Consider the following 71,159-nt stretch of genomic DNA (forward strand, 5'->3'; position numbering starts at 1 on the left):
GTAGTGATGGGATTTTGATCCATCAATCTGCATATACTCAGAAGGTCCTAAGGCGCTTTAATGAAGATAAAGCGAAGCCTGCGAGTACTCCCATGATCGGCCGTAGTCTTGAGCCAGGAAAAGATCCGTTTCGTCCAAGGGATGAGGACGAAGAACCATTAGAGGCCGAAGTGCTCTATTTGAGTGCAATAGGCGCATTATTGTACTTAGCTCAATGCACAAGACCGGATATCTCATTCGCAGTGAACTTGTTAGCTCGACATAGCTCTGCGCCAACACGCCGCCATTGGATTGGTGTAAAGACCATCTTTCGATACCTAAGAGGTACGATTGATATGGGCCTATTCTATCCCTACAGAGAGAAAAGGAATGACGGAAAGTTGGGATCGGACCCCAAAAGGCAAAACGCCCCCGTCCATGGAATGGCTGCCGGCCATGTTGCCGCCGCCGGCACCGCCGCCGCTCATGGTGGCCGGCGTCCTCCTATCTCCCTCCATCAAAACGACAATGATGTCTTGATGGGTTTTGCTGATGCAGGGTACCTCTCTGACCCTCACAAAGGTCGCTCCCAAACAGGTTATGTCTTTACCATGGGAAGCACTGCGATATCTTGGAGGTCTACAAAACAGACTCTTGTTGCTACTTCCTCAAATCATGCAGAGATTATTGCTCTACATGAAGCTGTACGTGAATGTGTATGGCTAAGGTCTGTAATTCGACACATTCAAGGAAGTTGTGGTTTGAAGTCTACCACAGATGAACCTACATGCATTTATGAGGATAATGCAGCTTGTATTGAACAAATGAAGTTAGGTTTCATCAAGGGCGACAACACCAAGCATATATCGCCTAAGTTCTTTTATAATCAGCAACAACAATCACTTCTAAAGATTGAAGTGAATCAAATCCGATCAGAGGATAATGTAGCGGACTTATTCACTAAGTCGTTACCTAAATCCACATTCGAGAAACATGTGAAGAGTATCGGATTAAGAAGGTTATCCGAACTCCCATGATTGTAGCAATCAGGGGGAGATTTCGACATCAGGGGGAGTTACTCAGTCTCGAAGGATCAAGGACGTGTTGCACTCTTTTCTCCTCCTCGAGTTCATTTTTATCCCATAGGGTTTTTCACTTGAGCAAGGTTTTTAACGAGGCAACGGATGAAGCGTCACCACCAAGTTTGAGCGGCACAAGGGGGAGTGTTGAAGGATATTGACACTTAGTGTGCCTAGTCAAACTAGGATAAGTTCTATAGTTGTAATAGGAGAGGTTTCCTACTCCAAGTTAGATAAGGAATCCTTGTACTCTTAGATTATGCACTTTGTAATCCCTATATATAGGGCTCCTATTCTCTATAATGAAATACACTTCTCTCATCAATCTCTCTCAATACCAATATACTTAAACAATGGCCTTATTTTCATCAATTCCAATCATATCAAAACTCAAGTATAACTAGGTAAAAGGCCCGTGCGATGCTGCGGGTTTGTCAATATGGTTTAGCTTAGAAATACTGCATTTACAAATATTAAATGCATTACACATCGTTTTACATATTCTAAAATCTGCAGCACAAACACACTAAACATAACAAACTACATGTACATTGATCAAAAGGCACTACTTGGTAACGGAAAGTAAAAACAATCTCTCTCTCAGTTAAGAAAAACAAAACTAAACAGTGACCAAAAGCAAGCCAGAAGAAAGATGCTTCAAAAAGACAACCCTTCCAGCAAGAACAATCAACGGAGTTCTAGGGTAGTGCTTGCCCTGCATAATATAAAATGTCAGCAATCCCTTCACTTGCAAAGTAAACACAGCGGAAAAATAAAAATTCCATTTCATAATGACTTCCAATCTCTACTGTGATTTCATGGCAGAAGAAATTAAGTTTGTAGTTTTCCCAAATTTAACCAACTTCATATTTTTAAACAATTGAAAAGTTGCTTTGGAATCATACAGCTTTCATGAGTTATCATATCATTTCTATACCTCAAAGCAATTCACAACATTTCTCCAGACAAAAACGTAAAGGAGCAACAGCAAACTTATACTATATACCAACAAAATAAAAGGGGGTAAAAAAAACTGGTCCTAGACAAAAAAAACTATGCAACTGCTTAGTACAGTAAAACAATAACTACATGTACGCCAATATCACTGCCCTTCACAAAGACAGAATGTCTCGCTGATATACCGAATCTCAGTACGTCATAAGAAGTTCCATATCAAATAACTATAGATGTCAATTGAAAGAAGATGTAGATACTGATAGCCGCAAGTTTCAAAATTAAGGATGTAGATTTTGCATTTTAATCTGTCATGCTAGTTCGAGGAAACAGATTGTCCCTTAAAAACTTAATAAGACCATGTTGAATTTAGAAATAATAGGCCCCATATACATGAACAATCAGCTAACGCAAAGCAAGGTAAGCGAGTAAGAAGAAGAAGAAGAAAAAAAAAAAAAAGTTTTTTTTTATAATTTATTTATTTATTTACTAAACAACAAAAAAGCTGAATGAAATTCATATACATTAGTGATCCCGGTAACATATATCAAGATGAGCACAATCTTGTAGACCCACTATCAAAAAGAAAATCGCACTGGTTCTTTGTGCAAGATGTAACAAATGTTACATAACCGAGACAACAAATTAACTTTCTCTTTATGAAAGTTGCACTTACAGAAAACATTGTACTACAACCAAAGACACATAGAAGCAATATGGTTATCTCCATCAGTGAGGCTGAAGTTCAAGATGTCAAAAAAGAAACTATTCATACCTTGTGCATGGGGTTGCCGACTTGCTTCTGATGCTGCACCAGATTTATTTGCAGCAGAACTTAAGTGTAGCTCATCCAAATCATCACCCCGGCCACATTCTTCAAGTGCTCTCTCCAGAAGCTAGGATATTGATACAAAAATAGTTAGTAACTCAAAATCTTGACTGAATAGGTATGATACACACATGATCCATGACCGAAGGATAGGAAATCTCTGTCAAGTAAAAGAAAGCACAACATATACTACAGGCACAAACACACACATGCTATTAGAATAGGTGCTTATATAGATACAATAGGCAGCCAAGAGCTCTTACCAGTACAATCAAGAAAGCATTCTGAAGACCTGGAATAAGGCTATTAATAACCTGAAAATGTCATTTAATTAATTATGAAGTCATAAGCTATAAAGGTGTGTTTGCTCCAAAGACAAAAGAAAAGCAAAGCAATTTATATCATTCATATAGGAAAACTTGCGGAAAAGATGAAATGGTCAGAAAGATTGTAGGGATCCTATGAATATAGAAGCAAAAATTTTAGACAATCTAGTTTTGTCAGTAATTAAAGATGCGAGATTGGAATTCATTTCCTTTAACCATTGAATTAGATAATGACATGAAACAAAAATACGATTTCAACAAAGATTTTTCAGGCCTGTAAAGTACTCATAGGATTGTTGAAATCGAAGCTGCTGGATGAGAAATGGGGAAAATAAACTGCAGCAAACAAATATGATGATACTACAGTAAACAACCTAAGAATACCCAAAAAAAAAAAAGATATTTTCAATTATGAATACAACAACCTGAAAGCAGAGAAGACCATTTGGCATTTTACTGATCCTGACTTCATTAGCTTCCTCTTGAGTTTTTACACAGTCAAATCATGATAACTGTAAATCTGTAATTAGTGCCCTCTTAGTTTAAGAAACTCTGTATGTTAAACATAGGAGGTAATCATGTATATGCAGATGAAGGAAACCTACTCCTGATTTTGTTCAATGAGGATTGTTCTGCAGAAAAAAAAAAAAAAAAAAACAAACAAACAAACAAATGGCAACGCATTAATTTCAAAACATTCATCTAGTAAAGAACCCACACATCTCCCACAATTATCAATGTCAATATCAGAAGATTCGTACCATAATCCTGTGGAGTAAATGGCCATCACAACTATAGTATTTATATATACAAAGCATTGCAAAAAATGGTCACATTTGTGGCCTATCAGTCCAATGAGCACAGGACCAATTACTTGATGATTTTAGAAAGCAAGCAATAAACTTAGATGAGAAAAGGCAGAGAGTAAAAGATTGAAGTTTCACCTGTGAAATTGGAGATGAAACTGATTCGCCTTCTTCTCTTTTCTATTGCAGTGCCTGAGGTTTTACAACGACTGCAAATTATGGAAAATTAATTTCAGATGAATTGATTTTTAGACAGATCAAGGAGATTTAGTTTTGATATCAGAGGTCAGACATACAGAAATTTTTGATTCATTTGGTGTTCACACAATGTGAACATCAGAATTCTAGTTTGATGCAATTTTGATGTCACCCTGAAAGTTAGAATTGATTTTTAGACAGATAAAGGAGATTTAGTTTTGATATCAGAGGTCAGACATACAGAAATTTTTGATTCATTTGGTGTTCACACAATGTGAACATCAGAATTCTAGTTTGATGCAATTTTGATGTCACCCTTTTGATGTCACCCTGAAAGTTAGATGTTAATTTTGACCTCTGATACCAAAACTAACATCCAATTCAGACAAAAGAGCATTATAACATAAGGTAGTTATTTATATAGTTGACTCTGTTATGTTCAGACTGTTATGGTGAAACTTCTGTTATGGTTAAACTGTTATGTTCAGATAAAAGCGTTAGTTTTGATATCAGAGGTCAAACAATATGAAATAGGACGTATTGAAGAAATAAGAAACATGAATGACATTCTCAAAATGCAGAACAATAATCTTGGGAATGTTCTTTTCAAAGATGAATTCCTATTGAATTCATACAGATCTAAAGGATTGTCTCTATGGCAGATGGTGATTTTGAAATAAAAAGCAGCATTGATATAGTAAGGCATACAGATTCACAAAACAATAAAGATTAAGGAGTTGACAATTGTCAATATTCCAACGATCTTCTAACCTTGAATTTAACAGAAATGAAATACTAAAACAAACATCCATAAGCAAAACAACAATCTTGCTGTAGATACCTCAGTGAATTAATTGAAAATCAAAGAGGTTCAAAATGAGCAAGAATTCAAAATGGAAGGAGTAGTAACAGCAGATCTAAAATTGAAGCTGGAAACAGAAGGAAACATAGAACAACATTAATACTAAAATCTGAAAAAATTAAATTGCTCACCAACTTATTGTTCTTCAAAAATAGAAGTTTGATTGCCTCTCAAAGCATACTCTTTTCCCATATATGCACCTCATCTCATCTCTCTTTAGATCCAACTATTAGAAACAGAAGCAAAGAAAAGTGTTGGTGCCAATTTCGGCATCAACGAGTCAACGGAAGTTCCGTTGAAATCCAAGTGTAAAGTGGTGGGGTTGTTTTCTTCAAGTGGGCCTATCTTTTCCTTCGATTAGTTTGACTACGTGAGTAGCCCTGGTCGTCCACTTGTGACTGAAGGTATGCCCTGGTGGTCCTGTGCCTAGCCTTGGTCGTTCACCTCTTGTGACTGAAGGTATGGCCTCGGGCTTCCTTCACCTGATGATGGGCCTCCAAGCTACCTTGTTTGGTGAAACTGATAGTCTCGTCACAGACTTCCTTCACCTGATGTTGGGCTTCCTCCACCTGATGTTGGGCTTCCAAGCTCCTTTCTTGGGTGGAACTGATGGCCTCACGTCGGGCTTCCTCCACCTGATGTTGGGCTTCCAAGCTCCTTGTTGGGTGAAACTGATAGTCTCGTCTCGCACTTCCTTAACCTGATGTTGGGCTTCCTTCACCTGATGTTGGGCTTCCAAGCTCCTTTCTTGGGTGGAACTGATGGCCTCACGTCGGGCTTCCTCTACCTGATGTTGGGCTTCCAAGCTCCTTGTTGGGTGAAACTGATAGTCTCGTCTCGGACTTCCTTCACCTGATGTTGGGCTTCCAAGCTCCTTTCTTGGGTGAAACTGATGGCCTCACGTCGGGCTTCCTCCACCTGATGTTGGGCTTCCAAGCTCCTTGTTGGGTGAAACTGATGGCCTCATGTCAGGCTTCCTCCACCTGATGTTGGGCTTCCACCACCTCGAGTTGGCGGAGCTCTATGGAAAGGACTATGCATTTTGGCATAGCTTTAGGAGAGAAGAGAAAGTTGAAGTCCCCCCCCTCAGCCTTGTGAAGGCTGGGTATTTATAGGAGAAGAGAGTTGACGTGGCAAGGGAAAGGCATGGCTCAATCCCATAAAATCGGGGTGTCAGCCTCCCACTCTCTGCCTACTGACACTCCGGGATGGGCTGACAGAGTTGGTACGTGACAGATGTCACCATCATGTGGTCCGATATGGTTGGTGAAGGGTCAGGGACATGTGTCGCCTATCCAAGCTTCCCTTTTCCTGGAATCACTCTTAGGCCATGCCTTATGTCGGAACTTGACACGTGACATGGTTGGTGAGATTTTGCTTTGATTGGTGCTCCATGTCTCATCATGACGATTACATGTGCGTGAGCTTGGAGGTCGAGGCTTTAGCCTTGGAGCTCGTGGTCATGATCCTTAGAGGTCGAGGCTTCTAAGCTTGGGGGTCGAACTCTTGGTCTTGGGGGTTGAGACTCTTGGTTCCTTTGGACTGTGCTATTCTAGTAGTGAGGTCGTGATATGCTTTTACCTTGCCATCCAAGATGGTGAGTCAATCACATGGTGACCGTCCAAGACTTAAGAGGTGGAGATCCAAGGTTGAAGACTTGGAGTACCAAAGTGAGGCATCTCACTAGTCATGATTATTTCCATCTTAGGGTTATCTTTTCTTTCTCGATGAAAGGTTTAAGTGCATGGAAAGGTCAGAGTCCTACGTGGACTCTTTGACATTTCAACGCGTACCACGTGGAATGGGTTGAAAAGTCAAAAGTATTTGTCGAACCAAATTATGACATCAACAAAAAGCGAATTATAAACGCGTATAAATAACCACTGCATCCAAATTTTGAAAAGTGAATTACAAATGACCATCAATCAAGGTATTGAACATCACAAGATCCAGCAGAACACCCTTACACGGTAACTTTTCAAACAAGTCATCTGCCTCATTCATTCTCTTCCTTTTACTCAAAACATAAATAAGCGATGTATAAGTTTCCTTAGTGGGCTCTATCCCTTTGCTCAACATTTCATCACGAAGGATAAACGCTTCTTTGCATTCCCAGACCTGCAATAGCCATTAATCAGGATATTATATATAATGGCATCAGGAACCATTCCCTTCTCTTCCATTTCTCTAACCATACAATCACCCTACCTTCCATAAACAATTCATGAATTAACAAATTGTAAGTTGACACCGTCGGCATTATACCCTTGTTCACCACCTCATCTATACTATTATTAAGAGAAGAGGGTTTGTTAGCCAAAATCCAAAATTTTGACAGAAATGACCCTAAAAATTTAATAAACTTTGAGAATTAATTAAATCATAAGGACAGTTATGACATTTACAAAATATATTTTTATTAAAAAAATAAATAAAAATATAACCCACAACCCACTTTTCTCTCCTATTATCTCTTCTCTACAATAACTGTTTTATTTTTTATTTTCAGAAAAGAAAAAAAATACTTGCACATGAAGAGCATGTGTGGAGAAAGACTAGTCTCTATAACCGAAAGCCCTGTCCAGATCACCCTTATTGCAATAACCAACAATCAATGTGATATAAGTAACAACACATGGAAGCAGCCCAATTTCCAGCATTTTATCAAAAAGACCAGACGCTTCATCAAGTCTTCTTTCCTTACACATCCCACTAATAAGCAATCCATATGTGTAAGAAACTCCCCTACCTTTCATAGCACCAAAAATCATCTGAGCCCCTCCAACTCTGCCTCTCAGACAAAACCCATGAATGATATAGTATTATAAGTAACAACAGTAGGCTTAATCCCCAAAATCTCCATAAACCCAAGAAACTACTTTGGCTTGTTCAGCTTGCCTTCTTTACACAACACATTAATAAATCATGATGTTAAAAATACAAACACTGGACTTGATCTTCAACCTAAACATGTCAGCATACAAAACCCAAGCCCTCTCTCGGGGTTCGATTCAATTTCAAAAACAAACTCAACAATTCATTACAAGTCTTAGTCCTAGGCATAACATTGTCACTCGTCATCAATTTAACGCACTCAAAAGTGTCACCAGCCCTCTTCAATTCACAGCAAGTCCAAAACGACGCCGATTTGGGCACTCAAGCGCACTGGCAGCATGTCAAAAACGTCTCGAATCGGAGCAATGCCGCTGCCGAGGACTTGCTTCAGGAGCTCCCTCCAAGGAGGGGTTTGGGGAATGGCGACGGCGAGGCATTGGGTTTGGGTTTGGGTTTGGATTTCGAGGCGGGGAAAGTCGATGTGGGATGTGAATTGATGGACAAGTTGTGGGGTTTTGTGGAGATGGACAAGTTTGGATGGAGTTGATGGGTGGAGGGTCAGGTCGGGTTGGGTTGGGTTGGGTTGGGTGAGTAAAGAGAGAGATGGGGATTGGGTTGTGAGGAAAATGGGTCTGAGATTTTGGGGTTTAAGTAAGGGTCTGAGGGCCTCCTAAGAGCAACTCCAACAGCTTCCCCATATTTTGATTTTTCTCTACTTTAGGGAAAAATGAGCATCTTTTGCTCCAACAGATTCCCTATAACTATCCCTATTTTAGAGAAAGTGAGGAAAGAGAAAACCAAATTCCCTATATTTATAGCAATCTCTAAAAATTTAAGGAAGAATATGGAGATTTTAGAGATTGCTGTAAAATAGGGAATCTGTTGGAGTTGGAGAAGAAAAAGATGTTATAGCTTTGACTTTTGCTTATTTATTATACAAAAATTATAGGGAAGCTATTGGAGTTGCTCTAAGATTTCATTGTTGGCTAAGAAAGATGGGTTGTGATTTTGTGAACGGGAGAGAGAAGGAGTAATGACAAGCAAGGGGTTTTGATTGAAGAGGATGTGTAGGATGGGGGTTTATGCTCGATTTTACTAAAATGGCTCGAGAGAGGTGATTTTTTTTTTTTTTTTTCAGCAGCTAGACGCTTTACGGCTGATGATTGACTCAAGCATTGTCGAGTAGGGTTTGATTGAGCCGACCTATTTCTTAAAAAGATAACGTGTATATTCTCAAATGAGCTCGAAGTGAATAGAATTCTCATGTAAAACACAAACGCAAACTATTGTTTAATTCTAGTTTATGGTACGAATACTGATTGTGAAATCATGGGTGCGTGTGTTTAGTGGGGTGGTAAGACAATGACTTCTCATTCAAGAGGTCATGTGTTCAAACCCCACCAAGAGCGGAGAGGGGTGGGGTGGGGTATAAAAAAAGTTAATCGTGAACGCATTGCCAACCGATCAGATCTTTAATTCTACGAGCTAAACTAATTATCACATTTTGAACGTGAGAATTCACATAGGGTTTAGGGTTTCGGCATGAATCAGAACCTTGTTCTAAGTTCTATATCGCTTAGAATTTGGTAGTCTATTGAATTACTTTATACTGCTTTTATGTTAATAGATTCATAATGTATAATTTTCCAGATTTTGGTTTTGTTTGCATATAAATATTGTTTAGCATTGTTTGTGAATGTAGTACTTATGCTGAAGTGATGCTTCACAATAACCTAATTATAAGAGACTCAAACTTAATGATTTTCATGTGCATTGTTGTGAGGGAATGACTGCCACAATGGTGCTTTTGAGGAAATCATTAGGTGCAGGGTGCATTTGACATGATTGATATAAATTGTGTGGTTTTGTGTCTAATAACTCCCGTGTGGAATGTGAGAAGCAGTTATGGCTGTTGACAATCACATTGCCCTATGAAAATACAAACCATTACTTGATAATTATCAAAAGATGTTTCATCTGAATTGCTAAAAGCAGTTGTATTTTATGCAGATGAGCATGACGTTCTGGATCCATTTGGTAATGTAACTATTACCTGGGAGATTAGTTCATTGACCAGGAGATAGTACATGGTAAGTTTCATGTTGCATGTTTGGATTTATTAAATTGATGATGGATTTGTGTAAAGACGAATCCGTTGTGAAAATTTCTCACTTGGAGGTTAATTAGGTACTATGTTTGTGTTACTGTATAGTGCCCCTTTTTTATTTCGTTATTTGTTATGTAATCAGAGGATTAGTGAAGCTTTTTGTGGTCCTGTTCTGTATAGGCAGAAGTAAAAATCCACAACAATCAGCTGCTTCGCAACTTTGAAGATCCTGGGTGGTCTTTGGGCTGGACATGGAAGCACAATGAAGTTGTCTTGGACATGAAGGGTGCAACAGCAGTCATCAAGGGGGGCTGTTCCAAGTATTCAAATTTAAAGGCAATTTCATGTGCTAAGAGTCCGGTGGTGGCCAATAATAAGGGACTATTGAAGGCTGAGGTTCAGCACTTTAGTGTGCCTCATCACTTCAGAGTCCGGTGGTTTGCATCGGATCTGGGGTGGGCGTTTCATCGGTTTTCGACCAGGGATCTGGCGCTGGGATTCTTGTGCCGATGGTGGGTGTATGCCTGGCAATGGAGAAGGAGATCACAAGAAGGGTGACATGCCAGGGGTCGTCAGAGGACGTGCTGGAAATGACGGATTTGTTGGTGAAGTCACTCGACCTGGCGGAGGAGTCTACTGCGGCGGCGGGGTGTGGATCAGTGAAGGTGGTGAACTGGAACAAGGCGGGGTGCCCTTAGCATTCTCTGCTTGGGTCATCTGGGCTTTGTTCAGGCTAGTGGGCTGGGATTGGAAGGACTGGGCTCTGATGTTTGGGTCCTGGGCCTCCATTATTAGGGGAGTGGAGGATGGTATGTCATCCTCTACTCTAAACATTGTTTTTTTTTTTTTTTTTGGGTCGCAAACATCAGTACCTTAGTTGTTACCTTTTTGCCTGGAGGAGGGTACGTATGTCATCCTCTGCTTTGAGGTTTCTAGTTTTTGTTAGAATAATGGTGCGTGGACTTCCTAAAAGATGGGTGTACTAGGGACTATCTGGGACGCTATTTGTTTAGAATAGGGTTTATTATGGTTCTAAGGAACGATTGCTTTCTGTCGACCCCATAGGGGTGTTTCGTTCTTGTACTGCTTGCTGAATTTAATGAAAGGGCTGACCTATTTTTGTCAAAAAAATGTTCGTAGTACCTTTGTTTTCTTTTCTTGGGATAGCAAGATTTCTAATTGTTTAATTTTATTTCAAAAAAAAATTTGTGCCAATGATGTTAGTATTTTCAATTATACTTTTTGGGACGGGTTCTCACAAAGTTTTTTTTTTTTTTTTGAAAGAAACAAAGTTAAGATTTGATTATAAATTCCTATTTACGAGCTATTTAAAAAAAAAATCTGAAGTAAATGTTTGGTTTTTTAGGGTCATGGAATATTGTGTGTGTTTATGCACCTGAAGTCCTTCCAAAACTGCCACGATGTGGTATTGTCATAGCAGCTTTCAGCAGCAAAGGACAAGTACTTCCCAAGTGCGAAAGGTGGATTCCTTTGTACCAATTTTTTATGTTTCCTTTGGTGGATTCCTTTGTACTCCTCAACTAACATGTTGATGTTCTCTTCCCTGTTGCAGTAGAGGACCTGAGAGTTCTAAAATAGCAGGGGTTATTTGTCAGAATTCTTGTGAACTATTGATTACGTGGACTGTGCTGAAAAATTCAATGTCTGAATGGCAGGTTCAGGTGATGATACATAACTGGAGATTTGGAAGGCTTTTGCCTTTATGTTTTAGATTGTTCCATATGATACCTAGCCATTCAGAATTGTTGTTCTGTTTTTTTTTTTTTTAATCCTAACAACAGCTCATATATCATCAGATATCAGTTACGAATCATGGGTCTGCAGATCTCAAAAACTGGAACTTGATGATTAAACATCCAGCTGTCAATGGTGTCATTGGTGTGCATGGATTAGTGATAGAATTAATGCTTTTCTGCTTCATCTGCGAATGTTTGCTAAAGTGCGTTCGCAAGATAAAGTCACCGCGGCGAAAAGTTAGCGAAGTAAGTTCGTCGCGAATGTTCGCTAAAAGTGCGTTCGCGAGGATGACATCACTGCGGGGAAAAGTATGAAGCGAGTTTGCTGAGAAGTAGTGTTCGCGAATAATAGTTCGTAGAATAACTAAGTCTGTTTGCAAAGGTTGAGTCTGTTTGCTGTTGCGAAACATGCTGCGGTGAAAGATATTTTACAGCAACTTGCATTATTGTTTGCTCCACTCAAATTAAGCTAGATATTTTGTATCTAAAGTACTTTTAATCTAGTTTAATATGCTTTCATCTTAGATATTTTGTAGGTTAATCTTGTACCCTATATAAGGGAAGTGTTGGTTGATGTAAAAGAGGGAACAAGTTCAGAAACTCAAGTACACAAGTTTGCTGGGTTAAGTTGATCTGTTCATGCTTCATTTGCTACTGCAAATTAATCAAATCAACAAGTTGTGGTTTCGATTATATTTTGTTCAAATACAAAGTAGAAGCAATCAAAATTTTACAAATATATTCAACAATTAGAACATAAAAGTCTCGGGTATTTATTTGCTTTATTTGGTATCTCACTTTGGTGGTTATTGTATTCATCAATCTGGTAATATTCATCAACTTGTGATAATCCAAACCCGTGTTTTATATGAATGTCAGGTACAATGATGGTATTGTGGGGAGAGACATGCTCAGACATGTGAAAGCAAATATCACGTTTAGGAAAGATCTTGTGCAAACTATAGACTGGTATTATCCTGAGGGAGTGGCTTTGACTGGGGATAACTGCCACAGCCCTCCAGGAGATACAGCTATAGCTTTGCCGCTTTCTCCTGCCTCACATCCCTCCCGCTCACATAAGAAAGATGTCTTAGCTATTGCTGCAATAGTTTTAACCTCCACTTTTGCTTGCACATGTGTTGTCAACTGTTTAATTAGTAAAAGGGTTAAAATGTTCAGTTTTCGTATGGGGTATCGGCGCACAGGCTCAAGTATGTATGAGATGAGTGAGCTGTAGAAGTTACTTTAGATGTTTCAGGGAATTCAGGAGGTAAGTTTACACACCTTATTAAATGAAGAACTTACCTTTAATAACTTTCTTAATGGTACGTATATGTTGCTGGTGCCTGTTCCACTATCATAACCTTTGTATGAGGACATAATGGCCTTGTTAATTATGAAGACAATTGATTGTCAGCATCCTATATTACTGGCTTCCTTAATTCCTCTGTAATGAACCATGCAAAAGGGAATTTGACAATTGTGCGATCTTTTGATATGATCTTTTCTATCTTGAATTTAAGTAAACAAAGTGGTGTTTGGTCAGATAAATAAATGTCTCTACCAAATGAATTTTAAACTTCCATGCATATTATAATTGAATGATAGCAACAAGTAGTTATTCTGCTTAGTTGATATTTTCTTGGGGAGATCATTGCCATGTGAAATAAGACGCATTCTATGCTATTTTCTTTTGTGTTGATTTTGTTTCTAAGGTGAGGAGTTTGGATTGACACCTTAGTTGGACCAATGTCTTTTCTTCTGTTGAGTATTTTTTTTTTCTTTTAACTTTTTAATGTATTTTCATTTGACACTTATTTGTTATTATATCTTTACAATGGATATTGGTTTCTTAGAGGAGCATTGTTTGTCATAGATTTGAATAACGTTGGTTGTATTTTCAGTCGATGCATTCTCCAACCTTGTTTGTCAAGTTTTTATATGTGGTTTTTACAAAATATTTGGCCCTCTGCTTTCCTGGTCACAAAGTCAATAGTCATAGAAGATGTTGAAACAAGACAATGCACTTTACCTTTTTAATCTTACACTTCTTATGTGCACGTTTAAGATATGCTATGATTGACTGCATTTCTAAACTCAACGTTTGGTGCAGAAGTGCTTTTGTTATCTGTTTGGCTGTTGCTAAGCTTTACTTGAAGACTTAGTCACCATCACATTCTAATGAACCATTGTGGGCAATAGTTTTGTTATTATTCTGGATTTTTTTTTTATAATTTATTTATTTATTTTTGAAGTATGAATCTGGGAATGAGGATATTTTATTTGTTTGAATTTCATCATTTCATGCAATAAGTTGTAATGTATTACTGCTAATTTAAGTTCTAACATAGTTGTACACTTTACTTTGAAGACTTAATCACCATCACATTCTAATGAACCATTGTGGGCAATAATTTTGTTATTATTCTGGATTTTTTTTTTTAGTATGAATTTGGGAATTGTTTAAGTATATTGGTATTGAGAGAGAATTGTAGAGAGAAGTGTGTATTATTATTGAGAATAGGAGCCCTATATATAGGGATTACAAAGTACTAGTTCTAATGTTACAAGGAATACCAATCCGTGTAGGATTGGGAAATCTAGAACCTTCTCTCCTATTACTACTCCTAGTTTGATAAGGCACACTAAATCGATATTCCTTCAACACTCCCCCTTGTGCCGCTTCAAACTTGGTGGTGAAGCTTCATCCGTTGCCTTGTTAAAAACCTTGCCAGGTAACACAAACCCTGTGGGATAAAAATAACCCTGGTCGAAGATCAAAAAGAGCACAACACGTCCTTCACCCTTCGAGATCGAACATGTAGACATCATAACTCCCCCTGATGTCGATATCTCCCCCTGATTACTACAATCGTGGGAGTTCGGATAACTTTCTCAATCCAATGCTCTTCACATGTTTCTCGAAGGTGGATTTAGGTAACGACTTAGTGAATAAGTCCGCTACATTATCCTCTGATCGGATTTGATTTACTTCAATCTTTAGAAGTGATTGTTGTTGCTGATTATAAAAGAACTTAGGCGATATATGCTTGGTGTTGTCGCCTTTGATGAAACCTAACTTCATTTGTTCAATACAAGCTGCATTATCCTCATAAATGCATGTAGGTTCATCTGTGGTAGACTTCAAACCACAACTTCCTTGAATATGTCGAATCACAGATCTTAGCCATATACATTCACGAACGGCTTCATGTAGAGCGATAATCTCTGCATGATTCGAGGAAGTAGCAACAAGGGTCTGTTTTGTAGACCTCCAAGATATCGCAGTGCTTCCCATGGTAAAGGCATAACCAGTTTGGGAGCGACCTTTGTGAGGGTCAGAGAGGTACCCTGCATCAGCAAATCCCATCAAAACATTGTTGTCGTTTTGATGGAGGGGAATAGGGTGAGGCCGGCCACCATGGGCGGCGGCGGCGCTGGAGGTGACGACATGGCTGACGGTCATGTTATGGACGGCGGCTCCATGCCTAATGGGGTCCGATCCCATTCTTCCGTCGTTCCTCGTCTCTCTGTAGGGATAAAATAGGCCCATATCAATCGTACCTCTTAGGTATCGAAAGATTGTCTTTACACCAATCCAATGGCGGCGTGTTGGCGCAGAGCTATGTCGAGCTAACAAGTTCACAGCGAATGAGATATCCGGTCTTGTGCATTGAGCTAAGTACAATAATGCGCCTATTGCACTCAAATAGGGCACTTCGGCCTCTAATGGTTCTTCGTCCTCATCCCTTGGACGAAACGGATCTTTTCCGGGCTCAAGACTACGGCCGATCATGGGAGTACTCACAGGCTTCGCTTTATCTTCATTAAAGCGCCTTAGAATTTTCTGAGTATATGCAGACTGATGGATCAAAATCCCATCACTACGGTGCTCGAGTTCTAAACCGAGACAAAACCGTGTTTTCCCAAGATCTTTCATCTCAAATTCGGATTTCAAGTATTTAGCAGTTTCCTTCAACTCATCTAGAGTTCCAATTAGGTTCATGTCATCGACATAAACTGCTACGATTGCAAATCCGGAACTTGTTCTCTTACTGAACACGCATGGGCATATTTCATTGTTAATATATCCATTCCCAATCAAGTAGTCACTTAGACGGTTATACCACATCAGTCCGGATTGTTTTAATCCATATAGTGAGCGTTTTAACCTTATTGAAAACGCGCTCCGTGGTTTAGAGCCACTTGATTTGGGTAATTGAAGTCCATCTGGAACCTTCATATATATCTCTGAATCTAGATCCCCATAGAGATATGCTGTAACCACATCCATAAGCTGCATGTCAAGTTTTTCGGAAACTACCAAACTGACAAGGTAGCGGAACGTTATAACGTCCATTACGGGAGAATATGTCTCCTCGTAGTCGATTCCAGGGCGTTGTGAGAAACCTTGCGCCACAAGGCGGGCTTTATATCTTACCACCTCATTTTTCTCATTACGCTTTCTAACAAAGACCCATTTATGGCCAACAGGCTTTACACTTGGGGGTGTCTGCGTTACAGGCCCAAATACCTGTCTCTTTGTTAGTGAATCCAATTCAACCTGGATCGCATCTTTCCATTTAGGCCAATCTGCTCTTCGTTGACATTCTTCAACAGAGCGAGGTTCGATATCATCATATTCTATAATTCCTTTTGCAATATGATATGCAAATGCATCATCAATCGCCATAGAATTTCTATCCATCATCTCATGTACACTAGTGTAATTTATGGAGATCTCTCTATTCTCTGGAGTTGGTTCTGACATTGGAGCGTCCCCCAATGATGTCTCTTGGACATAACCATAATCCGGAATATTCTCATGAGATGGATTATTCACATCGATGATTAATGGATTATTGTGTGCCAAACTCGCTTTCTTTCTTGGGCGAGAATCCATCGAACCTATGGGCCTCCCGCGCTTCCTGGCAGGAGCCATGGGCCTAGCCAAAACGTCACCATCACTGTGAGAGGGGACGTTGGCACCATGCTCATATCCTCTTGAGTTGGCGTCATGTCTTCTAGTTTTAGGGACATCAATCCTTGCAGGCACGTTTGCAGCAGGTATGTGTGATCTCGTCACTTTAGCGATATCAGAAAACGCATCAGGCATCGATTCTGCTACGTTCTGAAGATCGAGAATTCTCCGCACTTCAATTTCGGACTTGTGCGGTTCGGGGATCAAGATGAGACAGAGTGGGGACAGACCACGACAATTTCTGTCGTTCCTGTTGAACATTGATGTTCTTATCTCCCCCTAACGACGGGAAGACTGTCTCATCGAAGTGACAATCCGCAAATCTAGCGGTAAAGAGATCGCCTGTCAAGGGTTCTATGTAGCGGATAATCGTTGGAGAATCATATCCAACATAAACGCCTAATCGTCTTTGAGGACCCAATTTGGTGCGCTGTGGTGGCGCAATTGGCACATAAACTGCACACCCAAATATGCGTAAGTGTGAGACATTAGGCTCATACCCAGTCACCATCTGGGACGCAGAAAAGGGTTGAGTGGCAGTGGGCCTCAGACGAATAAGCACAGCTGCATGCAATATTGCATAGCCCCAAGCAGAAATAGGGAGATTGGTGCGCATTACCAATGCCCTAGCGACCATTTGTAGTCGTTTATTGGCGGCTTCTGCGAGACCATTTTGGGTGTGAACATGAGGAACAGGATGTTCAACATCGATCCCAATGGACATGCAATAATCATCAAAAGTCTTTGACGTAAACTCTCCAGCATTGTCTAATCTTATAGACTTAATAGGATGATCAGGGTGGTGAGCCCTTAACTTAATTATTTGTGCTAGGAGTTTAGCAAATGCAGCGTTCCTTGTGGACAATAGCATGACATGTGACTAGCGTGTCGATGCATCAACCAATACCATAAAATATCGAAATGGTCCGCATGATGGTTGAATAGGTCCACAAATATCACATTGGATTCTTTGCAAGAATGGTATATTTTCTTTGGTGTCCTTTGCATAGGATGGTCTCGATCCTAACTTTGCTAAAGAGCAGGCTTTGCAGAACGAATGATGGGCTTTAGAAACAACCAATGAGGATTTTGGTTGAGCCACAAAATCACAAGTGACTTTAGAAGTAAAAGTTGGAGACAAAGGAGACTTGGTGGCGTCAATGCCACCCTGAGGCCGCAGGGGGAAGGCGGCGCCGGCCAAGGATGGCCGGATTTGGGGGTGAACGGCACCGTGAGGCGCATGGGCTCCTTCGGTGTCCAAAAACCGAGTTTTACTTCTTTTCGTTCTGAAAAAGGGATGTCCGTGTGAAGTCTTTAATATACGGATCATCATGTCACGACCTGGGTGTCCCAAACGGTCGTGCCAAAGCCTATATGTGTCGGAATCCCATAAATCATCTCTCATGACATGGTTGGATTCAATGACTCGAATAGTGGTTGCGTACAACCTACTAGAGCGACACACAAGTTTCTCTAAGACTCGTTTATGTCCGTAGTCATTAGAGGTGATGCAAAGGAACTCTTGTCCATTCTCACACATGAAAATCATTGGCACTTACATCTTGTAAGTAATAAAGTTCGAAACATATGTCCATGACATGAGATAAAATCAATCGATACTTTATTAATAATAGCCAATGATTACATCAAAGTTTCTTGACCAAAATCTAATCCAACATAAAAATCAAACCGTAGACAAATCGTAGTCACTCAATCCGTTCGGTTATTTCAATTTGGTTGTGACCAGGTAAGGTAAGGCGAGATTTTGGTGGAGCGTTGCTCACTTTTAAAACCGTTCTCTCAGATCAAACCTTGCCTAGACATCACAATTACTCTTGAGTACGCCTAGAGGGAAAAAGTTAATACAATAAGTCATTTTATTGATTTAAGGCATAATTGCCATTACATGATTCTTGGAAATAATAAAGACTATAAAAATCTGCGGCATTTTGTCTTCATCGCCAGAATTAAAGTCTTTGTGAACTCGATGTCTTGATCACCATGATGCGACTACCTTCGTAGGTACATTGCAAATTCAGGTCCATTGATCAGACGTTCCATATCAGAAATAGACACCATAAAGAGGATTCTCCCTTGATTGAGGCGAATTGGCGCAATATGCATAGTCCCTAGGACTGGTGGCGTTGGAAAGTGGTGCCCATGACCAACGTTGGCTCCATGGTTTCCAACCCTATGTCCCTCAAAATCACGCCTCCTACGGTCGTGGGATTGTTGCCTTGAGCGATTACCTTCTTGAGCATTTCGATCGTATGGATCATGACGTCGATGGCGACTTTCTCTAGCCATAGGACGATGCTCTTGATAGCTATCTTGAAGCCTATCAAATCTTCTTTGCACAAGTTCATTGCCACGTCTTTCCGTAGTGGCCATAGCTTCAATAAGCTGTTGAAAATTTGTGATCCGTCTTGCATTTACATGAGTCCGGAGTAAGTCAGAGGACCTCATAGCATAGACGGGGAAGGTATTGAGGGTTTTCTCAATCAACTGGCCTTCTGTGATTGTTTTTCCACAAAGACGCATCATTGCTCTGATGCTGATGGCTTCCGAATAAAATTGCATGACAGTGTCAAATTCAGAGAAGCGAAGATCTTTCCATTCTGCTTCTGTATTCGGAAGTATGGAGTCACGAACATTGCCATATCGTTCGCGAAGTGTATGCCAAAGCTTTATGGCGCTATCCTCATTTATGAACTCAAACTGTAGGTCACTATCCATGTGACGTTTCATGAAGGCAAGTGCCTTGGAATTATCTTTCTCAGTTTGAGGGTCTGGAGCTGTTTCAATAGGACAAAGCTCTTGGATTGTATGCAATAAATCACGGGCAATAAGGTGGATCTCGACATCAGTGACCCAGATTAAGTACCTTTTGCCTGCATAATCCAATGGAACAAAATCGAGTTTGTTCATGTTTGACATCCTGAAAGATGAAACAAGAACAAGTTAGTTTCGGAGTCAATGCTTCCACGAAAACTAATATAAATAAGATTTCCGAGCTATGCTACCAAGAAATCGATTTCCAAGAATAATTGGATTAGACCGAAACAGTGATGTTTGAATGGTCAAAATAGATGCTCACGAACGCTCTTAGTCCGTAGCATACGAACGCTCTTAGTTCGTTAAATCGATGCTTACGGACGCTCTTAGTCCGAAGTCTTACGAACGCTCTTAGTTCGTTAATTGCGTGAATCCCCACTATTCCGCTTTTCAAGAATCGAACCCACGTTATAAGAAAGGTGGGATGTAGAAGAAGGGAGGTTTTCAAGTCCCCGAGAAAAGAAGAAATATTTGAATTATAGGAACTTCAAAACTTACTCTTGAATACTTACTTGTATTTGGATCACGCGTGTGTCGATGCAAGCGTGATGGAGCGAAGCAATTCGAGTAGAGTCGTGCAGCGAATACGGGGCAGCAGGGGTTGCGGTGGTAGTAGTGGTGTAGGAGCAGTGGAGGCAAACTGCAGGGGCAGCAACAGAGGTGTAGGGCTGCAGGTGCACGGGTGCGTAGGCGGGGCAGCAGCGTGCGCAGGTGTGCGCGGGGAAGCAGTGGGCGCACGGGCGCGCAGACGAGCAGCAGAGTTGCAGGGACGCTGCAGGAGCAGTGTGGGGTGGACGCACGGGCGCGGGGCTGCAGGTGCAGCGCGCAGGGCAGCAGGGGCTGCTGTGATGTGGTAGGGCTAGCTCGGGCTAGGTGGCTTCGGCAGATTTTGGTGAAGAGGATTGATTGGGTTTTGTTTTTGCTTTTTGCTTTTTGGCTAGAGTCGTGCTGATAACGTGTTTAAGTATATTGGTATTGAGAGAGAATTGTAGAGAGAAGTGTGTATTATTATTGAGAATAGGAGCCCTATATATAGGGATTACAAAGTACTAGTTCTAATGTTACAAGGAATACCAATCCGTGTAGGATTGGGAAATCTAGAACCTTCTCTCCTATTACTACTCCTAGTTTGATAAGGCACACTAAATCGATATTCCTTCAACAGGAATGAGGATATTTTATTTGTTTGAATTTCATGCAAATAAATTGTAATGTATTACTGCTAATTTAAGTTCTAACATAGTACGTAGTACACCTTCATTGTTGTTGCAGGGACTTGAAAGGCTTTTTGATCAACATAGCATAGCTGAGTACAACTAGATATTGGGGTGATCGTAGAGATTGGATACTCACTCTATTCAGTAGCGAGCGCTCGTGGACTTGGAAGTTTAGTTAGAGTATCCATAATAAGAAACCTGGAAATTAATCCAATCTCTGGAATGACTTTTGGGAAATGTGGTCTGCAATGTCTCAATTTCAGCCTCATTGTTTGTCAATTTCTTTGTCTTGAGCTAGTCCTTTCAACATTATGTTGTCAACTCTAGACCTATATTAGTTTTTTTTTTTTTTTTAAAAGAAAAAAAAAATCCCGATAAAATCGAACAGAAACATAATTCAACCTAAGGCTGCCTCTTAGCGGCGGCTACGCCATGTCGACGTCCAGTTCTGGTGCTCAAAGGAAAGCCATCTGCCCATGGGCGTTCATGGGGTTCTTTGATTCGATTCCGTCTCGATTACTCCTCCACCCATGGCTTCTCCTCCGCCCAAGGCGAAAACTTTCGCATCAATTGTTTCAGATTCAATTGAATCATCGATGTCTCTAAGCCAACTACCTGCACCGATTGTTCGCGGAGATAAAACATACATTAAGATCAATGAGGCTCTGTATCAGGAGCAATTGAAAATTTTCAAAACCAACCTTCTTGGTCGTCTACTACTCCATAAAGGCTCTGCACCTTTGAAGACCACTGATCTCAAAGGTATGCTTAACACTCTGTGGAAGCCCTCCGCTCCATGGCGTCTTGTTCCACTGGGGAAAGGATATTTTGACATTCACTTTGCCACCGAGTATGATCTGCGAAGAGTTTGGGGAGGGGGTACATGCACCCTTGCTACTGGTATTTTCAGATTGGCTCAATGGAAGCCAGATTTTGTGCCTGGAGTTGTTCTCCCACAGACCCATGCTCAACTTTGGGTCAGATTTTATGGTTTGAGCCAAGACTATTGGCATCCTCAACATCTAATGGAGATTGCTCATGGAGTGGGCACTCCATTGCAATTAGATCGGGCTACGAAGGAGCGTGAGTTTGGCTATTATGCCAGAGTTTTAGTAGATGTGGATCTTGCCAGGGATTTACCATCTTCGTTGATGATAGAGCGTGAAAATCATTGTTTTCCCATTGAAGTGGTCTATGAAAATTTGTGCACCCATTGTGGTTTGGTCGGCCATACTGCTGATCGTTGTAAGCAACTAAACGACAAGGAGCAAACGACCAAGAAACAGCGTGAGAAGACTTCTAAGCCTTTGACTACTGTAGTTCGTCAGGAGTACAAGGTAAAGCGTAATGTGGTCACATCTGATGTTAGGCATGATATGCAGACTGTCCATGCTTCTCCACCAAACATGACTAATGGAATTGTTACGAAGGATCAACATGCTGCTCTAACTAGTGAAGTTGCTCATGTGCATGGTTTGGTCCAAAGCACTCCAACTATAACAGTTGATGACGACTCCCCTCGGGTCCAATCTTCTGGAAGGGAATTGGTAGAAATTGCTTAATTTGCACAAACTGTTATTGAAGAGGCAGCTTTGGATGAAATGGAGACTATTGCCCAGCGTGTAATAGAGGAGTCATTGGAAGCAAATATTAAAGTAACTAATGCAGGGGAGGATGACTCGAGCTCCTCAGGTACGACTGAGCATGTTCTTGAGGAGCATTTTTCTCTAGAAAATGCAGCAGGTGAGTTGACAAAAGGGAAATCTAGCTGGCATGACTTAATTAAGGAAGACCAATGCACAACTGGTATTGATGGAACCCCTACTAGAGGACAACTTGAAATGCAGGCAGTGAATTATATGATGGGGGATGATACAGGCCTTAAGAACATGACCCTTGTACTTTCTAAAGGGCAGAAAAAGAGACTCCGAATAAAGCAAAGAGATGAGAAGCAGACTGAGGAGGGCACTGTGGATCGTTACCCCGCAAGAAATAGGGGTCCTCCTCAAAAGCTTAATTTATGAAGATTATTTTTTGGAATATTCGGGGATTAGCTAATGCTCCTACAAGGACTGCTCTTCGTAGTTTAATTAGAAAGCACTCACCTGATTTCCTTTGTTTATCAGAACCAATGACATCTTTGACGCGTATTCCTAATTCTTTTTGGAGATCTATTGGTATGCAATTGGTAGGTGTCAATGATCGAGGTCAGTTATTTCCAAATATTTGGGTTTTTCATTCAACAAACATATCATCTCCTACTATGATATCTTCTTCTAGTCAACATCTATTTGTGCAGTTTTTTGTTGGTGATATTGCTCATGGTCTGGTATTTTTCTATGCGGCAACAACTAGTGTGGCACGTTGTCCTTTATGGTCTGAAATTGAACAAATTAATACAAGCTTCTCGGGTCCTCTGCTGTTAGTTGGTGATTTTAATGCAATTTTAGGAGCCCAAAAAAGACCGGTGGTAGGATGCCTACTCGTGTTTCCTGCGATGACTTTCAGCATATGGTGGATGTGTGTCATTTGACACAAATTGATCTTAAAGGGTCACCGTTTACATGGACAAATGGTCGAGGAGTTGGCTCACATATTGAAATGTTGTTGGATAGGTGCTTTTGTTCTATTCCATGGTTAGACTATTGGTCGATGACTAGTTGTTCCACTTTGGTTCGGCACTCTTCAGATCATAATCCTCTCCTGATTTCATTCACCAAATATATTGCACAAGGCCCGATTCCATTCCGTTTTCAGAAGATTTGGTTGGGGCACTCAAATTTTCTTCAATTTATTCAAGAAGCATGGAAATCTTTTGAGGTATGTGGTTCTCCTATGTTTATTCTACAAAGGAAGCTTAAGCTTTTAAAACCTATTCTGAAGGAGTGGAATGTTAATGTCTTCGGTAATGTTCATACTGCGGTGGATAGTGCACGCGCTGCCCTTGAAAAAATTCAATTAGCCATATATCTTGATGGGTTTACTGAAGTGCGTCATGTCGAGGAGCTTTTAGCCCAGGATGCTTTGTCGAATGCTTTATTGGTTCAGGAAAAATTCTGGGCGGAGAAAGCTAGGGTGAGATGGGTTAGGGCCGGGAAGGTGACAGAAATACTAGTTATTTCCATACTTTGGCAAAAATTCGACGAGCCCGTTCCTCTGTCACTTCTCTTCGTATTGGGAATGACTTGGTGGATGATGTTAATATTTTGCGTGATCATGTCGTTCAGCATTTCACAGGTGCCTTTTCAGATGATGGAAATATTGATGATACAGGTTTGGTTGAAAATATTATTCCTTCAATGGTTTCGGATTCAGAAAATGGCTCTTTACTTGCTATTCCTTCTGCTGAAGATGTTAAAGGTGTCATATTTTCCATGAATGCTGATAGTGCCCCAGGTCCGGATGGTTATACTGGTCATTTTTTTCAGGCTTGTTGGGATGTAGTTGGGTTGGATGTGGTCTGTGCTGTTAGATCTTTCTTTCAGTCAGGATATATATTGCCTAATCTAAATTCCAGCTTTGTGGCGCTCATTCCAAAGGTTCAAGAAGCTAATGTTATCACTCAATTTCGACCCATTGCTATGGCTAATTTTTCTTTTAAAATTATTACTCGCATTCTGGCAGACCGTCTTGCTCCTATTGCTTCCAAGATTATATTGCCGAATTTGAAAGGAAGACAAATCTCTGATTGCATTTTTCTGACTTCTGAATGTGTTAACTTGTTGGATAATAAATGTTGTGGAGGGAATGTTGCTATTAAGTTTGATGTAGCGAAGGCCTTTGATACTCTGAATTGGGACTTCCTTCGAAGGGTTCTTAATGCTTTTGGTTTTCATGCAACTTTTGTAGATTGGATTAGTTCTATATTGGCTTCAGCTCGACTCTCTATCTTATTTAATGGCTCTCCAGTGGGATTTTTTTGCTGTAGCCGTGGAGTTCGACTAGGGGATCCATTGTCTCCTCTTCTTTTTTGTCTTGCTGAGGAGGTTCTTAGCCGTGGTATCTTGCGTCTGGTTGATATGGGGCATGTCCAAGCTATTTCCTCTCCTAGTGCTGTGAAAGTCCCTTCTCATGTTTTATATGCTGATGATATAATGGTTTTTTGTAAGGGAGATAAAAGAAGCCTATTAAATCTTATGGCTTTCTTTGAGGAGTACGGACTCAACTCAGGCCAGTTGGTGAACAAAACCAAGTCTCATGTTTATTTGGGGAGGTCAGCTGTTCATCGTCGTACCCTAATATATTCTTGGTTAGGTGTTCCAGTGGGTAAATTTCCCTTCATGTACCTTGGTGTGCCAATTTTTGTTGGCCGACCGAAGCGAATTTACTTCCAAGTCTTGGCTGATCGAATTCGTAACGTTATGTCTAATTGGAGAGGGCATTCTCTTTCCATGGCAGGACGGGTAACACTGGTCAATTCTGTGGTGGTTAGTATGCTTTCCCATAGTTTCACAATTTATGCTTGGCCAAGGACCGTATTGCAACAAGTTCGGAATTGGATGAGGAATTTTATTTGGACCGGCAATGTGTCTTCTAGAACCTATCATCCAATTTCTTGGAAAAAGTGTTGTGCTTCGTGAAGGAGGGTGGTCTTGGAGTTCGTAATATTATGGCTCTTAATAAGGCTTTCCTCCTAAAAAAATTTTGGGATTTCTTAACTAAGTCTACACCAGCGGCTGCTTTTTTTTTCTGCTCGGTTTCTTCAGCGTTCAGGTCAGCCATGTTCTTACTATAAAAAATCATCTATTTGGCCTGGCATGAAACCCTTGTTTATGGATATTTTCTACAGCTCTAAATGGTTAGTGGGCAATGGTCGATCAATTGATTTTTGGCATGGTAATTGGCGTAATGGTTCAGTTGTTGATAGATTGGGTATTGAGCATTAGCTGAGCAAATTATTATGTGCCAAAGTTTCTGATTTCATCAAAGATGGCTCTTGGTATTGCTCTAGTAATTTAATTGCTGATCTTGCTGCACTTTGGTCCGAAATTTCAGCTATTAGGCTTCCTTATTCAGACATGGAGGATAAGTTGGTGTGGTTGGATTCTTCTGATGGGAGTTTATCTTTATCTATAGCCTATGAGTTAAAGAGGAGTAAACAGGCAATTGTTATTTGGGATAGATGGGTTTGGCGTCAATGCTTTCGTCCTCGAAACTCCATTACTTTATGGAAATTTCTTCATTGTAAGCTTTTAACAGATGATCTCTTACTTCAGCGAGGCTTTTCTTTTGCTTCTATGTGCTCTCTCTATCAGGCATCTGCTGAGACAGCCCACCATCTTTTTTTTGAGTGCTCTTTCTCTATGCAAATCTAGTCCACAATTTTATCTTGGTTTAAAGTTAATACTCATTTCCTGGATATATACACTTTCTTCTCTTACCCACTGCAACATGGTTTTGGTACTCAATTGCAATTGCTTTGGTGGGGAATGATGGGAGCTGGCTTTTACTCTCTTTGGGACGCTAGAAATTCTATTCGTTTTGATGAGCGTCACTTAACTACTGCTTACTTGATTCACTCTATCAAGCAGCAAATTCGAGAGGTTGATTCTTGGGGTTTTGGAATTATGCGTAACTCAGTAGATGAGCTTTGTATTTGTAGTGCTCTTGGAATCAGCGGTAGAGCCTCAAGAACACATCAAATTCGTGAGGTTAATTGGCATGCTCCTTGTGCTTTTCAGTTAAAAGTTAATACAGATGGTGCTGCTCGTGGGACGCCAGGCCTCGCGGGCTTTGGAGGTATTTTTCGTGATCACTTGGGCAATTGTATGGGTTGTTTTGTTGGTTCCATGGGTATTGCTACTGCCCTTGAAGCAGAGCTTCAAGCCATTATTCATGCCGTTTTAATAGCATCAGGAAAATGATGGACTTCTCTCTGGATTGAGTGTGATTCAGCAGTAGCAATTCACTTTCTTGCCAATAGAAATTGCTCAGTCCCTTGGCGTCTAAGTGTTGATTGGGTCAATTGTTGTACCATTCTCTCCTCTATGCAGACTCGTTTTTCACATATTTATCGAGAAGGGAATCAAGTGGCTGACTGCTTAGCTAACTATGGGGTGGATCATGAGGGGCATTATTGGTGGGACTCTTGCCCTCCTTGTGCTTCAGCTGCCTTTGTTCACAATCTGCAATGTTTACAGAATTTCCGTATTAGCTGAATTCTAATGTGCTTGACAGATTTCATGCAAACGTGGTTTTCGCTGCATGGTTGCTATATTCATCAGTCTGTAACTATTTTAGCTCAGTGCTCACTTTGAGTACTTTATTTCTTTTTGTTCTCAGAGAGGTTTTGGTTCTTGTCCCCCTCTCTCTTCTTGTGATTTTTTTTCTTTTATTAATAAAATAAAATAGAGGGACGGGCGGTGGGTTCCCGGTTGCGATGGCCCCCTTTCTTTCGAGATTGCGGGTGGGTGCCAGTCACCCCAAATCGGCTGTTGCAGAGGAACTAATATCGCCTAATCCTCTATTTAATTTAAAAAAAAGAACTATATTAGTTTTTCTCCAAGTAATAGCATGTCACTTCTGATAAATATTGCAGCATTTAATTGTTATTACTTATTGTCTCTGACAAATTTTATAAATACATGCATGGTTTATAAGTACTTGCTATTGATGTGTTTTAAGAGTCGCTAAGCAGGGCAAATGGAGTTAGAAGCCCACTTCCTATGAAGTTACTCAAAGAAGTATAGACAAAATACTGTGAACTCTAATTTAAACTGTTCTTGAATTGAAAATTTCATGTCATATTGCATTCTAAACTCAATGCTTGACTCTTGATTTTGTTTGGATATCAAAATAATACATGGTTAGCACTGCACATGGGGTGCCCAAGTTGCTAACAACAGCACACTGTCGTGTCCCCTTATATTGCTGTTAACGTCTGTGCTAGCTTGGCCCAGTGTATTGTCCTTTTTCTGGGGTAACAATCAAAGAAGCTAGTTTATTTACGGCTGCAGGAGAAATCTTGTTGCTCATGATCACTTCAGTTGTAATTGATGGAAACTTGAGTCGGTACCTCTCCTCCATCATATGTTTGGTCGAACACCTAGTCTATCTTTTTCTCTCTGCATAATTTGCTTACAGGTCTTGACCTAGTTAACTCTTAATGTTATTTTGTTGGATTGTCAATTAAGTTGTGATATGTACCATGCTATAGAGAAAGTACTCTGTTTTGCTGAGTTGGTTCAATTTGGATGGGAGGATTGGCCTTACCTTGCACTGTTCTCTTTGTTTGGGTTTTTTCTCAACTGTTTCCATTCTCTTTGTATCGAAGTAGAAAACCTCACGGAAAGCCCCAAACCGAATGGAATATGTACATACCAGCCAACAGGAATTGCTAGTGAGTGCACGCACCCACACCAACCCATGTTTTAGGGGCTAGGCTAATCCAAGATCTTTGAATCCAATGCTACTGTCCCACAACCAAAATCCGAAGTTCCGAACCAAAAGCCAGGTCTGAAGGTGTTGTGCATTAAAGACTCGAAAAAGCGAAGCCACAAACTCTCCCTGACTTACAAACTTTAGTCACCAAAACCACTTAAGTCAGCCATAGCACATTCCACCAATCGTCCCTAGGGGCAAGAGGAGGAATCCATGAAAACACAAAGATAAGTTAAAAATATCAAGAATAGACCCCCAAATAGGCCTCCAAAAGCCGAGTACCGCATCACCAAACCACCGAGATCCCCAAGGAGAGATTAGATCGACACCAAGGATCTAAGACAGGAACAGGACTTGCCGTCAAAACTGTAGACAAGGACAAGGCCCTCGTCCGTGCTTGCAATAAGTGTCAAAGAAAGAAAACGCACTAAGTTATATGCGTCATGACATTGATCGCCTTATCAAGTTCAATTTATATTCTATTGGTTCATACGTCTCTCCATATTATGAATGAAATCGAATCCACTCTCTTCAAAAGATCGAAAAGGGAAACTGCATGCAGTTCATACAATGATAACACCAAGAGAAACACAAAGTATAATCCTTGCAAAAGTAGCTTTTGCTCTATAGATTACTGGCTTTAGAAGAGTACTCTGCTTCAAACGTAAGTTCGGAAAAGTGAAGAGCTCTAAAGATGGACAAACCCACTTGACAACTTCGCATCAAACTGTTTCCACCAATCCTTTTCTCTAACTGTGACAAATAGAATAGTGTATCCACTACCAAATTAAAATTAGGGTGCTTCTAAATGTACCCAGCAGAACTCTATGTACACCCAGCAACCTATTTATATTAAAAATATATAAATAGAGACTCATGATAGTATTTCAGGATGTTCTCTAGTTGCCTATTGTAATCAGGGGTTTTGGCTCAATGTCCCCCCTTGTATTCGACAGTTTCATTAATCAAGGCTTGAGGGCAGCCGCACCGCCCTTTCTTCAACAAAAAAAAAAAAAATATATATATATATATATATAAATAAATTTTACTCATTTTCCCATTAAGCCCCCATCGCTAAACATATACCCAGAATTTTTTTTTTCTTCCAAAATCTTATACCCAACACAACGAAAGCGCAGAGGCTCCAAATCTCATCAACCTCGTCATGACTCTCTCTTCAGCGCAGCACGATTTGAGCAAGCCGTCCATGAAGTTCGATATGCCGGAGAAGCTGACCGCCGTCGATTTCTCGGCGAAGAACCGATCCAGGTCCTCAATGAGGATCACCGACTTGCTCGTGGTCTGTAAAAGAAGCATCTTCAACTCCGAGTCGTCTTTAACCCTAGAGAGGTCGAGATCGTAGACGTCGTAGCCAAGGAAATTGGCCATGGCGGCGACGAAGAAGCTGGATTTCCCGATGCCGGAGGGGCCGTAAAGCAAGAAGCTAAGCTTCGCTTCCAGACGCGGCCGAGTCGGTTGTAATACTGCTTGGCTTTGAGAAACGACTCCAAATCGGAGTCCTCAATGGAGGTCAATGAGTTGAGATAAACGGTGACCTTGCAGTACAGCTGATTCTCCATGAGATGAAGGCTTATCATATGGATTTGCACCTTTCTTCTATCTTGAAAGAAGTTCTTTTGCTTTAATTGAATTTAATTGAGAATCAATTGAACAATAACTCAAGTATGTTTACAATTGAAGCAATTAACACCATATAATTTCTCCAGTTACCCATTCCTACCAAAACATCTATCTCGAAACTTTGAGTTTCTAAGTTCTAACTGATGAGAAGAGAGAGGGAAGATGTTGCTGGGTATGTTTTCAGGAACATTGTTTTGTAAGATAAGGGTATTTTAGAGAATTTAGCTGGGTTTAACTATATATTATTTAATATAAATAATTAACTGGGTATATTTAGAAATTTACTGGGTACATTTAGAAATTATCCCTACGATGATTTGACCTTTTTTACCAAATTTCTTCATCAATGAGTTGGACACAGGTAGTCTTCTCGTAAATTTTATGATCTGAATGTCAGAAAATAAAGTGGGTACTCGAAGTTATCATTTGCAAGTGAAAATAGCGAAGAGTTTTTTGTTGGGTTGCAGATAGGAACACCAGCATTGCTTTCCCAAACTTTATCACATCCTTCCCATTATTTCCAGTGTCTTCTAAAATAAGAAAAGAGAGCTTACTCAGAGTCGGAGCTATTTGGCCATGAAAAATCATAACCTCTGTTCACTTTCCATATGAATGTCAGACTAAACTTTAGTTGAGAATCATACTAATGTAAACGAGAGGTCTGAGAATCAAAACCCTCCTTTTCACCAACCACTATTCAACCAAAATGAAAATTTACATGATTCACTTCTCAAAATGTCCAAAACTTACAGATTGCGCATATAAATCTCACGTCAAAAATATGATTAATATTAAGCAATGCACAGCACTATACAACTAGGCCAATTAGTTTCGAATTAAATGCTCTAACTTTAACAAGAACTTAAGGTAACTCTAGATGCATGCAATCAATCAACCACCAAAAGTTACACACTTTCAGCAAGCTCAATATCATTGGTTCCTTGAAGAATCTATGTGATAAGAGGGGAAGCCAGCTCCTCTTGTCTATTCCTTAGTTCTGTTACAAAAGGTCCAAATGTAAGTACAAGTGTGCAAGTGGTTCCTAATGCACTTCCCCTACTGTACATATACCCACTACTTAGTTCCAAAGAACATCAAGAACATCAAGAAGCCCCAACAGGAAGACACCCACATAGATACTATTGTCCAAAAGCAAACACTGAAAACTTGCAAGCAAAGATACCACCCTATCTGGATTGCTAATTGCTTACTTTTTCAAACCATTATTGTCAATGCTCTGGGACCCGAATGGGACCTCCCCACAAACAATCAAATCACAGGGCAGTTAAATATAAAAGAGTATCTACTCTTGCCTCCACTCACTTCACTAATATGTTAGGAGCATTCATTAGGGCTCTGAATCTTACCATTCACTCACCTCCCACTCAAAATTTTACATTCTATGGCAGATGCATTGGTTTAATCTTTAATGCAATTCATATTTCATACCTACTTGACATAAAATGAATTGCTAATTACTGCACTGGTCTGGGGGGTAAATAACAACTTATGTACTATATGCAGAGCAATATATGAGTAAGACTGTAATTTGACCACCTAGAACTTACTCTTCATAATTATGGAGAAGAACTTCACAAAAGATAGGAAAACTGGAGACAGTAGCTTATAATGTAAAGATCAGAAATACTGCTAATATGCCTGAAAATTATTCGAATACTGTGGTCCATGATACATAACCTAGATATTCCTATTCAGAATAAGAACAGTATCATCAGTCAGTCACTTACTCACTCACTTATGCCATCTTAACCCCACTCAACTGTTTAATACTACAAAGAGGCCAACATAGTAAATTCAAATAACAAAGTGTGCAGTCGGTGGATAAGAAGCAATCGTGGCAGGCACTTCAGATAAATATGCAAGTATCATTTGATGAAAGACTTTTAGGATTGTCAACCTTGTGAATTTTCAGTTAACCATCCAGTGAGTGGGGTTGGAATCAATTACGGCTTGCCAGCAATTATCCTTATATGTCCAAATTGACATAGGTGTCACCCTCTTAATATTTTAATAATTTTAGTTAGCTGATACTTTTTTGTCTTCCTAAAATATCCCTGCTCAGTCACTTTATTTTCTCCTGCTGTCTAATCTCTCTCCAACAGTCCAACTCGATAGAAAAGAACCCAGCAACAAACTTTAAAAGTATCAGACCACTCCTCATGAATGGAACTCGAGTCATCAACCATTCAACCATATACAAAATCAGCAACAAACTTTAAAAGTATCAGACCACTCCTCATGAATGGAACTCGAGTTATCAACCATTCAACCATATACAAAATCAGCAACAAACTTTAAAAGTATCAGACCACTCCTCATGAATGGAACTCGAGTTATCAACCATTCAACCATATACAAAATCCCTTGATTTGAAATGCAAGAACCAGAATTGAGGAAATAACCATGTGATTTGAGGAACTAAGACACATTCGCTAGCAGTTAACAGGAGTTTTCATCTTGAAGAACATATTGCAGAACAAAAGTAAATTGGTTAAAGCTATGAGAAGAACACCAAAACCGGGAGATATAAACCTACCAAGTCCAATTGACATCGATCTCTTCCCCAGAACCCAGTTCCATCCACCACCATGACCAACCAAAGATTCAATTTCTTTCTGACCCATATTTCCCACAATCCACTCATCATGACCCCAGGCCCCCTCATCATTTGATTTCTTCACCCCACATTAAACCAACCAAAGATCTCAATTTCTTTCTGAACCATATTTCCCTCAATTCACTCATCATGATCCCCGGACCCCCTCATCATTTGAATTCTCCACCCAGACTATTGTAAAGTGCACCACCAACATAAAAGAACCTTCCAACCTGACCCTTATACTCACACAAGTATGAGAAACTAGGTTTAAACAGAAGGGTTGTACTTCATTGTTGATTAGTTCAGACAATATATCGCTGCGGTGAGCATCGTGTCCATAAGGGTTGTACTTCATTGTGGGTATGCCAAAATTATGAATACAGTTGTTCATAATCCTCCAATAGAGCCATCATGGCAGAAGAACTGGAAAAGCCCAATTCGAAGTGGCTCAGTGCTTGTGGCTTTCATTTAGTTTGATAAAGCAGTTTCGTACCAATTCGAAGGTTTTAGAACGTGCCTCACGCGCAGAGAGAAGAAAAACAGAGGAAAGCGAGTTCGATCTCTCCCGGCCAAGGAGGCAGTCTTGGAAGGCCAAGAGAGAGAAGGGTTGTTGTTCTGAGAAGTGGGTCTAATGTAGGACGAGAAAGAATGGGTCCGATTTAGTCGGAAAACCATAAAAGCAAAGAAGCGGAGTAGAATCAGGAAGAGTGATTGGAAAATAGGTAACTCACGCGTAATGAGATTATTAGCCGCTGGAATATTCAAGAAGATTTGGTTTTGGACCTTTCGGGTTACTCGTATAAAAAGTCAGGTTTTGATTGTGAATCAGATTTGGTCAACTTTTGGCCAGAATGTCAATTTGAGACGCATGATACCTTTCCAGAATGGGAACGACGAGATCTTCAAGACTCACTTTAGTGAGCCCTATTAGATTTAGGCCAAAATATATCGTCTTAATTATCCGATTCGGGATTTAATAATTTTAGGCTAGTTTTACATTTGTTTTAGAATTCTTTTATTTTAGGTTTTTAGTTTCCTTTTAAATTTGGATTCTTTAGGATTTCTTGTTAGATTATAATTTTAGGTCTTGGATGCCTATATAAGCACCATCATGTTTTGTATTAAAATCAGTTTATCAAATCAAATTTAATAAAATGAGAGATTTTTCTCAAATTCTCTGGTGGACTCCAGATTTATCTTTTTAGGGTTTATTGCTTGTAAACCCTGGTTATTTCCGACTGCGTCAGGTGGTATCAAAGCAGGTCTTTCCTGTCTTTCTTATTTACCTCGATTATCCATGGGTGACGAACGTACTGCCCCAATTACAAGAGCGGATTTGGATGCCCTTACCGCTCAAATGAAAGCTCAGATTGCTACCATGAACGCTCAAATGGCAGAATTTCGTGGGTTGTTGGAAGGAAGGAACAACAACAATTGTAACAGAGGCGGGGAAGGACAACGTGCTAGGGCTCCACATAGGGGTGGAGGTGATGTTGATCATGATTCCCAAGATCTCATAACCAAGATTGATATTCCTTTCTTTTCTGGTTACATGAGCGCGGAGGAATTCCTGGATTGGCTTCTTGAGGTTGAGAGATTCTTCAATCTAACAGTTGTCCCGGAGAATAAGCAAGTTAAGATGGTTTCTCTGAAGCTGAAAAAAGATGCTGCTTATTGGTGGGATCAGTTGCAGAGTTCTCGTCAGAGGCAAGGAAAAGAGCGTGTTCGAACATGGCGGAAGATGAAAGGTCTTCTTATAGAAAAATTTTTGCCTAGAGATTTTTCAATCAAGAATTATCCTCCTAAGGTTTTCAAGAAGAAGTTAGAGTCCAAGTTTTCTTTGCCTGTTGAGATTAATAGTTTAATTGAAGAAAAGCCAGAAGAATTTCTAATGGAAGAAGCTCCACAAACATTCATGGATGAAGACCAAGAAGAGGTTAAAGATGAAATTGCTTATGTAGACATTGTTATTAATAATGAAGAAATCTTGGAGCCTGAAATAAACCATTCAGAATCAGATGTCATTCAAGAATGTGATGTAGGACGAGAATGGGCCTGACGCAGTCGGAAGTAACCAGGGTTTACAAGCAATAAACCCTAAAAAGATAAATCTGGAGTCCACCAAAGAATTTGAGAAAAATCTCTCATTTTATTAAATTTGATTTGATAAACTGATTTTAATACAAAACATGATGGTGCTTATATAGGCATCCAAGACCTAAAATTATAATCTAACAAGAAATCCTAAAGAATCCAAATTTAAAAGGAAACTAAAAACCTAAAATAAAAGAATTCTAAAACAAATGTAAAACTAGCCTAAAATTATTAAATCCCGAATCGGATAATTAAGACGATATATTTTGGCCTAAATCTAATAGGGCTCACTAAAGTGAGTCTGAAGATCTCGTCGTTCCCATTCTGGAAAGGTATCATGTTACGTCCCGAACCCAAATTCACCCGTTTACTAGTCATTTGGACGGTAAACGACCTTTACTTTCACTTTTACTTTCGGTTTAGTACTTTTAGTGGCCCTAAAAGTCGACTTTTTGTTCGGGTCAAAATTTGAGAAAAGTTTCTTCACGAAAGTTGTAGAGGACGTTAAACCGAGCGCGTGCATAAGTGGTTCGTAAAAATCGGAGCTCGTATGCGAAAGTTATAAGCGAAATAGTAAAGTTACTGTTTACGGTTACTGTTTATGGTAAGTTTCTATAAATAGCTAATTTACTGTGGTAAGTTTCCATTTTTAGAACTTACCGGCTCTCTCTCTCTCTCTTCTCCCCCGACCCTTTCTCCTCTTCGGCCCGATTTCTTCTTCCTCCGGTTTCTTCCTTCTCCGGCCGACCCACGACGGAATCCGGGCACCGGCAGGCTCGCCTCCTCTCCCTTGTCACGCCTGGGGTGGTGTTTTGCGGTGGCTCGACCGGTGGAGCTCGGAATTGAGCCGTGAAGTCCACTGTAGCAGTTGGAGAGTTTCGTCGATTTCCGGCGATTCCGGCCGTTTCCGGCCACGAAATTGGCATCGAAGGTTCGGTTTTCATCACTGATCATTTCCCCTATGGCCTTGTGTCACGATTTGTTGTGTAGATGTCGAATTGATGAATTGAAATTTTAGGGTTCTTGAGGAATTTCTGGGCTTGTGTTCACCGGCCGAACTGGAGCTCTTTCAGGTAAAATTGGCACTTGTTGTAGTTGAATGAATGGTTGAGTGTGTTGAGTAGATGCTACTGTCCAAGTTTGGTGGCCATCGGAGGTGGTGGCCGCCGGCGCGTGGGGCCCACGCGCCGCCACTGTTGGTGGCGCGTGGAGGTGTGTTGAGCAGTGATTTAATTCCAGTTTTTAGTCCATTAAATTGTATATATGTTGTAGAGCTTGTATATGAAGTTTGGTGAATTTTGGAGGAGTTTGGAATTGTTTGTGATTTTTCGAAGTTCGGTGTTTTGTGATGGAATTGTTGGAAATCCGGCCGTCGGATTTTCCTCGTTTTCGTTGTGGAATATGTTGATTGAGGAATTGGTGTTGTGGAAGAGATTTGGGTTGAATTTGAGAAGTAGTGAAGATAGGGATTTTCGGGTTTCGTTTAGGTTCGTAATTATTTATTCGAATTGTCGTTTATGGAAATGTACTTGTGTACAGGACGTTGTTGCGAGCTATGGCTAGATGAAGGAACTCGTTTGTGTGGTCGCCAATAGTACTGTGAGTGGACGTTTGTTTTTGAATATTGATGCATGCATTTATTTTTCGAATTAATGTTTTATTAATTACCATATTATTTTAGTTTCGGATACGATTTCGGTTTTGGAATATTACTTGGATTTTCCATCATGATTTTTGGAACGTGAGTTTTATTCGCTTGGATTTGAACTTGTGATTTAAGTGATTTTCGACGAATTATTTTCCGAGGTGATTTCCGGAAATTTATAATACATTTCTTTTCGTCGATATTGAGAATTTTGAATATTTTTCGAAATGGGATTTCGATGGAATTTGGCATTTGGAATGTCTTGTTGATGATTTCAGATTTGGTTTATGATTTCGAGAATATTTTTGGCGTGCGGGGTCACGTCATTGGCATATGTATTTTCTCGTGAGATGATGGGGAAGCCTTATTGATTTTCGAGTTTTCAGATGGTTTTTACCCGCCATACCTGGGTCGTCATATTTATTGCTAGCTAGCCTATTAGTACTCCTCCCTGCTTACTATGTGTTTGTGGGTGAGTAAGAGCAGAGCATGGGATGCTCCAGAGTGTGGGACACTCCGACCCGAGCCTGGGAGGCTCCCTTCTTGTATGGTGATAACTTCTTCCCCATACTTTTTCGTGACTTGACTAGCGGGGCTAGTCCGTTATTTTCGTAACCAGCGGGGCTGGTATGTTTTCACGAGAATTGTGGATTTCGATGTTATCGTAACCAGCGGGGCTGGTCTTATTTTCTTGAGAAACGAGATTTCGGTTTACGATACATGATTTTCGAATGTTTTGACTAGCGAGGCTAGTCGGTTTATCGTTTTGAAATCCTTGGATTTAAAGCTAAATGTGTTTTTCTTAAATGTTGCATGCATCGTGTTTTTAAAAGGAATAAGTGTGGGAAAGTATGAAATCCTTTTTCTTTTAAATTGTTTATTTTTGTCCACTCACTCTAACGTTTTTCGTGTACTTTTCCCTGGGCCCTTCGGTTTCAAATGCCCAGTTTGCAGGCGCTATTAGTTGAGGTCGGGCGTACATGGTTCGAGGCATAGTTGATGAATTGCTTCCGCACTTCTTTGTTTGGCTCTGACCTATCGTGGGTTACTGTTTTGGGTAGTCCACTTTAGTGGTGACTCGACCAGTTCCCGGTAGAGTTATCTCTAAGGTGGGCCCCGCAGGGCCACCTCGGATTTCAGGGCGAAATTCGGGGCGGGTCCTGTCATATCATGCGTCTCAAATTGACATTCTGGCCAAAAGTTGACCAAATCTGATTCACAATCAAAACCTGACTTTTTATACGAGTAACCCGAAAGGTCCAAAACCAAATCTTCTTGAATATTCCAGCGGCTAATAATCTCATTACGCGTGAGTTACCTATTTTCCAATCACTCTTCTTGATTCTACTCCGCTTCTTTGCTTTTATGGTTTTCTGACTAAACCGGGCCCATTCTCGTCCTACATTAGGGTCTGCTGTGTTGTTGTTGTTGTGAGTGTGAAGTGGGTCTGAAGAGTTGTTGTTGTGACTGTGACTGTTGCCTGATGCTGGTTTTGACATCGCTGAAGTAATTGGAGAGAGAGGAGGAGTCGGACTGGGGATTGGGTTCAGTTGGGTCGGTTGAGTCGGATGGGTCTGAGGAGGAAGTGGAGAAAAGGTGAATGAGAGATGGGTTTGTGAAGGTTCGGTGGTTGGTTCTCAGTCGGAGAGCCATCATCGTTGAAAATGATGAAGAAGAGAGATGGAAGGAGTCGAAAAAGTTATGGCTGTAAGGGCAATGTCGGAAAGAAATTTAAGGAGAACAGAAAAAAATATTAAAATATTAAGAGGGTGTGTTGTTTTTAAAAAGGGAAGTGCAAATTTCACTCCCCTTAATAAATTGGTTATTGTTTTTATTGTTGTTCTTTTTTGTTTATAGGGAAATTAGTCCAAATGGTACCTGAACTATCTCGCCTTATAAACTTCGGTATGTCAAGTTTCAGAAATGTCAGAATGGTATCTGACATTCGTATCCCGACCGAATATATGTACCTAGGGCCGTTAGCTCCGTTACGGAGATTGCCAGCTGACAATTTTTGAAGGGCACTTTCGTCCTTTCGTATTTTAATTAATTTTTTTTTTCCTAAAGCATTTTTTCTTGTCTCTCTCTCTGTTTTCTCTCTATTCTTTCTTATCTTCTTCTTCACTCTTCTTCTTGCTCGCTTGGTTTCCCAGCCTTTGCTCTCTTCTCGTCTTCTCTCTGATTTTGGATTTTCTTGCCGAGTCACTATCTTCTTCCTTCCAAGTCCAATTCCTTCCTACCAAGACAATCCCTCATCCTCTTCTTTTCCAAGCCCCTCTCGTTGTTTTTATGCCACCCATTCATCAAATCTCATTCCCAATCTGCAATCTGCTATACCTTCTTCTCTTCCTCTTCTCCGGATTTCTAATAGTGCCCGTGACGCCTCCACCCTCATCCCCCAACTCGAGAAAGTGCCAACCAATTCCCAATTGGGACTCATTGCCAAACAATCCATGGCCTGTTTCAATTACCCATTTTACGCGGTGTCTGCTCCTCCAGCTAGTCCAATTCGTCACCCACAGTAACTCCATACTCCTCCCACCATTTTTGAATGTGATGAGTCTGATACTTCGACTGTTGAATCTGGCCAATGGATGAACTTTCAGAAATTTGCAACAGCCTTGTTCGGAAGGCCGACCTATCTTATGAAACCCGTCACTACTCAACAAAACTTGCCGGCCAATGGAATGGCGGAGATGGGGAGAGGATCAGAGTTTGAATTTCTTGGGGGAGAAGTGAAGCCTTGGGTTGGGGAGAGGATTCACGAGGTGGGATTGGATGATTTAGAGCTCACACTTGGCAACGGTAAGGCTCAAAGTTAAGCCTAAGATAGTAAGCTCAGTATCAAATCTTCATCAGCAATATGAAATCCCCAATCCAAGTCTTCGAATTTCAAATCCCTAATTCTACGAATTTGAAGAAGATGTGTGTGTGTGTGTGTGAGAGAGAGAGAGAGATGTTGCTGCTTCTTGACATGGGTGGCGAAACAAAATTAGGGGTGCTGGGTGCTGTGGCGCTAGTGGTTCAGCAGCGGAGGCTTGGACTCAAAACTGGTTGGAATTGACCGCGAGCCGTGGATGGGCTTGAGGAGGAAGAAGATGAGAAGATGGGTTAATCGGTGGAGTGAGGACATGGCTGGGATTAGTGAGGATTGAGACATAAAATGACAAAAATACCCTTCAAAAATTGCCAACTGGCAAGCTCCGTAACGGAGCTAACGGCCCCAGGTACATATATTCGGTCGGGATACGAATCTCAGGTACCGTTCTAACATTTCTGAAACTTGATGTACCGAAGTTCATAAGGCGAGATAGTTCAGGTACCATTTAGACCAATTTCCCTTGTTTATATACTTAGTTTTATTTATGTTGCTTGAACTTTTTGTTAAGTAATTGGATTATTGGACTTATGTTTTGTATGATTGTTTGAATATTATGTCTTCAATTGCTTGTTTCATTGCAATTCCATCATTTTATATGTAATATTTATCAAATATATTTATTAAAACCATGTATAATTATATATATATATATAACATATTATTTTAAAAAAACGTATCGTATCCTGTTTTTTTTTTAAAAAACGTATCCACGTATCGCATCGTATCACACCCCGTACCCCATACCCGTGTCAGTGCATCATAGATGTAAGGGGGAAAAATGCACAGACAGTGTCTGGACACTTTGAGGACTGTCAAAGTGATACCTGAACTTTAAAATATATCAATGTGATCACCTGGACTTATATTTTCTTATCAACGTAGTACCTACGTCAACTTTCCGTCATAGAACCGTCAATTTTGACCACGTGTGAGTCACGTGAGGCTGAAAATGAGGGCAAAAAAGACTTTTCACCCCATCATCCTAAATGGATTATCAAAATTGAAATTAAAAACTAAATAAATTATTATATTAAAAATAAAAGTTGAAAGAAATTTTTTGCTTTCTTCTATTAACCCGAAACTCCATCTCCAAATCCACAGATCAGGTGGTGTCTTCCGGAGTTTAGATGAGATTAGAAGCTGTCTTCTGCTTCTTTTGCACGACCTCATGAAGTCTTCCTCGTTGTTCATCGGAGGTAAAGATCAAGGTGGCGCGTGACTTCACGGTAGTGGCAGCTTTGAGGAAGGAATCTTTGATTGAATCCGGCGGGAGTGCGCAGTCTTCGAGGAGGGGAGGGAGGATGTGGTGCAGTAATCCGGCAGATCAAGATCTCAACTTCATCGGATTATAGGAGATTAACCTGCCTTGAAGCATCAAATAAAGATCGTTGCTGCACCTGGGCTTCGAAAGCAACCTCTTCCTGGCCTTTTTTCGATCGCCTCGACGCTCTCATCGGATCTAACGTCAAGAAGCCCTCGCCGCCGGTCGTTGTTCCGCTGCCGCTGGCGTACCGGAAGTCGTCGCCGGCGAGGCCGGTTGTGACGGCCGTGGCTCTGCCGCAGAAGAGGTCGGCGTCCGCGGCGGCGATGAACAAGGGGTTCTTCAGGATGAATTACTCGGCGGTCGCTGCTGCGCGTGGCGGCGGCGGAGAACGACGACGACGACGAAGAGGATGAGGAGGATGAGGAAGATAACGACGACGGGGATGAGGAGGCGGAGGTGGAGAGGGAGAGGGAGAGAGACAGCGACGGCGAGATTGGAGGCGGCGGAGGAGAAGAGTTGAAGAGATTGGCGAGGGCAATAGAGAGGTTTGGGGAGGTGTATCAGAGAGTGGAGGCTGAGAAGTTGAGGCAGATGGTGGAGTTGGAAAAGCAGAGAATGCAATTTGCTAAGGACTTGGAGGTTCAGAGAATGAGGATGTTCATGGACACACAGGTCCAGCTGGAGCGGATCAAGCACGGCAAGCGACCCAGCTCTAATGGTGAGCCGAATCTGTCAGCTTTCTTCTGTATGCTATAGGATTGTTTTTTGGTTTCGTCTCTGAGTATCAATTTGTTAGTTTTCAGGGTCTTGTTGGATTTATATGCTCTTGTTGAGAAGTGTTGCTGATAATTGAATAATCTATTCGCTTCGAAAGCAATCTCCCCAATTCAATTTCAAAGAAACAAGCTTTCAAAGTCCTCGTTTAATCTCCTCTCCTCTCTATTAGGGTTTTCAGAAACTGATTAGTCTTTAATGGAGCTGATTTAGGCTCTAATTCTCCTCCTTTTCTTCAATCCTCACTAAATGTTGTATTGGGTTTTGATCTTCTCAAAAGATAATGCAAAAGATAGCCACGGATTTACAAGGCAGTGTGGTCAATTTGAATGCAAGCTCTTGATCAGAGGAATAGCAATTGCAGGGCAGAGAATTGAGAGTGAAGTCGGAGGCCGATCGATTATGGTCTTCTGGGTAACTGATGATGAATGAGAGAGGAGAAGAATTTTTTTTTTAATTCTTCATTTATTTCTCTCTCTTATTTATAAAACCATTTAAATTAATTATTTTATTCATATTAAATCATAAATCAGATTAATTTTTTTTTTTTGAGGGGCACATCAGTCATTTTGCCCTCATTTTCAGCCTCACGTGACTCACACGTGGTCAACTTGACGGTTCTGTGACGGAAAGTTGACGTAGGTACTACGTTGATAAGAAAATATAAGTCCAGGTATCACATTGATACGTTTTAAAGTTCAGGTATCACTTTGACAGTCTCAAAGTGTCCAGACACTGTCTGTACATTTTTCCCTAGATGTAAAGTAGGTCTCATCCTTTGAGAACAGAAGAAAGGAGAAAGATGAAAGTGGGGAATCCTAAGCTTTACCAGGGCAATAGTGAAGATGACCTAAGCATTGTCCCCTTGGAGCACCAAGCATCAGAAGATAGGGGCCACAGCATAGAAATGTGATAAAATAGAAAACAGGCATTCTCCACTTTACATTCTAATGCTTCTCTCCATTTATTTCCTCTCTTCTTTGATCTAAAACTCTTCAAAGAGACTTTGCTTAACCCAATTTCATCAACTTCCATTTGACATCCTCACCAAACTAGAGTTTTGAGAGGAAATGATCTCCCACGGAGAAGCAGAAAGCGAGATAGTACTAGGGAAAGAGCAAAACAGATATTCAAACAGCGATGATAACAACGAAGAAACAGAAGATCTTAATCAATGAGAGTGGCTGAACCTGAGCCTAGGTGGGAATTTGCTCTCAACAGAAGGAGACACCGACTCACAGTCAAGACCAGCTTCAGGCAAGGTTTACTCCTGTAACTTTTGCATGAGGAAGTTCTACAGCTCCCAGGCATTAGGAGGTCACCAGAATGCCCACAAGAGAGAGAGAGACGTGCAGCTAGAAGATATCAATCTCAAAGAATGATGGGTTTTCCCTTCAATACTTCAACACTTCGATCGCTCAACGTACAGCCCCATTCACTTGTGCACAAGCCGAGCAGATACGAAACTGCACTTGTAGCAAGATTTAATGATGCCAGTACAAGGTTTAGCATGATGCCTTTCACACTTGACGACGTAATGCATTCAATGTGGCCAGGCAGCTTCCGCTTGGAGCTTGGATCCACAAGTATTAGAGCCACAATCAGAGCCATGCAACCTCGACTTAAATCTTCGACTCTGATCCATCCACCTGCTACGCCAGTTTGGAATATTCCATATATGACTTTCTATTGGAACTTTGGCAGAGGTCTAAATGATTTCATTTATCAAGTACAGAACTAAAGTAGGTTAGAGGCCTACTATGGTGAATCATCCTATGTTTTGTGTGTGTCCCTAGGATAGACACGGAGAAGTTCCTACTGTTTTATGCATGCAATAATATCAAGTGCATTATATTTCATATCTAAGTTTTATGAGAATTTTGTCCTGATTTTTTTTACTAGTAGTTTCCTTTATCTAGGTGCAAACAATATTGTCCCCCTCCTCTCGGCAAAATTGTTGCCTAAGAGCTTCCCCCGCTTTGTATCACGTCAGAGCTAACACTAGAAAGCTCTTGAGATTGATTGATGCATAATCAGATTGACTAACTCAAAGATTTTAAAAGTAACATACTCGGGAAATATCATATTTATGTACATATGTAAAAGCTTCAGTAGGTTGTATGCAAGGTAAAGATTCCACATCTAGGTTGTAATCCAAAACACTGAGTTTTGTAGTTAAACAACCTGACTTAGGCTTCACAAAGAATCAAAGTAAATGAGAATCAGGAGATTTTGCCCCCTAAACATATTATACTACTCTCCGGTGCCTAACATTCCTTTTCCTGTACGTTCTTTTGCCTTCTTAAAAAGAGTAACTGTAATTCTTAAATGCTATCACTTCCAGCAAAGGAGGTGATCCAAGTAATACCCTTGCCAACAGTCTAAGCTCCCAGAAACAACACAACTTTTAAAGAAGACATCAATAATCTCGATTAATCATTTTCCTAAAGTGACTGCTATATGCCAAATAGAATATAATTCGTAATGCATGCATATATATCTAAGTGAACCCTTACATTCAAAATGAATGGAAAGTTGGAAACTCCCCAATTAGGAGTACTTGAACCTACAACCAGTCAGATAATAGCTGACTGCTCTACCACTGAGCCATTGAAGAACCGTATGAGCCTGAAGTTCTTTTTGGTTCCACTTCATGCCTCAAACTGGCTGTATTTCATTCTATACATCCACATTCCAATTTCGGTTATTCACTAAGAGGTTATATTTCTAGTCTCTCTTTCCATTACTATATATAATGGAAAGAAGAATAGGATATAACAAACTGAATTGCAAAATGAAAGAAAATGCAGTTGTAAGCAAGAAGATAGAGTAAGAATATAAAGGAAGGTTCAAAGAAACTTTTACATTCAATAGGATCCACCACAATGAGAAAACATTAAAATATATCCACGTGCATTAAGATAATTATTTACAGTGTTACATGTTACTAGATACCTTTAGCTTATGGGTCTTATTCATGACCACAGGAAGCCTTTGGCTGATGATACTTGGATCATTGTAGGCAGCAGCGTCAGAAGGGTATCCCTTCTGCATTATTTAAATTAGAAAAAGAGAATGAGCAAAGGAAAGACCTTTGTTTTACGACAAATACAAGGAAAATACTTACGATAAAATCGTCTTTTCATATTACAGGAAGGAAGGTGTAATGAGAAGTATGATAATCAGGAAATATTAGACACCAAGTAGCATTTAGAAAAAATCAATGGCCAGTTTATTAAATATCAGTTAGCTGATTAACCATGTCAAAGTCTACCCAATAAACCCGCAATGAAGATAATAAAAGAACGCCATGTAGAATAGCATTGTATCTTGCTTCTACAAAATCTTTAAGCAAATATCTTGCTATGCTTAGTTAACTACAATATTAGATTTCAGTAGGAAACAAAGCTTGACTTGAAGACAAAATTTACATCCACAGGTTGACAAGATAAACTCCTTACTTAAAATCCAAATTCTATACAGAACTTGAGAAACAGATTGCAGAAACTGATTTTGCAGTTTAACAACAGACTTCCATTATTATGATTTACTTATCTTGCAAATCTTTGATATTACATATGATGTAGGACGAGATTTTAGCCAATTTCAACAAAAAAATCTCAAAAAGAAAGAAGCGTCTTCACATTAAAAAGAATAATTTGAATATTAGAAATTGGTATTCAAATAGGCTTCTTAATGATGGAATTAATCATAAATTACTCTTTTGGATATATCGGGATTCTCGAGCAAAATCTTGATTGGGATTCCAAGCGTAATATTCTTTAGTATCTAGGATTCTATTTCCGATTTTTATTTAATCAGATTTCCTAGTTTTAGTCTACAATAAATTGTTCTTTATGTTTTCTAGTTGTATTAGGTTTATGCTATGTGCCCTATATAAGGCACTTCTTAGATTGTAATTTTCATTCAAGTTATCAATAAAAAAACCAAATATTAGAGAAGTTTCTCTATGTTTCTTACGGCTGTGCCCGTAATTGCTAGTGGATTCTAGCTTATCTCATATGGCTTTCGACGCTTGACGGAGCCTCTTACTATCGTGTTCACGCTTCCCGCATCATTTGGTATCAGAGCGGGTATCCCCCGCTCCTTAGCAGACGACGATCCAAGGGAGAAGTTCACTACCACCAACCTTAACGACGCTGGTCGTAGAGTATCTATCAAAGAAAGTTTCGTTGAAGAGGAACATGCCAAGGGATTTGCCCTAGGACAACCTCATCAATCTAAAAAAAAAAAAAAAAAGAAACATGGAACGTTGGATATTCACAACACCGGATTACGATGACTTCCGAACTACATGTATCATCAACGACAATGTATGCTCGGTAATAATTGACAGTGGTCTACGAGAGAATTTTGTAGCAAACAAAGTTGTGGATTATTTTCAATTACCGACAGTGAAGCTAAAAGATCCATACTGGATTCCATTTGGAGAGGATGAATATGCACAAGTAACAGAGGTTTGTAAAGTTCCTGTCTCTATGGGAAAATTTATAAAGAAGAGATTACTTATCATGTGATTGACATGGACGACACTAATGTGCTTTTTGGAAAACCATGGCATGAAAGTGTCAAAGGTGGTTATTGCAAAGACAACACATATTTATTTAGGTGGGAGTCGCACAAAATTAAAATCAAGACTGGAAGGAAGAACATCAAGAATGACCATCCTGAGGTGTGTGAAAAGGAACATGAAGAAGCCACTTTGAAGATTGAAGAGAAACTCATTAAGGACAAGGAAGCTGATTCATTCATCACATTGATATCCATGTCATGCATGCCTAATTGTGTTCAAGATCAACCCAAGGAGAAGTCAATGCCCATTCCTTTTCAAGTGGAGGAGTTCAAGTTTCAAGATGCTTATTCTAAACTTGTCTACGGTATTGGATTCATGGTGATACCTTTTAATTTCGAGAATATTGAAGTTGATGGCTTATCATGTTTTATTCCTACTAATGATCGAGCTGCATACAAGAGGAACTCGAGGTCGAGTTCTTTTCAAGTGGAGGAGACTGATGTAGGACGAGATTTTAGCCAATTTCAACAAAAAATCTCGAAAAGAAAGAAGCGTCTTCACATTAAAAAGAACAATTTAAATATTGGAAATTGGTATTCAAATAGGCTTCTTAATGATGGAATTAATCATAAATTACTCTTTTGGATATATCGGGATTCTCGAGCAAAATCTTGATTGAGATTCCAAGCGTAATATTCTTTAGTATCTAGGATTCTATTTCCGATTTTTATTTAATCAGGTTTCCTAGTTTTAGTCTACAATAAATTGTTCTTTATGTTTTCTAGTTGTATTAGGTTTATGCTATGTGCCCTATATAAGGCACCTCTTAGATTGTAATTTTCATTCAAGTTATCAATAAAAAAAACCAAATATTAGAGAAGTTTCTCTATGTTTCTTACGACTGTGCCCGTAATTGCTAGTGGATTCTAGCTTATCTCATATGGCTTTCGACGCTTGACGGAGCCTCTTACTATCGTGTTCACGCTTCCCACATCAACTTACTGACCTAAGGATAAGCAGATTGCCAAAATTTATCCAAATTAGAAGATTGAACGGTGCAAGAAAGAACTCTGTGATATAAATTCCATCTGTTAACAAAATCTGAACGATTGAACTTTGAAGGACTTCATAACCTAATTAGTTAGACATGCCGAACAATTAGAGGATCAAACTTTATATATCTTTTCCTAAAAGAATGCTTCAACCAAGTATTTATCCCTAAAAAGTTCCTGGACCTGGCAAGTCATTGTTTTACAAAAAGCCTGTTGAGTTTCCATAAGTCGCATATCAAAATCATTTTGGGAAAGTAGGGGAGATTCACAAATCAGAAGCATAGTTTTGTTTCCACATAGTAGAAACAAACTATGCTTGTTTGACAGTGAGCATAGAACTTGAACTTACTGCAGCCAAAGCTTGAAACCTAGCTTCTCTCCAGCAGCTCTCTCGAAGAATAATGGGATTTACATTATCTCCAAAAGCACAGTGCATACGGGTATCCCTTAATCTCATAAGCACTCCATCAACTCTAAGCTGCAAGAAGATCTCAATCAGTGAGTTTCAATATCAAAGGCAACAGAAAGAAGCAGTGACTAACATTTATTATATAGTTACCAAAAAGCTTCAATTAGTTAAGACATGTTTAAGCTTAAAACAGAGTTTCCTGAGAGCTTGTGCCAAAAAAGTAAATACCATAAAGAATGATATATTGTAGGGTAAAATCTTTATATGGTACCTGAACTATCACGAAATGTACTTTTTGGTACCTACAAATTTTTAGGGAGTCTAGTGGTACCTGTATTATCCCTCCGTTAGCCATTTTAGTACTTCCGTCAATTATTCCGTTAAAGTATGGGTAAAATCGTAAAACACCTATTTTTCATATTTCTTTTACAAATTTTTGATTAAACTAAATTAAAATAAATTAGACTAGGTTAAAAGAAAGACCTAGAATTGAATTTAGTGAATATCTAGATTTATCTACCATCTCTATTGATTAATCCTATTAATTGTTCGAGACAAAATTAGTTATCTCCAAATTAGTATATATTAAGTTTTCATAAAAAAAAAAAATTAAACAAAAATAAAAGTACTTAAATTAATTGACCCAAGTGTCTTGTTCACAGTGAAAAATTAATTGGGTATTATTTATCTTTCTTTTATATGTCAAAATATTTTTTAATTATAGATATTCAATATATTAAATTTTATAATTTTAATTATGAATGAATAGATTATTTTACCCTTACTATTTTACTCACATGAGTGTCACATGACCGCCACATAGACATTTTTAACGGAATAATGGACGGAGGTACTATAAGGGCTAACAGATGGATAGTACAGGTACCACTGGACTCCCTGAAAATTTGTAGGTACCAAAAAGTGCATTTCGTGATAGTTCGGGTACTATATGAGTATTTTACCCTATATTGTATTTGGTTAATATAACATTTAGGTAGAAATTACAAGAACTAAGAAGATTAGCTCACCCAAAATCGTAAGAGAAGAAACCAACCGCTCGGCATGACTCTAGATTCAAAAGTAAGATATAAGTACGTCCTTCCCGTCCTCAGATTGTTGAATAAACCAAATAAAGCCACCAGAAAAGACTTACCACTTTTACAGTTAGAAGAGACACACCATTATCCGCCAATTCATCTTCTAAATACTGGTTACTACCCTGTGATTTAGGTCCAAAATCAATTCAGTCCCTGAACTTCTAATTTCATCAAAAACACCCATGTATTTTCAATTTTGATCTAATAGGTCCAATTCGTTAATATTCTGTTATGGGTTCAAGTTATAGTTGGATTATTTGTTGAAAAACTATTTATTTGATAGATTTCTAATAGTGGGACTCACTCCTAAATTGATTATGCAGGTCACCTCAACACCATATCATAAAACATAGGCCATATATGAGTCACCTCAACAAGTTAAATGACTCAATTGTCAGAAGACTAACAAGTTGGACCTATTAGATCAAAGTTGAAAGTGCAGGGGTGTTTTTGATGAAATTAGAAGTTCAGTGACTGAATTGATTTTGGACCCAAACTACATGGTATTAATCAGTATTTAGCCAATTACTCGGGGTCTTGAAAAGAAAAAGTAAGGGAGAACTTTTGATTCAGACGATAGATTTTTTTTTTTTTCCCATAACTGACAGACAAAAGGAGCATAAAGAGTACGTAGTACGTGTGTTTGATCGTGTTTAGAAAGGGAAAAAAAGGGAGGGAATTGTACTTTGTATGATAGATGAGGGGGTGAAGCTATTCAAAGATATGATAGATGAGGGGGTCAAGCCAGATCATGTAACCTTTGTATCTCTCATGGCAGCTTGTAGTCATTCAGGTTTGGTCAATGAGGGTGAATTGTACTTTCATATGATGCAGAAAGAGTATGGAATCAAGCCTGGTTTAAAGCACTACGGCTGCATGGTAGATTTACTTGGCAGAGCTGGGCATTTAGACAAGGCATATAGTTTTATTAAGACTATGCATGTACAGCCTGATGCTTCTGTTTGGGGGGCACTACTTGGTGCTTGTAGAATACATGGGAATGCTGAATTGGGGAAAATTGCTTCAGAAGGCTTGTTTGAAGTTGATTCGGAGAATGTGGGCTACTATGTTTTGTTGTCAAATATATACGCAACAACCGGGAAATGGGAAGGTGTGGATAAAGTGAGATCTATGGCTAGAAACCGCGGACTGAGGAAGACTCCCGGGTGGAGCTCCATAGAAGTTAACAATAAAGTTGATGTCTTTTATACTGGGAACCAAACGCATCCATTATGCGAACAGATATACCAGAAGTTGAGGGAACTAACTGAGAAAATGAAGAGCCTTGGTTATGTTCCAGACTTCAGCTTTGTGTTGCAGGATGTCGAGGATGACGAGAAAGAGCATATATCCTCACCAGTCATAGTGAGAGATTGGCGATTGCTTTTGGAATCATTAGCACGCCTCCTAAAACTCCCATTCGGATCTTCAAGAACCTGAGGGTTTGCGGCGATTGCCACAATGTGACGAAACTCATATCAGTAATTACGGAGAGGGAGATCATTGTGAGGGATTCAAACCGTTTCCACCATTTCAAGGATGGAACGTGCTCTTGTGGGGATTATTGGTGAAAATGAGAATCAAATAGAACAGTTGTGGTATGGTCAAATGTACAGAGGCTTGGACCAAAAAAGAATATGTACAAGAGGCTCCAACTGCAACCAACTGATGTTTAGATGTGAAGGGAAGCCAGCAACAAACAACATTAGCTGTTGATGATTTGGCCTCCACCTCAATTGTGACTCATTCGCAATTTCCAGCTTGTTTCCAGTCACATTGCTTCACTTTGACATCATGAGAAAAGGAAAAGAGAACCAGAATCTTACTAGTCTTTGTTTTACAGATAGTTTACTTGAATAAAATAATTCTGCTCTGAGGTGGCAACCAACTAACCTGTTATCTATAACAACCTTTCACCCCAAATCCACTCCCCCTAATGTAAGATCAAATATGGACATAACACATATCATCATAAAGTAATTGATGATTAGCTTAATATCAATCCTAGTTTAACATGGATACAAACAGTAAATCAATACTAGTAACTTAATGAATAGTGTATCAATTCATTAAGGATAGTAATCCATTGCTTAGTCGACAAGAAAGGCTATAAGTTGTGATACATTAGGAATCTAATAGTGAAACCTAAACCGACAAGGAATGCTTTAATGGGAAGCTTCTTGAGGTTTAAGTCTCATATATATACAGATGAATTGGTCCCTGATTACTACCACGACTATTGCATAAGTTCTGTCCATTGAGAAGCAAGTTGGTAAGTAACAGAAGACCATATTCAGTGATCGTGTTTAGCAGCTGCATAAGATGGAATCCATGACAGTGATTGCTGAAGGTAAGCCTTAATCCTATTATGATTGTTGTGCATATGTTGTGAGCATGTAACTATGGTTTTACAATTGGTATCAGAGCATAGGCTCACAAATATGAAAAATCGTTTTAGGGTTTTGCAAAACAAACATAAATTTTTTTTTTTTAAGGGTTTTTGCTTTACGGGTCAAGTAACTGATCAGATTATTGACCAAGTCACTGGTCATGTAACTGATCAGGTACCTGACCAAGTAAGTAACTGACCAGGTAACTGACCAAGTAACTGGTCAGGTACCTGATCAAGGTAAGTTACTTAAGTCGACTGCTGCATCTGGTTAATTATAAAATTCACGCTTCCGCTATGATTTTTTAGCAGCAAATTGGGGAAAAAGCAAAAACAGGTTTTTCTGTGAAAATTGTTTTCGATTCATAGCATGATAATTAAGTTTTGATTGTGCCCAAGAACCCTAGTTGCATTCCCGGCGTGCGTTAGGCTAGAGTAGATGGTGACCGGATGAAATTTACAATTTCTTGATTGTTCTGTGGTTTCTTGGAATCGAATCAATTTTGGTTATGCTTGAATATGCATGTTGAATTGATTGATGATATGGTATTGTATCTGTGATTGTGTAAAATTGTATGAAGATCAGAAATCTCCCAGATTTTGTTTACACGTTAAAGTTGACAGATACAAGAGCTTAATTTTCTTACAAGGATGAATCTGGATAGAATGTAAAGTAAAAGAGCTCATATGTTTTGTGGTTTTCTGTTGGCACAAGTGATTATGATGCACAAAGCATCCTTCATTGATGTTGGCAGAAAACATTGATCAGGTACGTGTAACTGGTCAAGTAACTGACCAAGTAACTGTATCTGATCGAGTAACAAAACTGAAATTGTGTTTTGTGTTTTAAAACTACGCTTCAATTTTATCTTCCAAAGAAGTGGTCAAGTGTGGTTTTAGAATACAAAACAGCAGTATGCATGCTTGATGAAAATAAATTCGGATACTTAGAAATTTTTCTTCTGTCTAAAGATGTGGATAAATTTCTTTGGATAACTTGTTTTCATTGAACATGGCATATTGATAAAGAACTCCAGGATATTAAGTTTCTGCTCAAAAGTGATGCTTAATATTGTTTTTGTTATGGACTGACATGAATGCAAGTATGGTTGTTTAGGTTTTCTGTATGTTCTTGTTTTGGTTACTTAAAGCTAAATAAAACACAGAAAACTTAAATATATTTTCTTTACAAACTGAGAACTCACTCGAATTTTTGTTTTGCTCCTTAGATAACTCTTACATGAACTTGAACAGTGTCTTGATGTTAACTGGAACCAACTATAGAGCTTGGCTAGACTCTGTGGAAAATTATATGGGAATGCATGAGAACATAGACTACTGCTTTACTGAGGATAAGCCTGAAGAGTTAAATGAAAAGAGCACCAAGAAAGATACTGACCTTTACAAGAAGTGGCATAGATCCAATAGAATGGCTAAGAACCTCATCAGAACATCTATGTCTAAGACTGTCAGGGGAAGTATAGAAGAGCCTGAGCTAGCATCAGATTTTCTGGAACTCATAGGTGCTAAGTTTAAAGAAAGTGAAAAAGCAGAAGCAGCTAGGCTAACCAAGGAGTTTCATGATTTGAAGTACATGGGTTCAGGGGGAGTTAGAGAACATATTATGAAGATGATCAATATAAATGGCAGACTCAGGGAACTCTTAATGGGGGTTAGGGATGAGCAAGTAGTGCATTATGCACTACATTCCTTGCCTAACAGTTTTAGTCATCTTAGGACCAGTTACAACTCTCAAAAGGGAAACTGGACTCTAGATGAACTTATATCCATCTGTGTGGATGAGGAATCTAGGATCAAGGAAGAAAAGGAACCTGCTACAACCATTAACCTCATTGAGAAGCCTAAAAGGAAAAAGCCCCAGAATAAGCTCAAGCCTACCAAAGCCATAACTAAGAGTTCAACAGCTGTAGTGGCCAAGGAAAACAGGCCATTCAGGTTCAAGTGCTACTTTTGCAAAAGAGTAGGACACATGAAAAAGGACTGCACTGGCTATAAGAACTGGTTAGCCAAAAAGGGTAAGATTTTTTCTAATACAGTTTTTTCCTTAGAAATTAATCTTATAAATGTTGAACCACAGTCTTGGTGGATAGATTCAGGCTCACCTATTCATATTACTAATTCTTTGCAGGGATTCATAAGGAGGAGAATCCCAAAAAGTGATGAAGTGAACCTGTGTGTAGGAAATGGCATGAGAGTAGCAGTCAAGGCTATTGGAACCTTAAAGCTCGATTTAGGATTAGGAAAATTATTAGTTCTGGACAATGTTTTTTATGTACCTTCCATGAGAAGGAATTTGGTTTCAGTTTCTCTTTTAGTAAAATCTGGTTGTAGACTTGTTATGGATAGTAATGGAATTCTTATTTCTAAAAATTCTGTTCAAATTGGTTCTGGTGTTATTATGAATGATTATTTACAGTTAAATTGTTCAATGGCTCAACAAGAAATTTTACTTGTTGAAAATAACACTAACAGTACTAGCACTTTAACAGGTGTTAAAAGAACCAAACTAAATGAAAAGTCTGCATTTTTATGGCATAGAAGACTCGGCCATGTTTCAAAAGAGAGACTGAAAATTTTGGTGAAAAACAACATCCTAAATGAACTTGATTTTTCTGATCTAACAGACTGTGTTGAATGCTTTAAGGGAAAAATAACTAATACTAGAAAGAAGACTGCATATAGAAGCCAAAATTTATTAGAACTCATACACACTGATATATGTGGACCATTTAGGCATCAAACTATCTGTGGAAATGTGTATTTTATCACATTCATTGATGACTTTTCTAGATACAGTTATATTTATCTACTTTCAGAAAAGGCACAAGCATTGAAAGCCTTTCAAATCTTTAAGTCTGAAGTAGAAAATCAACTAGAAAAGAAAATCAAAACAGTAAGATCAGATAGAGGAGGTGAGTTCTATGGCAAGTACACTGAATCCGGCCAACAAAAGGGTCCATTTGCCTTGTTTTTACAAGACAATGGAATTAAAGCTCAATATACAACACCCTATAACCCACAACAGAATGGTGTTGCAGAGAGAAAGAATAGGACTCTTTTGAACATGGTTAGATGCATGATGTGTACAACAGGTTTGCCTAAATTTCTGTGGGGTGAGGCTTTAAAAACTGCAAATTATATTTGCAACAGAACACCTAGCAAAGCCATAGAAAATACTGCTTTTGAGCTTTGGTGTGGCAGGAAACCTAGTCTTCATCACTGCCATGTTTGGGGATGCCATGCAGAAGCTAGGATTTATAATCCAAGCTTGAATAAACTTGATCCTAAGACAGTTAGTTGCTATTTTATAGGTTATCCAGATAAATCTAAAGGCTATAAATTATATTCTGCTTATCATTCACCTAGAATTTTTGAAACACATCAAGTAAAGTTTCTAAGTGAAAAAGTTCACAATACAAACCTTGAGGATTTATCCTCAGATTTTGAGGAAATTGTGTCGGATGAGAATATAAGCGTAGCATTGCCTTTAGAACAAGAAGTAACTGATCAAGTCACTGGTCGAGTAACTGACCAAGTAACTGATCACGTACCTATAACTAGTCAAGCAACTGACCATGTCACTGACCGAGTAACTGTCACTGGACAAGTCACTGACCATGTAACTGGTCAAGTATCTGACCAAGTCACTGGTCGAGTACCTGTAACTAGTCATGTCACTGACCAAGTAACTGGTCAAGTACCTGTCACTGGTCATGTCACTGACCACGTAACTGACCAAGTAACTGTCACTGGTCAGGTAACTGACCACGTAACTGACAACCCTCAGCCTAGAAGATCACAGCGAGCAAGAAAACCAACTTATGGGGGGGAAGATAGTGACTACATTGTTTATCTGCAAGAAGCAGAAATTGAAATAGATTGTGCAGAGGACAATGATCCAACTACATTTAACCAGGCCATTGAAAGTAGTGAATCTCATCAATGGCAGCTAGCAATGGAAGCAGAAATTAATTCCATGAGTCAAAATGCAGTTTGGGAATTAGTTGAACCTGACCCAAATCAGAAACCTATAGGTTGTAAATGGGTTTTCAAAACCAAAAGAGATGCAAATGGCAATATAGAGAGACATAAAGCAAGATTAGTTGCCAAGGGTTTTACACAGAAGGAGGGCATTGACTTTACTGAGACTTTTTCTCCAGTTTCTACAAAAGACTCATTTAGAATAATCATGGCTTTAGTTGCTCACTTTGATATGGAGCTACACCAAATGGATGTTAAGACAGCCTTTTTGAATGGTGAACTAGATGAAGTGATTTATATGAAGCAGCCAGAAGGTTTTGTGCAAGCTGGAAGTGAAAACTTAGTATGCAGGTTAAGAAAATCAATTTATGGCCTTAAACAAGCTTCTAGACAGTGGTACAAGAAATTTGATTCTGTGATTTCTACTTTTGGATTTACAGAGAATCTTGTTGATGAGTGTGTTTACTTGAAGACAGTTGGGAACAATTTTATTTTCCTAGTACTTTATGTTGATGATATACTTTTGGCTAGCAGTAACATTAAACTGCTTAAAGACACCAAGAGCTTTCTGTCAAAGAATTTTGACATGAAAGACTTAGGAGAAGCATCCTATGTACTAGGCATTGAGATTAAAAGAGATAGAGCACAGAGACTACTTGGTTTGTCTCAACAGAATTATATTACCAAAGTTTTGAAGAGATTTGGTATGGAGAAGTGTGCAACTGGAGAAGTCCCCATGTCCAAAGGAGATAAACTAACCAAGAAGCAAAGTTCCAAAAGTGATGTTGTGAAAGAAAATATGGAGTCAAAGCCTTATGCTAGACTTGTAGGAAGTCTCATGTATGCACAAGTCTGCACTAGGCCAGACTTGTCTTTTGCAGTAGGGATTTTATCAAGATTTCAGTCTAATCCAAGCCATGAACATTGGGTAGCTGGGAAGAAAGTGTTGAGATACCTGCAGAAAACTAAAAGTCACATGCTAGTTTATAGGCAAGTGGAGGATCTGAACCTCGTTGGATTTTCAGATTCTGATTTCGCAGGGAATTATCCAGACTCCAAGAAGTCAACTTGTGGATACGTGTACATGCTAGCAGGAGGTGCAGTTGCTTGGAAAACCATGAAGCAAACTCTAGTTTCAACCTCCACCATGCAAGCTGAATTTATTGCAGTATATGAAACTGTGTGTGAAGGACTTTGGATCAGGAATTTCTTGATGCAGACCAAAGTGTTAAGTCACATTGTGGCAGACACACTTGTGATTTATTGCGATAATGAAGCTGCAGTTTTCTTTAGCAAGAACAGTAAAAGATCAAATAATTCTAAGCATATTGATTTAAAGTATTACAGTGTTAGAGAAAGGGTTAAGCATGGTGAGATAGCTGTTTTGAGCATTGACACGAATTCACAGCTAGCAGACCCCTTCACCAAGGCATTGTCAGTAGCAGCATTCCAGAAGCATACAGCCAACATTGGAGTTTTAGCTAGTCTAGATGCTTAGGTTCAGTAGAGAGTTAATCCAGTTGGAGCAATTTAAATTTCTAAGGTTTTTGAGTTCTTGTATTTTTTAGTTGTGGTCTTTTGACTTTATTTATCACAACTTGTTTGTAATGACAGATTTTATTATTATCAATAAACTTTTGAGGTATTTCCAGTTATGATTTTGCTGCAGCTTTATTGTTTTATTTTGGAAATTATCATCTTGTTTTGAATATCATACTTGCTATCAGATGACTTAAATCATGTGAAGCATGATGTTAAGGTTCAAGCAATATTTTTTAAGCCATCAGTGTTCAGTAAATTTGCTTGAGTTTCTGGTTTTAGAAACATAAAGTAGGACCTAATATATGTTTACTTGTTGATACACATTAACATATATTGTATCACTTCTGGTTGAACATATGTAGATTGCAGAAGCTTGTGTTAGTGGTTTTGAAACTCTGCATTTTTGTTAAAATGTATACTGGTTCTTGCTCTACATAAGTAACTGTGATCTGACCATGTTGGAATGGATTTTCGATTTGAGTTTGTTATCTGGCGCGCACTTCAGTAAGTTAAGTAGGTTTTGATGTTCTCTGGTGCAAATCATCGAGCATGATATGTGTGAGTCCAAGGGGGAGATTGTAAGATCAAATATGGACATAACACATATCATCATAAAGTAATTGATGATTAGCTTAATATCAATCCTAGTTTAACATGGATACAAACAGTAAATCAATACTAGTAACTTAATGAATAGTGTATCAATTCATTAAGGATAGTAATCCATTGCTTAGTCGACAAGAAAGGCTATAAGTTGTGATACATTAGGAATCTAATAGTGAAACCTAAACCGACAAGGAATGCTTTAATGGGAAGCTTCTTGAGGTTTAAGTCTCATATATATACAGATGAATTGGTCCCTGATTACTACCACGACTATTGCATAAGTTCTGTCCATTGAGAAGCAAGTTGGTAAGTAACAGAAGACCATATTCAGTGATCGTGTTTAGCAGCTGCATAAGATGGAATCCATGACAGTGATTGCTGAAGGTAAGCCTTAATCCTATTATGATTGTTGTGCATATGTTGTGAGCATGTAACTATGGTTTTACACCTAATACTTACTAGGAAATCGACGACACGGTCTACATTAGTGGCGGCTTCATGTCAGACCCTCGCGCACCACCGCCTCGACCTCTCTACAAGCAGAACTCCTGGTCGCCGGACATACTCCGTGAGGAGACATGGCAGCGTCAGAAGAGCAATTGGGGCATGCGGAGTCTCAACCGCCGCAGCAAAAGCGTTTCAGACGATGACTTGGAGGAACTGAAAGCCTGCATTGAGCTGGGATTCGGGTTTGATTCACCAGAAATCGACCCCAAACTCTGCCACACCTTACCTGCATTGGAGGCTTACCATGCTTTAAACAAGCAGCAGTTCAATAAAAGCGTATCAACAGGTTGGTTAACAAGATTGAATTTTTTTTTTCTTGATCCGAATTCTCAAGGGTCTTTCATCTTTGATTCATTGATTTATTTGTGTGTTTGTTTTCAGAAGGGGATGATGCGGAGGTGGTGAAGATGAGGTTAAAGCAGTGGGCGCAATTGGTTGCCTGTGCGGTTCGGCAATCATCTTCTTCCGGAAGATAACAATACACTATTTGATCTTCTGTTACTAATTTCAGATTAATTATGACAAATTGTAAAGCTTTTCTTGTTCTCATTGTAAAGGAAAGAGAAACTGTAACGCTGATTTATATATATATATTTTTTTTTGAGAATACGCTGATTTATATTTGGTAGAAATTATCATACACCAGAAAGACTATACTTTTAGCTCCAACATTGCTTTTGTAAGCAAACACTTGTATTTGTTCTTGTGAAAATTTCAACAATTGAATTTATCCTACTTTATTCCTTCCCATTGAATGCCTTGTGTCTTGTCATTAATTTGGCTCAAAGGACAGGAATATGCATTTTTTTAGACATATGCCTAAAATACTTTTGTTATTGTTGTTGACAGAACAAACGTAAGAAACGATGACACTTCAGATTTGTGCTATTTTATGATTCTGACACTCTCGACACGTCAGTTGATTTTGATTTTTTGTCATTTCTGTTCCAAAAATATCATGGATATTTTTTTCTTATTTGAAAATATCAGGATCTTTTATTTTTTATTGAAAAATATCAGGGCTTTCTGTAACCAAAAAGAAAAAAAATCAGGGTTTTTGAAAATATCAGAATTCGGAACCTTCTTCATTTACTACCTGAACGGACGGGCAAAATTGATATTTCACCTAACGGGGAACCACGCGTCCGTCACTTATCGTTAATTCCTCAGATCTTTCCCTTTCGGGCTCTCTGTCTCGCATTACGTGTCTGCCGCCGACTGCAGTCTCATGCTTATCCTCTCTGCACACGCAAGCAGACAATCAAAGAGAAACAAAATATCCCAATACACCCGCGCGTGAGAGACACTCTCCCTCCCTCCCATCCTTTCCAAAGGATTTAGAAAATATCTGGCATGATCTCGGACCAAGATATTTCGTAGAGACGACGTGGCACCGGTCGACACGTGGAAAAGGGTCGCCAATGTGGATCCTTTCATTGGCTCCCCAAAAACAAAAAGTCCCTCTCCCATTCTTCTCCTTCTTCACGACCTCTCTGGGTCTTTTTTCTTCTTCTTCATCCTTACCAAAAGCTCAGGAGCACGTTTCCAAAACGCACCGTTTTGCATTTTCTGATCAGAGAACCGAAAATCGCAATGGAAGAGCATATTCCTCCGCCGAATTCGGATCCCGAGTTCAGGAGCGAGTTGACTCGGACCGGCGGCTCCAACCCGGCGTCGTCCTCCTTCGTTCCTCTTCGGACTTGCGCGCATGCAACACCGGTAATATATTGATTTTCAGTTTTCCGTTCTGAACTTTATTTTTTCTTCCATCCATTGTGTTCTGAATCCTATGATGGCGCTCGGTGATTTGCATGTCAGTTTTTTTTTTTTTTTTTTTTTTTTTTGGAATCAAATCTAATTTTGTTTCGGCCTGTTTGTTTATAAATATTAAATAAGTGTTTTAGAAGAAAATGCTGCACTGAAAAAGGAGATCTCATCTCTCTGATTGTGTAACGTTGTTTGAGGAATAAATGGTGATATTTGTGTATGAATTTGTGGAAATAATGGTGATGAAGATATTTTTGGAAGCTGTGGATTCAGAGAGTGGTGAACATGGTTTTTTGTTGATTCTTTTGTTGAGTTTTCAATTTTATGCAAGGGAATTCGAGTTCAAAATTGAATTTCGTGTGGGATTATGAGTCCAGAATTGTGATGAGCACCAACTCCAGTGCAACCCTAATTCCAGTGCTTGTTCAGTTGATTGCTTCATGGATATTTCCTTGGTTTTACCAACCAGTGGAGGCAAACAATCTTTTAGTTGGGATTTGCTGGAGGTCGCTTGTCCCCAATGCTTGAAGTTTTTCATGACTTGCGTCTTAGTTCCTGATTCATGCACGCACTGTAATTAGGAATTTAGCTTCATATAGACGTCCAAGTATCTCCCTCACTCTCTACTGAGATCATTATTATTAATAGTTTTTCTCTTTCAGTAATTTATGTTATACAATTCCTCACTGCAGGTTCTAGTCTATACCTTATAAGCCACAAGCCTAGCATTTTTTTTGCTATTTGCTTGAGCCAAAACACCTCTTCCATCTGCTTGCCTGTGAATAATATGAAAAAGAAAAAGGTGTGGTCGGCACCTTCTACAATTGACTATTATGAACTTGATTGCAAATTTTCAAATTAAAAAAATAAATCTTGGAAAAGTTTCTTTTATGATTTTCTTTTACTTTAACTGTTGAAATATTCCTTACTATCTGAATTAAGCTCCATTCTTCCTTTTGTTTACTTGATTGTGATATTCCATTTCAGGGCACATCCACAGAGTGGACAGATGAGAAGCACAGATCGTATATAAATTCCTTAGAAACATCATTTGTAAATAAATTGTACCATTCCAGGCATTTGTGGGACTGCCATCCACAAAAGTATGTTCAGGGGATACATCCGTCAAAAGAGTTGCCTTTCAAGACTTATAATTCTTCTGACCAGGTCAGGGAGTTAAATCTGGTATATATATCTATTTTCTTTGTGAGCATGTTGGTTTGTTGGTAATCTTATTTATTTCCGTTCTTCCTGTATTTCTTATCTTCTTGAATTGTTTGCAGTTCATTGTTGTTCGAGATAGGCGTTCTCAGAAGATCATCTCTCCAAGGAATGAAACTCTGCTGGAAAGCACCGCTGATTCTAACGTTACTATGGAAAGGCCCCGGATGGATCATATAGCGTCTTGTTATAAGGGGACCCACCTAAGAAGGAAACGGACCTCAGAACACTCGGGTGTAATCGCAAGAACTTCCGAGCAGAACCCTGCATGTCATCAGGATTCAGTTGGCAGTGCTGCAGGTAACTCTCAGTCTCTGACTAACTTCCCTTGTCTGCGCAAGTTTGTCCCTTCATTTTCTTATACTTGAGATCATTTCTTCCACATTTGCTTCCATGTTTTGTAAATTTCTTCATGCAACATGCAAACCCCTCCAGCCTATGTACATACACAAAAGTAGGAGGTTTATTTGGATATAGTATCATGGATAGAGATGCCCTGGACTTGCTCCATTTCAACTTAAACCCACCTACTGTACCTATTGGGGAACTTAGCATATATCTTTCCACTCGCCCTAGAATTATTAAGTGTCTGGTAATTGGTAAGTGCCTTAAGGTGAGGCTATGGTTACATAATTATATAGATATATATAGTTCCATTACTTTCTCTGTATGGTTTTGGTTTTTCTCAAAAATGGTAGATTTTAATAAATTAATAACTGATTTTACTTTTGTTCAAGTTATCATGTGAAAGTTAAGTTTCAAGGAAGAACGAAGGGGTTAGTTCTGGGGAGATGTGGTATACTGTAGTGTTTCGGGTCATCTAGATGGAGAGGAACAAAAGAACTTTTGACAATGTAAAAGGCGGATGAGTTCGCTTTTGGGCATCTTTATGGGATATGTTTTCTCTATGTTTTAGAAATATCTTGTTTTTGCTATTCACTTAATATTGATTTGCAGCAGTTAGTTAATGCTGTTTCTTTTTAGGTTGGTTTTCTCCACTGCCTAGTGTTTTTGTTGGTGTTTATAGGAGTTCTTCTCAGTAGATTTCTTGTCTAGTTTTGTGTAATTTTTCTTTTGATTCAATAAGATTATACTTCCATTTTTTTTTTTTTTTTTTTTTTGAGGGAATAAGATTATAGTTCTTAATTTTGTTTTTTCCCCCTTCTTTTATTCACTTTTGCCTGGGCACCTCTGGTCTCACATTATTTAACAGATATGAAAACATGCGCCCTTTAATTGTTTGTTCTCCAATGGAATTTTTTTTTTTTTTTTTCGTAAAAACTTATCAAACCCTGTCTGGTGGTTGTGACTGAGACACTGTTAAGCAGCATATTGTTTAATTTGGTGCACAGCTTGTTGACAATTACACCATCATGTGCTTTATTTTATACTCGTATTTTGTTCTCTTAATTTTTTTTTTTTTTCTAATCTTTGTCTCTTCACAGAAGTTTCGGGTCAGAACTTTGTGGTTGAGGACAACAGAGGGAAGCTAAACTGTGAATTCATACCAAAAAGGCTTAAAAGGGCTTCACCCAACTCTTCCAGCAATGATCAAGTAATGTCCATGATTACCACCAAAAGAATAATTTCATTGCCTCACTTATCACACATAGTTCAGATAACGTGATTATTTTTCAGTCTTGGTTGTTGGGGTAATCATTTTTGTTAATTCTCTGGTATGTTCTTTTTTCCAGCTTGTGCCATTGGGAAATTTTGATACAAAGGAGGTTTCGATGGCCCATAATGCTCCCTCCGGAAGGGAAGAACAGGGGCATCATCAGTTGCTATTAGAGCACCGTGAGAGCTTCATCTGTCCAAATTCTATCTTCACTGATTCTTAGCGGGCAGTTGAATTGCAACTCAGTACTGAAGTTTAACAGGTAGATACTGATAGATAGAAAGAAATTGGAGATAGTCCTTATTCTTTCCATTCTCTACTATTTGCCGTAATGCTATCGAAAGACTATATGGAAGAGATATGTATCTATTGTGCAAATGATCTATGATGGTGGATTGGATATATGGAGTAGATTTAGTTGATAAATAGTAGTAGCTTTTAAGATAGGTTTCTTTGTCATTTGCCATCACTTCCCAGTTTTGTTTTAGTTTCGTTTCAAGTAGGAAGTGCTCTTTTTATAATTTGTAGAACATATGTAGGTGCAATTTTTTGGTGGTTTGGAATTGTGTGGATGTCATGGGATGCCAATCATGTTCTGTTCCACATCTTCCTCAAATTTTTGCAGTAATCTGTGAGAGATCTGGGGGTGTAACAATATATTATTATTTAATTTATTTATTTATTCATATTCATGATAGGGGGTATTCAAAAATATTGTTTGAATAAAACATGTCAGGTGGAGAGTAAGTTGCAAAAACAGTAAGGAGAAACAAATTAACACCCTAGCCAAGCACTGCAAGCATAGAGTGAGAGGAAAACTCGAGTTTCTGCGAAACCCTAGACTGCTTTGCTAAGGATGCTGTGGATGAGATGGTTGTCTGCCTTGCAGCGTTGCTGCAGCTGGTGGATGGACGGAAACCTGTGGACCTCCGACGACCAAAAGCGAAGGGTCTGCGGTATTTGTTTGGAAAGCTGCTGACGGCCCGAGTGTTTAACAAGCAAGGTTTTAAAAAACGTTAGGCGTTAGTCGGACGGTGACTCGAGGACTAGCGCCTAGGGGCCTAGGCGGGGACTAGGTGGTTTTTTATTTGGGGTTGTGACCTTACCCAATTTTAGTTTAAAAATTGCCCACTTGCTTCACTAAGAGTTTTTTAACCCCATTTACTCAATCTAACATCTATTGACAGTATTGCCCTCATACTCTCTCTCTCTCTCTCTCTCTCTTTCTCTCGACTCCCCTCAGCCTCTCTCTCATTCCAGACACTCTCTCTCAATGGACCGAGTGAATCACACCCAAGCCCTCGCGGGAATCCGAATCAGACTCACTGGCCACCGCCGTTGGCGATCTGGTCCGTGCCAAGTTCTCGTTCCTCCGAGTCTGCGACCTCCGCTCGCTCCTCAAGTTCCTTCGATCCGTCGCGAAGTCCGACTCCATCATCAACCTCTCTGTTCCAAACCCAATCGATTCTGGAGCTTCAAGGTTCGGCGATTTCGCACCTGCAATTTCACAGTTCCGATCGATCCGAGAGAAATCGCCGGCGTCGTCTGTCCCCCCAATAAAGAAAAAAGATTATTGCCACCCAATAATATGTCTATTGGGGGGCAATAATCACTGCGCTGTTTATTAAAGGACACTACTCTGTCAATGGTAGAAACTAGTGATTTTTGGGGTGGTCTATTGGGGGGCAATAGACAGATTATTGCCTCCCAATAATTTCTTAACTGTGGTTAATTACAGGTCCTTTCAACAAAATGCTGCTGGATTCATTAACCAAAATAGTTAGGTTTATTGGGGGGTCATAAAAAGTTTATTGCCTCCCCCAATAATTTTTTTATAGAATGGTCAGAAGTAACTCAGTTTGGTTTTAAATTTGTTTACAAAAGTACAGGTATTCAAATTCAATACTTGGTGAATTTAAGTCCCCAAATAATCAGGTTATGAGTGCCCATTTTGCCACAACGACCACAACGAATTGGCTTTCTTTTCACACTCTCCACTTGACTTGAATCGCTTCACGCTAGGCCTCCCGGGTGGCCTCTTTGCAAGAATAAATGCACCTAACAACCAAAGGATCACCCATATTCCTGCAAAAAATAACAAAACAAATATATTATTGCCCCGCAATAAACAAATTATTGCCCCCCAATAATATAGTCAGAACTACCAAAACACATTAGAAGCAGTCTTTAAACACAAATGAAAATATCACTGAACACAATTATAGAGACTTCATAAAAATTAAGACACATTATTACCCCCCAATAATGTAGTCAGAACTACCAAAACATTTCAGAAAATGTAACAAATTGCTCTGAACAAAAAGTAAAAGATCAGTAAACAACAATTAAGGCAGATTATTGCCCCCCAATAATATGGCCAGAACTACAAAAAAAAACACTTCAGAAACAGTAATAAATTGCTCTGAACACAACTAATATTTCGTTAGAACTAGAAAATATGAAATCTAACTGTTTCAGAACAAACAGAATCAACAAATATGAAACGAAACGAAGATCAAAGTCAAAAAACCAGTTCAAACTTAACACGAAGCTCAAATTCACCAAAATCAGTTCGAAGTTAACAAAGCAATTCAAAACTAACGCAATGTACACAAAAAGACCTAGAAATTCAAATTAAACCGAGCTAAAATCAAAAATTTAGTGATCGATGAAGAAAAGAATCAAACCGCAATGAAGGAGGAACACAAACAAGAGCTCGATCTCGGTCTATGGTGATAATCACAGCACAACTCCTCTCTCTATCTAGAAATCGCAGAGCTTCTCTCTCTAGAAATCGCAGAGCTCCTCTATTCGGAAATCACACAGTGTCTCTCTCTTCTCAAAATCGCAGAGCTCCTCTCTCTCTCTCTCTCAAATTTGCAAAGCTCCTCTCACTCCAGAAATTGCACAGCTCCTCTCTCTCTCTAAAATGGCAGAGCTTCTCTCTCTATAATCGGGGAGTTTCTCTCTCTAAGTCTCTTTCTGTTTCAATTTTCAGCTTTGACAATTAAAAAATGGCAAAACAGTCCAAAAATATGAAGAAAACAGGTCCAACTCAGAGTTTTGGGTAAGTGGGGTTTAAAAATAAAAACTGTTGTGTAGTGGGCAATTTCTTAGAGTGTTTGGGTAAATGGGGTTAATTAACCCCAAAATTGGATAAATGATCATTTTTCCTTTTTATTTTGGTTTTTATTTTTAAATTTTTTTTAATTATTTTTATGACATAAAATAGATAAATAATAATGTTTATGAACTTAATAATCATTTTTATTATTAATTAGAAAAAAATATAATAGATGTCACCTATTTATTGGGACTCTATGCAAGTCTATAAGTGCTATTATAGACTTGGTCACATACTATCCTATAATCTATTAAAACCCAACAAATGAGTCAAAGACGTCCTCTATCTCATCTGCAGCCAAGCTCAGAAAATCCCCAATTTTCCATTAAGAACCCTAAGTCCTTAACTTTCAATTCGGCAAATTGCAAATCTCAATCATGTTTGTGAATTGGCTGAAATCTAGTAATTCACTCATAATTGATTCTCCATTTCTCCTTACGCGCGATCCCTTCATCCACCTAATCTTTAACTTCAATTTTCTAAATCTGTCAAGGCCTGCTAGTGAGCTTGCATGTCGGAGTAAAGATTTAACAGAGTCAAGCATGATTTGATGGCACAAGAAAAGGAGGATCAGGGTCTCATAGAGAGCTTTCGCATTGACGGAAAGGCTCGGAGAGTTTTGACAGAGCTACCGCTCCGGTTTACAATAACTGAATTCCAGGAATTTCTGTCTTGAGAAGTAGAAGTGTAAGCCGCCTAGCGCCCCGCCCAACTCCCAGGCCGCCTAATGCCCGCCTATCTCGCCTAAGCGCTCGCCGAAATCCAACCCGATTTCATTTGTCGCCTAGCCTAAAATCGGGGCGGTCACTCCATGCCCAGCGCCTAAGCGGGTGCCCAGACAGTTTTTTAGAACACTATTAACAAGCGCTCATTCATGGGCATGTTCCGCCGTGCATGGCGACTTAATGGCCAGTATAAGGCACAGGCGCACAGGGATCATTTCCTTTTCACCTTGACTGACTCCTCTTATCGCAACCGTATACTTCGAGGAGGGCCATGAGGTTTTGATAGGGCCTCGCTTGTGTTAGCACCGTATGACGGTGTGGGGGATCTTATGGCTGTCTTACTCTCGTCACTTACTTTCTGGATTAAAGTCCAGGGCCTTCCTCCAGCGTTTCATTCTAATCAATGCCTTTAAAGATTGGGATGTGCTTTGGGTCGATATCTAGATAAGGATACGACTGAATTTGATGCCGGAAGAATCCGGATTAGGGGTTGAGATTGACCTGCTTCAACTGGTAGTGCTACACCATAGTTTTACAGTAGAAGATGGGGTGGTGGTTGACTGACTTGGACTTCTTCTTTAAAAAATTATATGGCAGATGCCCGGAGTGTGGGCTACTAACTCATGTTGGACTCCCTTACGTGGGACCACCGCTGTCAGACATTCTGAACAACACAACACCGCCAGCCCGCTGGAACCTGGAGCATATGTTAGCCAGGGTGGATGCTGCACCAACGCTAGGGCCATCGTTGGTTTTTAGGGCTCAAGTGCAAACTGGGGAAACTCCTAGCCTAGCTAGGTTTGCTGGAACGTCGGTGACACAGGTCCGAACTTGTAGAGATATCCACATCTGGTCTGTGTCGGATCGTAGTGCTACTGGCGGTAAAAACTCGGGCACAGACCATGCTAGTGTTGGGATAGAGGCTGGAGAAGTACAAGTGGTGACTGATGACTGAGCAAAGCGAACTGGATCAGGGACAGTCATCGAATTCTGGCAGTAAGGAGATTGTGCAGCAAGTGGAGTCGGACCAAGTTATGGTGGCTGAGAATACTAGGCACTAGAAGCGGGATGAGGTAGATGGGGTGTCACTAAAAAAGCCCTGGTTGAGCCTAGCTGTGGGGAGGACTAATTCTTAGGGCCGGGCAGAAACCGAACCGGGGGTGGAAAACCGGCCGATCCGGGCAGGAAAATAGGTTTCCGTGACCGAACCGGAAGAAATAGTGAAGAGAAATGCAATAAACCGGACCGGACCGGATCGAACCGGGCCAGAACCGGGTTCTTTCTCTGCACCGACCGGAATAAACCGAACCGGGCGAATTTAATATAACTTTTTATTTTTTATTTAATTTTAATAGGTGTCGAATTATCATTGGTTGAAAGGAGGTTTCATGTGTGCTTGACCTTACCTGATCACCAAAAACCCTAACCTAATGCGACCCACCATCTCATTCAGTCATTCACTCACACCTCGCCGCTTTCGACTTTTCTCTCTACTCTCCCTACGCTCTCTCTTTCCCTACACATCTAGCAAAAATCTTCTCATCTCTCCCTACATCTCTTCTCATCTTGAATTTGGATTGGGGTTCGACTTCTCAAACTGCTTTGATGCAGATGGACTCGGTAGTGATATTAGGCGTTTTGATTCAATTTTTTTTGTTTTATGTTTCGATATATGAAATTAGGGTGCTAAGAGTTTGATCTGGGATAATATTTGGCTGTTTTCTGTTCTTGTTCAATTCATATATGAAATTAGGGTTTCGAGTTTGAGATAATGCTTTGAGTTTTGTGAGGGATAATGTTTGTTGTTCTTGTTCAATTTACATATGATGACTTGTTGTTTTGTTGTTCATAATCTGGGTCATTTTTCGATTCATGTTGTGTTCTGCTTGGTTAGTTGATTAAAAAGTTTGATATATGCATCAGTCAGTTGCTGTTCTTGTTCGATTTAATGATGATGACTTGTTGTTTTGTTGTTCACGTTATGGGTTTCAATTTCAGGTTTAGGACTTGCTGTGTTCTACTTGGTTAGTTGATTAAAAGATTTGGGATTTGCTGTTTTTTTAGATTTATGACTTTATGTTGCTATTACAGTGATGACTTGAAATATATTTGTAGAAATTCATTTCAGTTTATGACTTTATGTTGCTGTTACAAGGAGCCGACTAAGTCGGAGTTGGAGCTGCACGGTGAGCTTGAAAAGCTTGAATTAGGTAACTTTCCTTCATTTTGTTTATTATAAAATTAGTTTGTTGTTTGACTATTTTCTGTGTTGTGAATATGTTGCTCTTTTAAGTAAACTGTTTTGAATATGTTGTTATTTTGATTTGTAGGATCTGCCGTAACAACAGTTGATGGTGAAGAGTGATTGATGGGTCGAACTCACGAGGGGCATGCTGTTTTGGATCTTTGGTGTTGGCGGCAGGGCATGCTGTTTTGGTGTTGGTTGCAGACTTGTAGGTCTGCATATCTATGCTTTTATGAACTTTTTTTAGTTTTGGAGATCAAGAACTTTATTTAAAGTTTGAAACTCTTTTATTGTTCAATTTCGGTCTGTAATGAACTAAGTGATTAACTGTTTCTGGACTTTGTGATGTATTGGACTTTCCTTTATGATTTGTGAAGCTCTGTAATGAACTTTTGAACTAGGTTTCTGCATTTCTAGACTGCATAAAATCTTGTATTAAAAGTTCAGCCTTGTGTTTTAATTGTTTAGGTTGTTTCCAGTTAATTTTGGCTAAATGGATCATGGATCTTTGCTTGCTTCTGGGCAGGGTATTGTTTTTGATTGAGTTATTGATGTGGAAAAATTGGGCCGTAAATAAATTTAAAGAAAAGCCCAACTCAGACCGAACTCGAACTGAATTTTCGGCCCACTGTATTTCAGCCTGCTCCATTTAGAAACAGTTGTCGACCCAGTTTTTTGCCCAACCGACTGAAACGGGTCAAACTCGGGTTGGGCCCAAAATCGAGCCGGGCCGACCCGAGCCCAGCCCTACTAATTCTGATGCAGTGTCAATGGGGCTATTGAAACTGAAGAAGGTGCTTTCATCTCCAAAGAAGCGTGGTAGGCCACGGGGTGCAAAGAACAAAACCAAGACTGAGGTCAAGATTGTGAAGACTTCACCTATGAAGAAAGTCAAGGCGTCAAAGAGGACGGAGAAGTTGGTAAACGAATTGCTTGTGTTTATTGGTCCTGTTGATGTTGGTACCTCTACCCTTGAAAAAGGGAAGGAGGTTTCAACTGCTTAGATTTGATTAATTTAAAATAATGGTTATGCTAGTATAAGTGTCTCTATGAGCCTTTGTAGAAGTACCTTCTTCTGACGTACCACAATTGTGTGCTCGGCGTTAAGGGTTAGGTAAAACATAGTGCCTACGAGGCGAGGTGTTTTGTTAGTTGTTGGATCATAATTCGTATACATATTTGTGCCCTAAAACATGGAAATACTTGTTCTAAAGTTCAATTTAAGGTTGACTAATCCAATTCCATGTTTTGTAGAAAATCTTGACAAGAGGAGAAAAAAAGTGAAATTTCGGCAAATTTTTCATGCACCACCACTCACGGTGGTGCCATGTATTTTCCAGCCATATTCATGGAAGAGCAAGGAGGATGAGTACCATAGCATCTATCACATTACATCAATTCACCATCATTTTATCTTAATCAAATTCCAAACTTTTTGGTTTCAATTCAACCATACACTCCCTATTACCCAAAAGTTCACCATCATCGTCACTTTAATATCTATCATATTTTAGGCTTAATTACAATCTCTCACTCATCATTTCCTACTCTAACCTACACCATCACTTCCATACTCTTTTCCCTTATTTTTGAGATCTATTACTACTCTCATACTCCACCTCTTTGCTTAATTCAAAACCTAGCTGCTATCTTGACTTCTCAACACCATTTTCACATCCATTTCCATCTATTTAAGCACCAATTCTTCCCAAGAAAGAGGGATCACTCCACACTTGGCCATTACATCTTTTTCTCTCTATTTTCTTTACACAACTCACTACCATCTCCTCTACAAAACCTCCATCTCTACCACTCCATTTTCCAACTACATCCCTATCTATAACATCTTACATATACCAAGCATCATCATCATCTCAAGTCTTGAAGAATGAGTTCAAGGAAGAAGCTAGAACACAAGAGGAGCCACCACATCATCTCCATGACAAAGTTTTCATGATCAACCCTTTCATCATCCTTCACTTGTGATCATCCTTAGTCATTTCTAAACTATATTCTTTGATAGCTTAATGTTTTCCATTATGTTGATGCTAGTTTATGTAGATATGTGTGAGTAGTCAATTGTTGGGGCTAGGGTTGAAAGCCCTAGCCAAACTTGTAATGAATTGATGTTTGAATTTTATTTGATGCAATTTCCATAATCATATTTACATGCTAAATCAAGAAGTGAATGCTTGTATTTGAATCTAGCTAATTTTAATACTTTGCATTTATCATTACATGAACAATGTCTAGAGACTAGCTAGCTTTGAACATTAAAAACATGATAGCACACTAGGTGTGTATGTGAGGGTAGTGAGTTAAAATCACCTAGACCTAGAATTGGTTTGCTTGCTTGATTATCTAAACTCAAACCTTTATGCATCTATGAGCAAGGAATTGATACTTATCCGATAATATAACTTATTCTTGGGTAGTTAGTTTCTCACTTATCCAGTGGAAATTGATAAAATCAAAGGAGTTTAGGCCTTCGTAGCCGGCCTTATCCGTATGCTAAGAGGGTAATTTGATACTTGGGATTGCTTTACTTATAGTTTGAACATCAATGCATGCAAGGGAGGCTATGGTCAACAACCTAAAGCTCTAACTTCCATCCATTCTATCACATCTAGTTTAGTATAGCCTAGTTTACATTTCAAGTTTTTATTTTGTGTTAATTTGAGTTGAAACCATCTCAAAAACCAAAATCAAACCACTACACCTGTCACGCCCTTGATTTTTAACACAAATAAAAATCGATATATAACCCCATAATTATATATGCGTGATCGTTCAACCATCAATACCAAGTACATACTGATGCCCTGAACCCTCAAAGTTAATATACACTCACTCCACAGAGTTATATATTACACAAGCTTACGAATTAAATTGTCAACAACAAAATAAAACGTAAATGCTCTTCAGAGCTTACTACAACGGAAGTCTTTATAACGGTAAAGTCACGAAATTGACTTCCTACCGTAATGCTACCAGCACGCCACCTCAGGTTCAGCCACGATTACCCTGACCTGCAGGATTAACCCATACACCGTTTGAATGGTGCACCGGGTTGTCACACAACAAACCCGGTAAGCTTTTGCAAGCCGTATGAGTAACTCAAAACAACTCACACCAAATCACGGGATAAAAGCTTGCACAACTCATGTCAAACACAAGGAAAACCTTTCGACTCGAGAATAAGGAAAACATACCATGCTTCCTAAAACAATACTCTTTTCCCAAAAGGAAAACACAAA

General features: G+C 39.3%; 4 protein-coding genes, 1 long non-coding RNA gene and 4 pseudogenes across 11 annotated transcripts; 6 read left to right on the top strand and 3 right to left on the bottom strand.

The window, feature by feature from the left end:
* Positions 1–1,482: 1,482 nt before the first annotated feature.
* LOC133740184 (uncharacterized) lies at positions 1,483–4,360 on the bottom strand. Its single transcript, XR_009861065.1, has 6 exons — positions 4,112–4,360; positions 3,773–3,799; positions 3,593–3,687; positions 3,105–3,155; positions 2,788–2,908; positions 1,483–1,773 (listed from the first exon to the last, which is right to left on the bottom strand). It is a non-coding gene; the product is annotated as an uncharacterized LOC133740184 (long non-coding RNA).
* A 2,525-nt stretch (positions 4,361–6,885) lies between these two features.
* LOC133737174 (pentatricopeptide repeat-containing protein At2g15630, mitochondrial-like) lies at positions 6,886–9,957 on the bottom strand (annotated as a pseudogene).
* An 11,338-nt stretch (positions 9,958–21,295) lies between these two features.
* On the top strand, positions 21,296–22,327 carry LOC133737175 (uncharacterized). The gene has a single exon (XM_062164784.1). It carries the CDS (start codon positions 21,296–21,298, stop codon positions 22,325–22,327), a length of 1,032 nt encoding a protein of 343 aa, XP_062020768.1.
* An 8,232-nt stretch (positions 22,328–30,559) lies between these two features.
* Positions 30,560–48,254, bottom strand: LOC133735139 (TIP41-like protein). 2 transcript variants are annotated; one of them, XM_062162552.1, is made up of 4 exons: positions 48,088–48,254; positions 47,000–47,128; positions 44,020–44,112; positions 30,560–30,783 (listed from the first exon to the last, which is right to left on the bottom strand). In XM_062162552.1, exons 1-4 carry the CDS (start codon positions 48,121–48,123, stop codon positions 30,778–30,780), a joined length of 264 nt encoding a protein of 87 aa, XP_062018536.1. In that variant the 5' UTR covers positions 48,124–48,254; the 3' UTR covers positions 30,560–30,777. The 2 variants fall into 2 exon arrangements, with proteins under 2 accessions (XP_062018536.1, XP_062018534.1); XM_062162550.1 differs by lacking the exon at positions 30,560–30,783 and having other exon boundaries at positions 43,913–44,112.
* On the top strand, positions 40,284–41,265 carry LOC133735613 (trihelix transcription factor ENAP1-like; annotated as a pseudogene).
* On the top strand, positions 41,869–43,014 carry LOC133741219 (zinc finger protein 7-like; annotated as a pseudogene).
* Positions 48,255–48,813: 559 nt separating the features above from the next.
* LOC133740952 (pentatricopeptide repeat-containing protein At4g33990-like) lies at positions 48,814–50,078 on the top strand (annotated as a pseudogene).
* A 7,070-nt stretch (positions 50,079–57,148) lies between these two features.
* LOC133740953 (uncharacterized) lies at positions 57,149–57,957 on the top strand. Its single transcript, XM_062168888.1, has 2 exons — positions 57,149–57,488; positions 57,584–57,957. The coding sequence occupies exons 1-2, from the start codon at positions 57,194–57,196 to the stop codon at positions 57,676–57,678; spliced, it is 390 nt and encodes a 129-aa protein (XP_062024872.1). The 5' UTR covers positions 57,149–57,193; the 3' UTR covers positions 57,679–57,957.
* A 644-nt stretch (positions 57,958–58,601) lies between these two features.
* On the top strand, positions 58,602–68,272 carry LOC133741272 (cold-regulated protein 28-like). 6 transcript variants are annotated; one of them, XR_009861776.1, is made up of 8 exons: positions 58,602–58,921; positions 59,662–59,771; positions 59,957–60,154; positions 60,253–60,490; positions 61,636–61,745; positions 61,885–62,070; positions 67,813–67,867; positions 67,988–68,272. XR_009861776.1 is itself a non-coding variant. In XM_062169204.1 (7 exons), exons 1-6 carry the CDS (start codon positions 58,624–58,626, stop codon positions 62,029–62,031), a joined length of 1,101 nt encoding a protein of 366 aa, XP_062025188.1. In that variant the 5' UTR covers positions 58,602–58,623; the 3' UTR covers positions 62,032–62,070; positions 62,545–63,006. The 6 variants fall into 6 exon arrangements, 5 of the variants coding, with proteins under 5 accessions (XP_062025188.1, XP_062025187.1, XP_062025189.1 ...); XM_062169204.1 differs by lacking the exons at positions 67,813–67,867; positions 67,988–68,272 and adding an exon at positions 62,545–63,006; XM_062169203.1 differs by lacking the exons at positions 67,813–67,867; positions 67,988–68,272 and having other exon boundaries at positions 61,885–62,500.
* Positions 68,273–71,159: the final 2,887 nt, after the last annotated feature.

The sequence above is a fragment of the Rosa rugosa genome, chromosome 3 (genome assembly GCF_958449725.1).
Source record: "Rosa rugosa chromosome 3, drRosRugo1.1, whole genome shotgun sequence".
Lineage (NCBI taxonomy): Eukaryota > Viridiplantae > Streptophyta > Magnoliopsida > Rosales > Rosaceae > Rosa > Rosa rugosa.

What these genes read in the sequence shown, in the direction of transcription:
- LOC133741272 (XM_062169204.1), top strand. Translation starts at nt 58,624, where the DNA reads ATGTGGATCCTTTCATTGGCTCCCCAAAAACAAAAAGTCCCTCTCCCA. An exon ending in CTTGCGCGCATGCAACACCG is followed by an intron (nt 58,922 to 59,661) that starts GTAATATATTGA and finishes TCCTCACTGCAG; the next exon opens with GTTCTAGTCTATACCTTATA. An exon ending in TTCAGTTGGCAGTGCTGCAG is followed by an intron (nt 60,491 to 61,635) that starts GTAACTCTCAGT and finishes GTCTCTTCACAG; the next exon opens with AAGTTTCGGGTCAGAACTTT.
- LOC133735139 (XM_062162550.1), bottom strand. Translation starts at nt 48,123, where the DNA reads ATGCCGAGCGGTTGGTTTCTTCTCTTACGATTTTGG. An exon ending in TTCTTCTCTTACGATTTTGG is followed by an intron (nt 47,129 to 48,087) that starts GTGAGCTAATCT and finishes ATCTTCTTGCAG; the next exon opens with CTTAGAGTTGATGGAGTGCT. An exon ending in GGTTTCAAGCTTTGGCTGCA is followed by an intron (nt 44,113 to 46,999) that starts GTAAGTTCAAGT and finishes TAAATAATGCAG; the next exon opens with AAGGGATACCCTTCTGACGC.
- LOC133737175 (XM_062164784.1), top strand. Translation starts at nt 21,296, where the DNA reads ATGGCTTCTCCTCCGCCCAAGGCGAAAACTTTCGCATCAATTGTTTCA.
- LOC133740953 (XM_062168888.1), top strand. Translation starts at nt 57,194, where the DNA reads ATGTCAGACCCTCGCGCACCACCGCCTCGACCTCTCTACAAGCAGAAC. An exon ending in CAATAAAAGCGTATCAACAG is followed by an intron (nt 57,489 to 57,583) that starts GTTGGTTAACAA and finishes GTTTGTTTTCAG; the next exon opens with AAGGGGATGATGCGGAGGTG.